This window comes from Chroicocephalus ridibundus, chromosome 3 (genome assembly GCF_963924245.1).
Source record: "Chroicocephalus ridibundus chromosome 3, bChrRid1.1, whole genome shotgun sequence".
Lineage (NCBI taxonomy): Eukaryota > Metazoa > Chordata > Aves > Charadriiformes > Laridae > Chroicocephalus > Chroicocephalus ridibundus.
In genome coordinates this window covers 3,293,024-3,365,112 of record NC_086286.1, presented here as the reverse complement: position 1 = coordinate 3,365,112, position 72,089 = coordinate 3,293,024, and positions in this window count along the sequence as shown.

Below are 72,089 nucleotides of genomic sequence, written 5' to 3'. Positions count from 1 at the left end.
TGAAGCAAGGTTAGAGGTTAATTGAGACTTTCTAACACAGCGCATGAGATTTTTGCAACCTTTTGCAGCGAGGGAAGTGGGAAACAAAAAGGAGATAATGTGATACAATTAGTTGGAAAGCAGGAGGGTCAAAATTCCCAGATGGAAAGGAAAACTGGCCAAGTGAATCAGGCCAGATGGGCCACCTGGACCATAACGAATGCCAAAAATAGCTTCAGTCCTTCGTCTGGTGGTCGAGGCAGTAGGTGGTATGTCTGTCCTTCACAGTGGATTTAAAAAATGATAATAATAAAAGAAGCAAGGTCAACATTATGAACAGCAGTAGCCTGGTGCAAGTCGTATTCCAGATCTATTAGCGCGCCTCCTATTTTTGTATTTATTTTTTGTATTACAAAGTCATCTGATTTTAACCCAGCAGCCGCTTTCAGACATGCTCATGGTACTGGTCTGCTGATAAACTTCCAGCTTTCAACCGTTTGTGTTGCTTTCCCCTGTGTGAACCTCCGGAGCGTTATTAACTAAAGTGTTAAGACTTCAAGATGGGTTTGGTGTCAGGGGTTCCGGCATACCCAAGGTAACCCACTGCTCCTCACTCACCTCCCTCTGCAGCCGGTGACTACGTGGCCGCTGCGCCTGGAGCTGGGGACGATGATCGTGACGGTGCCCAGAGACTGGGCTCTGGGTCTGCTTTCCTTGGAAAATCGCTAGGGCTAATGTACTCGTCCCCTTACTCTGCACTGCTTTACCTGCTTCCTTCCTCCTCTCTACTTTGTAATTTTTCAATACCTCTGCGGGGTGACACATGTAAAACAGGAAAAAAATTTTCTTCTGTTTGCCTCCCAGCTTGCACTGGAAATGAACTGCAAGGTGACTGGAAGTGCCAAGTCATTTTTGGCACCTGTTCAGCGCTTATTTGTTTTCCTAGGGCCAGCGTGATTAGTTTCCTCCTCTACCTCAGGACTGTGTAAGCTTCCTCTATTGGAGCCGAATCATCTGCTGCAGGTGCCTGTAACTCCTTTTCTGTGTCACGTCCTAATGTTTGGGGAAACCACACAATGATGAGTGCGATATGCGGGAAATCGTGCCACCCGTGCGTCCCTTGCATATAGCTGCCTTTTCCTTGCTGCCTCAGCAGCTTGTACGTGCTGGGCTTGACAGCCCTCAGTTGCTGCCTTCACCCTTCAGTGGGCTGAGTGAGGCTGATGTCTAACGAGGAGCCGCTGCCAGCCCTGGGGTACCTGGTACAAGGTCAGCGAAGCCCAGCTGGGCTTCATTAATGAGGACTGGCCTGGTGGAGAAAGAGCACTGGCAGGGGGACAATGGCACTGTGCAGCCTTCAGAGCCCCAACCAGCAGCTCGGCGGCAAGGGAAAAAGCAACAAGTTAGTAGGGCAGTAGGATTGCCGAAGCTGAGCCCAACTTTGCTGATCCTGCCCTCTCTTTTTCCATCTCTCCTTTCCCTTTCATATTCCTAAAAGGAAACGTGGGGAGGAGGAGAAGTGGGGATGGAGAAAAAACTCAGGCAAAAGTGAAAGGGGGTAGCATTTCATATCTGTGGGTTACCTAATGTGTGCTCCGTCTAATTCCCAAGTTCAAAGTGGCCTGGTGACTGCAGAAAGAGAGAGAAAGAGGAAAAATAAAGGAGGCTTGAAATAAAAGCCGAGCCCAGCCATCCAGAAGGCGTAGATGAGAGAAATGACTGTGACTCGGACAAGCCTGGCTGTCCTCTAGCAGGATCTCACTGTGTAACCAGGACACTGCCAGGTCTTAAAAGCTATATGCAACAACCAGGCAGTTCTAGGAATGGGAATCATCAACAGGAAAACCCTGAGCTTTCACGCAGGACTGCAAGCAGACAAGTCTTGTAGTTCTGTGTTCGTCCGAGGTCCTTTCCTGCGCTGTAAATATGCCCAAAGTGAGTGCTCTTCAGAGGATGCTGCAGTGAACACACTGTGAGGGTATTTGTGGTACGTAATGTGTTAAAGCCTGTGCTCACCATAATTACTTTTCTACCCAGGTGTGAATCTCCAATGGGCACTGTCCCCGACTTTCCCCATCTCTTCCTCTGCTCCAGCCTGCTCTGGTAGTTGCTTGGCATCTGGGGAAGCCAGAACAGAATAAAGCGAAGGCAGCTAAAAAAGGCAGGTTTGAATACGATACAAGACAAACTTGACTCCAGGACAGCTGCTCTTACCATTGAGTATGTCTAAAGAGAGAGTGGGGAAAAAATGGGAGAGAGATGTGGAGGGGAAAGAGCCGGGCACAGCTCCTTGCACACTGCCTGGGCTGAATCCTGTGTGCTTGGGAGCACCATCTGGGAGCGTCTGCCTCCACCTGGGTCCCACCACAGGGCAGCGGGGGGGTGCCTTTCCCCTTCAGCTCCGCTCCACTGCTAAGAGCAACGCTTTTATCCCAGCTACTGCGTGAGATCTCATGACGCTGCTTCAAAAGATATTCGGACAGTAGAATTCACCGACATTATTTTTAATTCTATTAATCTAGTCCTAAAATTGACAGTGTAGCTCACAGGAACCAGGGAGAATTAATTTTCCTGTCATTTGAACAACATGGCTTCTGTTTGTTCTTCTTGCCGTTGATGATTTGTTTGTTGGTTTATTTGCGGGTGGGTTGGTGGGGTCTTTCCTTCTCTGAAGCATCAGAGATTGGGTCCAGCTGAAGGTAGGATGCTGGGAGACTGATATGTGCTGGTGTCCCTCCTGCTCCTAAGCAAGCTTTCCAGTATCTGTCTTGACATTTCTTGCTTTCCTTTGGCAGTATTTGGTACTATTCTTGGTTTTGTGGTAGTTTGTACTGAAAGCCTTAGATTTTTCTCTGTAACGCTGTGGGGCTTCTGTGTCTTCTGGCACGTGGGACAAACCTTTTTGGGATTTCTCTCAAGTTATGTCCATGTGTGGCTGTAGTGTTGGAGGTCTGCAGGAGGTTGTCCTCTCCAGCCTCTTGTTCTTTTCACCCACTAATTTTACAAATGCACAAAAAGAAGTCCAGCAGAAAATGCTTTTGACCAAATGTTTTGTGAACTTAAATTCTTACTGATCCTGGCTATTATCATGGATCACTTCAGCTTTCTTTTCTCTAAATGTCTCTTTTCCAAGGTCAACTGCTTTTCCTTTGTGATTTGTCATTCTTTACTGCGTTGAAGACCTCTTTGGTGTTTCAACTACAAGAGTACAAAAGAATCAGTGCCTCCTGTTCTGCCAATCTACGCGAGTAGATAAGAAGGTCATGTCTATATTGAACATCGAATTGAATTTACTTAACACCGTGAAACACAGCGGCTGTATCTTCACCTTGTGTAACAGCTGGAGGTCTGGCTCCTGGTAAAAACATTGCTTGGTTCAAGACAGTTCCTCCTGTGATTTCTGGCTGGTACAAGTTGGCTGAAATATTACAACACAGAAAAAGAAAACATCTCTGAGATTGTTGTGTTTCAAGCATGGTTTGGCACTATAAATGGCATTAGTTTGAGGTACAGCTACTGCAAGATGTGGTATAGCTTTGACTTTATCGGGCTGTTGCAGTTGGAAGAAATTGTGTTTAAACATGCTGGTGTGAATAGGTTCCAAGTGCTTTAAAAACAAGCTTGCAATAGCTACGATGTGGATTTCTTGAGGGTCCTGTCAGAAAGTATATCCACTCATCACCAAGGTGATGCCTGCTGATTGCAACGGATGTGCTTCAGAAGAGGACAGTAAATGGCTGGTCTCTGTATGCGTGCGTACGAGACGAGATGGGAAGTGTTCCTACTGGTGATCCTGGTGGTTTTGCACCCGGGGAGGGAGCAGTCATAGCCTGGTACTGCAACCTGGTAACTTAGCTGCAATTCCTTATCTTTTGGATAGAAGAACATGTACGTTGGTTTCCTTTTGGATACCTATTTAGGCATTAAAGCCATATGATTTACTTCATTTGTCATCGAGAAAGCTTAAGAACATTGCTTGAGCGATAAACCAGTTAAGATAATTTTTTTTTTTAATTTGGAACAGAGCTATGAAGTAGGATTAATGGTCAGCCTATTTCTCTGCTGTGGACAGTAGCTGAAGATTTCCAACAATAAATACCTGGTTTTAAAGTTTGGAAAAGCAGAATAGGGAGTAAAAATAAGGTTACTAACCCAATGGAACACAGATTAGTCAGAAAATACTGCTTTTAAGTGCAGGAACTACAGGAACACTTCTGTTGTCCTTGAGTTGCCCGTTTCTGGGATGAAAGCTCAAATCCACTTGAGGAGAATTATTGCTACCCAGTGCTCATGCTGTCTTTTACCTGAACGCCTTTTTGGAGACATTACTTGATTGCTGGCATTGAAAATAAGGTGAAATTTCAAAATTTAGAAAAGTTTTGGTCAGGTCTGACAGGATAAATAAGGGAAGGAAATCTCCAAACAAAAGAGGAGTTTGGTGGAGAGGAGTTTTTGTTTGGTGGTTGTTTGTGGGTTTCTTTTATAATTTTTTTTTTGTTGTTGTTAATTTGGCGGTTGGTGCTTTTTTTTCCCCTCAAGATGATGATCTGGCTGATTTTAACAGAGCTACTCCATGCTGATGGTGCTGTCAATAAGGGGAGAGGCAGGCATATCGCTGTTAAAAAAAATAATAAATAAAGCAAAGCAAAAAACCCCAAAGCAGTTCTGCTATCCAGCACTGTACAGCGATGCTCCTCTGAGCAGCATCGTGATCTTTGGTGGAAACTCTTGCTTTGAACCCTTGAAAGCTGGGTGTGGGGTAAAGTGCAAAAAACGTACATTTTTTCTGAGAGGTGGGGGGGTTTAAATTTGCCACCTCAGTGAAGTCACGGACAGCTGCGCTGTTTAAAAACCCAAGCTGACCTGACAGCCCCAGCGCTTTAGTTTGAGGTGTTTCCAAATACACCATTCCCTGCCTGTTGCCTCGGAGGGAACAGATGGAAAGCGTTACCAGTAAAGCACGTTTTCATAGGCTTTCTGGTTCTCTTTAGCAAAAGCTGTACAAAAGTCTTCAGACAAATTAGTGCCTGAAGGTAGTGGAAGTCTTGAGTAGCCCTGGAGAGCTGCTGACTCAGCCTGTTCTCAGAGCCGTGTCCAAGGGGACCTGCTTTCTGCCTTCAGCATTTCCACCGTGGATGATGATTCCTTCAGAATCAATTACATTACCCTCAAATGTCTTCCTAAGTTAACGAGTCTAATTAAATCCTAAGAGTTACTCATGAGCCATAGTTCAACGAATGGCAGGCGCAGCCAACAAAAGTCAGTACATGACCCAAGGAAAGATCATGTCAGATAAGCCCAATCTCAGCCCCTATGTCCACTCCTGCATTTTTCTTCCTTTTAACCTCCCATCTTCCCATCCCACGTGCTGCTGAGCCAGGCCATACGTGTGCCCGTGAGGGGCGTGCAGGGCTAGGACAGGGATGGGTTTTAGCTTGGCCACGTGTTGACCCGTTCCTGGTTTGGTGGCACATCTTCCCCAGCCACAGCTCCGTGCAGGGAACAGGGGTGCGACTGGGCTTCCTGGGGGGTTAAATGCATACACGTCATTTAATGCATACTGTCATCATATGTGCACCGTGCTGTAAAAGCTCAACAGAGTAATGTATGTACTTATAAAATACACAGTCCTTCTAGCCTCTTCTTGCATGGTTTGAACTAGGTACTCAGTGAGCAGAGTTAGCACCAGCATAGCTAGTCTGAGGGATTTGTTCTTAGATGGGCTGTCCTGGTTCCGGCAGGGATAGGGTTAATTGTCCTCAGGCTCCGGCAGGGACGCAGGTATTCCATCCCATGGGAGCCGTGCCCACTTGGAGCTGCCGGTGGAGGGGGCAGGAAGTCGGGGTTTGGAGCGGGCTGGGGCATCCCGGGTCCGGTCGGTGAGCGGCAGTTCTGTAACCGTGTTTGTACATTCCTCTCTCTGTGCTATTGTTGTTGTTTTCCTGTTCCTTTTGCTGTTCTGTTAAATTGCCTTTGTCTCAACCCATGAGTGTTGCCTTTTTTTCTTCTGATTCTTTCCCGTATTGAGAAAGCTCGAGAGAGCGGCACATGGTTCTTTGTTGCTGTCTGAGGCCAAACCACAACAATGGTTTATTTTCACCTGTGCTCTGTTGATCATCATCTTCCCTCAGCCCCTGGGGGAACGGGTCTTCTCTCAAGTTGGGTGATCCCTGTTTGGAGTGACTCCACTGGTGCTCTGGGCTGTGTGTTTGTCGTGGCAAACACAAATATGTGGGTACACAATGAGGCAGGGATGACAGCATTTCTGTTACAACCTGCTCCTTGTTTTTGATGTCATCCAAAGCCCAGATATGCCAAAGGATGATCGCTGTGGGTTAGTCTGGGCTTTCCAACAAAGCAAAGGGTTAAACTTCTGACTCCCATGTGGAGTTACTGTAACATTGATATGACTGTAACATGAATATTGCAAGGCCATACATAATATCATCATCCCTGGAGGTATGAATCGTCATTGCTGGAGGTATTTAAAAGGCGAATAGACGTGGTGCTTAGCGGTATGGTTTAGTGGTGGTTTTTGTCAGTGTTAGGTTGATGGTTGGACTTGATGATCGGAAAGGTCCCCTCCAACCTGGGCAATTCTAGGGTTGTATGAAAGAAGGTGTGGTAGAGGACATGGACACCCCGAATCATAACTGTCTTGGAGAGGCTACATAGCGACTGATTGCTCGCCGTCTCATCCAGCACGATACGGCAGTGATGCGGCATCTGCAGTGAGTTCATGGAGTCCTTGCCTGGGCCATCTGGGACAGAAATATTTCACCTTGGAGCTAAAAGGATTTCATATCTCCTATTTGATTCCACGTGCAAAAGTCCAGCTTGCAGCCGCAATATGCAGCATCCAAAAGATTCAAACCCACGCTTTGCGTGCTCAGAATGTCATTTTAAAGCAACAATAATTATTATTTCAAAAAGGGGGGTTGGTGGTGTGGTTATTTTTTTTTCTTTTCGGGTTTTATTTCAAACTGGGAAAATACTTAGTCTTCTATTAATCACTTGGGAAGTTCACGTTTGAAGAAACAAAACTGTTTTTAAATCACATGAGGACTAAAAGAAGAAAACGTCTGGAAGCTCTTAATTGATTCTTTGTATGTTCTATAAAAGTCAAACATAGCTGAACTAAATTTTTCAAAATACGTTAAAATATTTGTTTCCAGGCTTGAATTGTCTCTGCCAAATTTCATCTCAGAATGAATTTTTATCCTGATGTTGATTTAGAAAAACATTTAAGCAGATGTACTAATTTAAGCATTTACGTCATGGGGGCTGTGCATGTGCTGAAAATCAAGCATGTTTTTAAGTCTTCTGCTATGATAAAGGCAGAAAGGTTTCATGCTGAAAAGATTTTTTTTTTTTTTTTTAAGGACTAAATATCCCGAATTTCCAGCTTTCATGTTGGAGGCATCTGTTTCTCCAAGAAAATAAAATACGATGGAATTCAAGCTTGTTGAACAGTGGAATAGTACTACTAATAATTAGAGAAATAACCGGTTGGGATCTTGTGCTCTCTGATTTATAGGAAAATGAGTGGGAGCTGTGCGAGGAGGTATACCTCTCCAGCCATGATTTCACATGGTACTTAGAATATGCTTAAATTTCTTTGTGTAAATAGTTTGACTGGATGAAAGACTTCAGCAAAATTATCCTGGCCTTGCAAGTTTAGCACCTGCTTGAGTACCAGGCTGATTTGAAGCGGTAGTCTCCAGAGACAGGAGAGAGCCCAGCTTTTCACGTGAACTCACTGGAGCCAAGTCAGATCAACAAAACGGCTAGAGGCGGCCGTTTTAGAGAAAATAGAGAAAATGGGAAGAATGAAGCCTTGGAAGCGTGTTTGTACAGTAGTATGTGACGAATCGGGGCAGATTTTAAAGGTAGATGTTTGCAATTAGCCTAATTCAAAGCCCACTGAAGTCTCTTTGACTTTAAAACCCTTTTGATGGAGCCCGTGGCGAGCAGACACCTGATCTACGGAGCTTGGGTGCGCATACTGTAGAATGTGCAGCTTCTCGTCTCTGAAAAAGTGGTTCCATGCCCCAGGCAAAGAGCCAGCGCTTCTGGGGACATCTCGGATCAACCAACCACTGGGGTCCCAGAGTGCTTGCTTAGAGCCATTACTATAATAACTGGATCCAACTTTGTCTGTTTATCCAGGCTGGTGGAATGCAGCATGTACTGAGCAGTCTGTCTGGTTTTCCTAGTCATCTCGGTGACTTCTGTTGAATTTTCTGAAACCATTCGCAAATAGAGCAGTACGATATTCGGTGGTTTGCCATAGCTTCAACTGAGCAGGGTGCTTAGCAAAAGGAAAAGGAAATAACACATATTTCCCCCTGGCTGGTGGGTTTTGCTTATGTTGAGGGAAAGAGATGTTGGTATTCCAAACGCACTGTATCTGCTTAGGTGATTTCTGATTTTCCCATTTTCTTATGGGGGATGGTATCACCTCTCATTTTTTCCTTTTGTCATTTTGTAACTTTTCCAAATTTACCAAGATTTGCAAAAGTGAAAGAGGCAAGAACAAGGCACGAAAGGAATTTTGTAGTTTTCAGTATTGACAGACTTTCAAAAAACCTAGAGCTGTTTGAAATAGCTAAAGGAAAAATCCCTGACGAAAAGAAGCTGAAAATGTGGGGAAGGACAAGGACAGTTATTTGCTTTAGCTGAGAAAAGGTAAAAAAAGTGGGCAAAATCAAGATGAAGCATACGTACTTTGAGAAACTAGGAATTATTTCTTGTTTCAACCTTAAGGAATAGAAACAGCGTCAACATTTTTTTCCTATAATTTTTTTTTCTCACTCCCTCACATGCACTTTGAGACTTAGGCAAAAAGAGAAGGCCTGACCCTGACCTGCACGCCAGGGCTGGACAGGAGAGCCAGTCTTGTCACATTGATACCAGACAATGCAAACTTAGTTTATTGAATCTCTTAATCTGAATCTAATCATTTCAGCTGTGCTGATGGTCTTTAAAACAAGAGAGGATGTACTTTTAAAGGTCTTCTGTGGCTCAGCTATCTGGCATGGGTCTGATGCAGTAATGGTGGGGTGAGCTCCTCTGTTCTGCAGGATATCAGATTGACCCCTCCTAACCTCAAAACCGTTTGAGCTCTGCCAGCCACTGAAAATTCTCCAGATAATGCTGACTCTGAGCGGTACCATCTGGACCTCATTTGAATCAAAAGTCAGGCTGGAAAATCCTCGGTAACTCTCGGGACCCAAAGGCCGAGGCTGGAAAAACAGAACCCACCACACTTGCAAGAGAGCAACCATTCCCATGCCTGTGAGCACTGACGTCCCTCCCTTGCTGGTGAGAAACCACCCACGGGTTCAGAAGTGTTCCGTGGGTTGTTTTTTTCCAGGGTAACCAGAAAGGCATGTGTGGATTATCCTTATAATAGACTGGTTGGCAGAAACAGAATTGTATGCGTTTAGCAAACAATATATTTAGAAATTAAACATAATGTATTTTTAAAAGTCCTGCTTGGATTTCTTGCTAAAATCGGCAATAGGAGCACATACTGATTTTCCTGGTCAGCAAAGAAGTTTAAACTGTTGACTTCCTGTACTCTTCTATTTGCAGGTAGGGGTAGCTGGTGTTTATATTTTAGCTCTGTTTAATTAAGATAAAACAAAAGGGTGTGATTGGAACCTGAACAACAATATTACAGAACTGCATTAATTAATTAATCGGAAGAGGAGACCTTTTCCTGGATACCAGTCACTGTGGGTTTCCTCCGTGGCTGAGAATGGAAGTGTTAACCAGTGTCTGCAGCAGGTCAAGTCCTGGGTGCTCCCTGCGAACGTTGGCAGGTTTCTACGCACTGTTTATATATGGTTATGTGTAGAGATGGGCGAACCTCAAAAGGTTTTGGAGGTTCAGTTCTAATTATTATAAGCACCTGAAAGGTTGAATGCTTATCTGAAGCACAGCAAAACCTCAGAGCCAGCTGGGAGGCTCCCGGGCAGAGCCTCCTGCTTGCCCTCCGGCTCTTACCGATACGCGGTGCTCTCCAGACCTCCCGGGAGCAGCAGGATGTCTTTCGGGAAGGCTCTGAAGAGCATGGCAAGAACAGGATGTCTTTGATGTGGGTCTTCATGGTGTGGCTTGTTGATGGAGGAGACCTAAATAAGGTCTCACAGCTGCGTTGCTGTGCTAGATAGAGCAGGTGACAGGTCCAAAGGGACAGAAATGGATCTCCTTAACTCTTTGTCATAGGAAGTGTTGCAGCTAGTTACTAGGGAAAGGAAAGGGTTTCCTGGCTCTTCACCTCCACCCCTAGCGATGGCCTGAATTTGGATGATGCTGGGCTAGGGCATCATATTGTTATGGTGCCATAACAGCGATGGGTCGTTTCAGTCTGCCTGTACCTCCAGCTTTGGCCAGGCTGGAAAACAGCACAGGATGAGTTTGTAGTCGGTGGGTGCAATGAAGGCGTTGAGTAAGCAAGCATGGCTGATCCTTACAAAGGTGTTTCTCCTCCTTAGCATTAGCAGATCGTTTTGGAAAGATACTTAATTGTGTGAGCTCTTTTCATGGTACAAACTTGACTACACCACCCTTGTTGCCGCTTTCAAACTAAGAACACATATTGCTTTTTTTAGAAGTGAAGCTGGACTCGTGTTGCCAAATGCTTGGGAATTTGGGATGTCTCTGATGTTTTACTTTGATGCTTGCTGTTTGTGATCGTTATGACTCATTTTCCAGCAGGAGTCAGAGGTTTTGTCTGAAAATAAGGATCCCATAGTGTACTCTCAGTGACATCCAGACCCACTTCACAAACACGCAGTCAAAATAGACCATATAGAGAGAATAGGAGCATTAGTCAGAGCCTGTGGATGAGAGCGGAGCTGGGAGTACAGTCCATGTCTGGCACAGGGATGCTGCTGCCGAGCTGGGAAGTAAAGCCAAATTTCACAAGACTGTCCTTCTTGTTGACATTCCAAGTATTATAGAAAAATATCGATGTAGTAAGTGTCAGTGCTGGCATCCCTTTGTCCAGCACACAAATAATCTTGGCTCATCCCTAAAAAAACGCAGAAAAAGCCAGAGTCAAGTATTTTTATCTCGTTTGCTTTTATCTCATAGTATGAAAAAATCTGCAGCATCTTTTTTCTGCATGATGTAGGTTAAAATAACACCGCCATAGCCAGGAAGTTTTCTGTTAATGTGTGAGAGTTATTTCTGGAGTATTATGTTATTTAAACATAACCAAAACGTGCCTGCTTATTTTTATCTGAGCCTATTGTTTCCATGCGCTGTTCTGCAGAGTAAATACTATCCAAGAATTTGAATATTAGTTCTTTTCCAAGAGAGAGAATTTAGAAAACTTTCCTGGTCATTTCATTCGCTTTTTCATCTAACTCTCTTCCCACCCACCTCTTCCTAATCTGCAGTAATTTTAGCTGTATCTAACATGCTGATGTAATTTTATGGCACGCAGCTAACATTTGATCTCTAGTGTGGCCAAGACGATTTCTGCTTTGCTTCTAGTTGAGTTCGGGAGTCAGGTCAGTGTGTAATCCCAACCATAGCCACAAAATCTGAATTAACCCCATAGACTCGGTTGTTTTGGGCCAGCTGCCTATTGAGCTGAGCAGATTCTGACTTGGGAGTCTCTTGACAGCACATGAATTTTTGTTGCGGAGTTCCTGGAGAGTCCTCCGTAATGTCTGTGGGTCTGTTGGCAGAATTGCATGAAGTCTCTCTCAAGTGATTTTTGTCTTTTCCCCCACAACGGATGTTTGTTTCTTGCAGCAGGGGTTGTGTGGAGCATGTCTTCCTATGCTTTAGTATGGTGGGAAGATACAGCAACCGGGGACTATGTGGCACGTTCTCGGTTGCTTGGTGTGTTGAGCGATATGGGACTCCAGTGGAGGCTGCTCTTTGGATGCAGGATGCGTTCTGGCGTTTGCATGACCCAGCACGATAGCACGCAGGATGACAGTGGCAGAGGAAGTGAGTCAGCATCCTGGGGAACGATGACCCAGACGGTGGTTCGGCACCATGGGAACAGTGCGCTTTAGGATGTCATCCGCCAAAGCACATCGTTAAGTATACCACCAGAGAATGATGACAGCAAAGGCAGTATTTTCAATTCCCGAGAGGAAACGCAGCTCCCACAAAAAACCTCCTAGCGCTCATTTATGGAAAAATAACATCTTGATCAGGATTTCGCTTTAGTACAGGATTTCTGATGTTATCTTGTCTTCCAAGCCTAAAATGCCCTCTTGATCTGGCATCCCAGTGACTCTGTGCCCCTGGAATAAATGCCATCTGGGAAGACTGTGCTTCTTGCTCTGGATTTGCGGCAGCACCGCTGTGAATGAGGCTGACGAGTCCAAGAGCAGTGGTTGCTCAACCCTGCAGAGCAAGACAAGGCGTTGGGTTGGGTCCAGGCCTGATGTAAGCAAGGCTTGCAGTATTGTTGAATTTGGCCTATTCTTCTTATTCAGGAACGGACTGTGCTGCCTACTTGGCTGTCCTAGTCCTGCATCCTGAGCCAAAGGAGGCTAAGACTATTTGTGGAATCTGAAAGTGAAATCCTGGCCCTTTTCGACTCAATAGGCATTTTGGTGTTGACTTCAGCAGAGCGGGAATTTCACCCCGAGTCTCCCAGATGTCAGGAATACTTTCTGGTTTTGTGACTCTTTGTGGAAGATGTTAGATGCTGTTTTCCTTAGTTCTGCTTCTCTGCTCGGGCATAAGGGACCTGCTTGGATTATTTTAATTGGCAAATACATTTTTCCAGCATCTGTGGCAGAAATAGCTCTGTTGCATGAAGTGCCAGGTTAAGTAGCTCCTGTTAAGTAGCCCCTCTGCAATCCTGCAGTTAACACTAGTTGTTACTGCCAGACCCCTCTCCATGGGTCGTGTAATGTCCAAGTTTTTGGTGGCTGTTGCTGTTCTAATGTGTTGGGTTTTTTTTTAAATTCCTGAAGGTATAGCCTTTGTTTTGGGGGTAAAACAGGAGCAGTGAAATCCTGGCACCAGCACAGGTGAAGGCAAAGCTCCCATGGGTTGAGGTAGGATAATAAGAATTTTATCTGAGAAGTCTGAAGGGAGCGAACAGACCATATTACAGTCCTGGTGTGTGCCTACATTTGACGTTGCCTCTGCTGGTGTTGAACAAGGAAACATCAGCCGTGTGGGGGTTTCCAGCAGGGAGCCACAAAGAGCTCCAGAGCTTTGAAGTGTTTCCACGCTGAAGTCAGGGGGAGTCGAGTCAAGTAGGAAGGAGGACATAGTCTTAGGAGCAGGTAAACTGGTTGTAAGCGTTATGCTGGGCTTTGGGAGAGCTGGATTTGTTCCTGATTGTCACCTGGACTCCTGGTATGACTTAGGACAATCACTGCAGACCAGCATTTCTGTAACGTATATGTGACTCTGTGGACACCTCAGAGGTGATTTAGAGTCCCAGCTCATACAGCTACGGAAGCCTACGTTATCCTGAAAACCCTTGAAAAACTCTTATCTCCTTCTTACAGCATTAAAATACACTTACATGCTCAATATATCCACAGGTCTGACTTCTTATCTTTTTGTTCCACACCTCTGAATGGGAGATAATCTTTTGCTTCTCTCATCCCATGCCTGCCAGGTCCACGCTGGAAAATAAAATGGGCCATGGACTTTTGTCTGGCTTCAAAGGCAAGCGGCCCATCAGCAGCTGAAATCTGTGTAACTAACTCTCTATCAAAAAAACCCTAAACTGTCTCTGGTCCATAATACTTATTGAAAGTTGTCAATGGCCCGTGCTGTTGGTGTCCAGAAGACTGCAAAGCGCCATGAGCCAGGACCTGCCCCAAGGAGACCAGCTGTAGGTGTCAGGGCTCTTGTCCCTCTCGGCTTCCCAGCAGTGGTGTCGTCTTTGTCAGCCCTCTGGGGAAGGGCTGTGCATCCGTGCAGAGGGGTCAGGAGAGCCACCCTCTCAGCGGGGAAAAGGGCCGCCGGCTTCCACGGTAGAGTTTTGTTGATATTCTTAGCATAGGAGAACGTGGGTGCAATATGGAAACATCTGGAAGTGAGAGTTTCCCAGAATACTTCTGTTTTTTCTGGAGCACAAGTCTTACTGTTCCAAAAATTTCCCAGAATATATGTACTTTAGAAAAAATGGTGGTAGGAATCCTGATTTTTTGATGCGTGCAGTTTAATTGTAAAATCCTTTTCCTGACCCAAATATGCAATCCATTTATCAGCCTTTTAGTGCTTCTGGCCGGACATCAAGGTGGTCTCTTAAAGAGTTTTAAGAGTCCCTGTGCTGCAGTTATTGCATCCTATTCTACAAATGTTCACCTGGAATCATAGAATTATTACTATTAGTAGTAGTATTTTAATTGTTAGGTCACGGTGCTCATTCTACAAGGTTTTGTGCGCCCAGTTTCAAGACGAATTAAAGGTTCCTTTTCTATTTGGTAATGATTTGTGGCAATTAATCTTATGTTTTTAACATCAGCACCTGTTCCATGACAGCTTTCTTGCTCCCTCCCCTATTTCTGACACAAGTAATTTATTTATTGAGGTTTTATTGTATTTCATAGCTGAACTTACCTTTGAAAATTTGTTGGAGAGGACCTAAATAAATCAATAGTGCACTCAGCAACACCGTTAATGTGGTTAATAAAACAAATTTTATAAATTTGTCGCAGACCTTGAAAGTGGTGCCAAAACCTTTTAAATCCAAAGCATTACTTTTCTTCCCCACACCCCTCCTGCCATGCCGGTCACGTTGGCTGTTTCTGCAGCAGGGTGGCTACAACACCGAGACCGAATTTAATGCTTCATAATATGGTAAATATACAAAGCCGTAGGTCTGTTGCCCAGATGGCAACATCCTGTAAAACTTGCCAAGTTCACTTCTTCAAAACAATTTACAGTCCTTAATTGAAGGACTGAAATGAACTAAGTAATCATTGGAAAAAACCAAAACAAACCTCTTCTGTTGTTTTTAACAAAAAAGGAAGTAAAATTTTAGGTCTCCTTCATACACAAATATTGTAGTCTTTTTATGCTACGGATAACAGCAGACAGCCCGCTCAATCCAGGCTTAGTTATTTCACTTGAAGGTACTTTTGCAGAAATAGCTGTTTTCTGTGAGGGAGGGGAGATCCGTTCGCCAAGAGAGTTGTGTCCATGCTGCAGACTATACTAGTATAGTGATGCTGATTAAAAAAAAAGAGGCCATAACGCTAAATAAACCAGTTGTAGCATTATGGAAAGTGTATGTGCTGCGGAGGGCCCTTGCAGAAAAGAATTGCTCACTAACTACCTTTGCAATCGAAATTAAGACTGAAAATCAGGGATCGGGCTTGGGCACGTTGACTTTTTTTTTTGCCTTATTTGTAAGTAAGACAAGCGTTATCTGTCTGTGCTAAAGTCTTTGTGCCTCAAAAAGACTCTGAGGGATCGGCACCAGTCTGTAGAAATGCATGTAAAGGCTGCCGGGGACTTCAGCTTACGTAGGAAGAGGTTTTTGTGAGCAGTCCTTATCTTCTGTACCCAAGCAACCTGGTTTGGAGCAGAGCCCTAACTGGCCGTTGAAGATCACGAGGATGAAATTGTGCATTTCAGGGCAATAATACAACCTCTGTGTGGCTGCTCTTCTCTGCCATGCTGAAGTGTTGTCCTTTGCCAGTCCAAAGTCTCCCTGGGGCTCATTTTCGGCTTCTCCTCCAGTCAGCTATCAAGACCGTTTGGTAGCTGGTGGGTTCCCTTGCAAAGCCCCGTGTGTGATGAGGAGGATGAAGCCCTACCTTGCTCCTCCAGTCTTGGCACCCATTTTGGAAGTGCTTCCATGCATATCTCTGCAGAACTTTGGGTGCTGTTGCAGAGCACTTTAAAAGCGGTCTTTCCACCCGTTTCTGTGGGAACCGTACTGCGTTCACAGACGGCAGAAGCAGGCCCATAAAGTCTATGACAAAATCTCAGGTGCAGAGAGTCAAAGCCATTAACAAGAGGCAACTTGAACTGTAGCTACGGGGGGGGAGACTGGGGCAGGTTGCAGAGCCCCCCTCAAGGCTGTTTGTGTCTGAATGGCTCCAGTGTTATCTCTTCCCAGTGCTCCATGCGTGCTCCATCAAGACTTTTATGTCTTTCCACTGAACAGCCAGCTGACCATAACCAACAGGATTTTATTTTAATTTCCCAATAGGGTTTTTGTTTTTCTTGAAAAAAAAAAAATGACTGAGACCCGAAGGATTTTCCAGCTGGAAAATAAGACCTGTCATTTGGAAATTCTGAGTAGATCTTAGTAGACACCTGTGTAATACTTTGGATGAATAATGTGACTGGAATGGAGTGCGAGGGTGCAAGGCAAATGGGGGGCGTAGGAGGAAAACTTAAGGAGCCTATTATGTTCATAGCTATTTTGCATTTTCCCCTTTCCTCCCTAAAGGTAAGGTTTATTTAGAAAAAAAAAAAAATAATCAAAGTTAAGTAGTATTGACCACAATAAATTGGAATGTTGAGCGACAGCGGAATTTGTGCTAGTGTGTGCTGATGCTGCACCGAGCATCCATGCGGTGCTGCCACTGTGGCGGGGGAGATTTCGGGAAAAGCCTCCAGGACTCAGTTATTCCTTTAGGTCAGCGGACTTCCATGTTACAGGGCATTGCCATTGACTTACAGCCTGCATCAGCTCAGCTATTTTGGCTAGCTGGGGAGGGAGGAGAAAAGTGTGTATGGATGAAACCTGCAGTCAATTTGCCTCTTCATCCACCTCCCCTTTTCTCACTTTTCTCTCCTCATTCACAGTCGCTGTACATGGAGGCTGATGTTTTTATATAAGGAAAATGCAGATATGAAAATGTGTGGGTTCCTTCTCCATGATAAAGTTTTTCTTTAATTCAGGTAGACCACAGTTACGATAGATGCTTTTTATTTTTAATCAAGTATGAAATAAAACTGTATTTTAAAAGTCCATTGGTATCTCACTAAAAGTACTTCAGATCTAGTTGAGTTTTCTTCAGTGAAAAAAATAACACAAGAATTTTGTAAAAATGATCATAGTGGAATCCAAGCTGTGTAAATCCTGCCCAAATATTCGTGTTGGTCCTGAACATTAAACTGACCAGATGTGTTCCCTGCTTTGTTAAGGTTCCCAGAGATATTTAGGTGAATCTGGGGCTTCCCTTTAGTGGTGGTGCAGGTAAATGCTGCAAAATTCACCTTTGCTAGTTTTACTTCTGTACGATGGAGAGGGTTTTATTAGTTTCAGTATTTGTTTGAATCTGAAATGGGAAGCGAATTTGGGGATTCAAAAGCACCGTGGGCTGAAACTGAAGGAAATCTTTGTACAGCCTGCTGTGACCTGAAAGCCCTGAGCTTTGTACAGCTGTAGAAAGAAATCCATTTTGGAGTCTATTGTGTTCGTACATGAACACAACCTCTCAAGTGTGTGTCCCGCAAATAAAGAATGAGGCATTTAGAGAATGCCTTCCCAGCAAATATTATTTATACCTTAATTCATCAAGCAAGAGAAACTAAATTAAAAGTCTGGGCTGAGATTCCCCCCCCACCCCCGCCCTGGTTTGTACTCGGGTAACAAGTTTATGATGTTTTAGAAACACAGTGTGGAGGGGAGAGAGGGAATTTCCCCACGGCCCTGCACTGGTGCCGGAGGAAGGGCTGTATCTTACCCTGTGCCTGGTGCCCCGGGTCTCTGCTTGCAGCTGGGGCCTCTCACTGAAAGTTGTCCTCATCCACACCCAGAACAGACCTAAAAATAATTGTACCTGAATAATGGATTATGAAATAATTATAAAACATTTTGAATTATAGCAAAATCAGCATGGGTCTAGAGATTAGCTGTGATGCCAAGACTTAAAACAACTGGAATAATCCAGAATGAAAACCCCTACTTTAAGTTGTTATTTCCATGGTTTAAAAATACACCTTCTCACAATGTTGAGTCTTTGGTGTTGGTGGTCGCAATGCATCCTGTTGTTAGCACCTGGAGCCAAGCTGAGAAAATCCCATTCTTGGCATGTTGAAGCCAATGCTTTGCATCGACGTGTCGTTGCCAAATTACATGGAAAGCATTCTCTTGCCAGGTCACTAAAAATTAGATTAATTGTAACACAGAAACCACAGGAGGGGAGAAAAAAAAGCAGTGTTATGCCTCTGTATATCGCCGTACACCTTGATTGTACAACAGGGAAGTTAGCCTGAAACAGAAACGCCAGACAGCATGCACAGAAGTATTTCCACTGTGTTCGCGGCTCCTTGGTGATGGGATGCAGTATGGAATTCAGCACAGTGATGAATGTGCGGGTACAAGTAACCACAGGGGCCATCGAGCAGGATGGTGAAAAGGGGTATGACTGACATAAGCAGATATTAATCAAGTTTCCCACTATTAGTTTATTGTTCACTCACAATGTAGATTGCATCTCAGCTGTGCTCACTGGGACTAACCATGGCAAAATAAGCACTGCCGTGTCTGACAGCAGCACTTTGAATTATGTTTTCTTTTTCTGAAACAATTTTTACTTAGAGAGCATAGGCCAGAAAAGCTCCAGCTACGGCCTCTTAGAGGAGGTCAATGATGTAGCCAGGCCAAGGTCTTTGTGAAAGTCCAGAGCTGTGTTGTGCTTAGCACGTGCTTAGCTGTTGGGGGGCACAGCTGTGGACATGTCCTCACACCTTTTGTTTTCCATGGTGCCGTGTGGCACAGCTCTGCAGGAGACGTTTTCAGCAGGTCTGATGTCCTCCGTGGGGCCCGTCCAAGCGCCCTGAGTCTCAGCTGCCCTACGCAGGGTAGAGTGCAAGGGCGTTCAGCTTGGCTGCTGACGAAAATCTTTACCACTGAGGTACTGAAAACAAGGTATAGAATAGTTGTCTTTTTTTCCCCTCTCTGCTTTCATACGTGAAAATGTAAAACTTCTTTTTGGGCTATAGCCTCTAAGCAGTTCTTACCAGCTGTAGTTAATGCAGTTGAACAGAGAAACTTCTCTGTTGCAGGGTGTTTTCTCCAGTGGAGGAGAAGCTACCGCCAACATAGACCATTTCTCGTGTGCTAAGAGTGAGGGTTTTTAGGTGTGTTCAGCTTCGCTGCCCTGAACTTTCCTATTGATTTTACCAGGAGTAAGTTAGGTTATGTCCAAGTGCTGCCCTGTGGGCTCTTCACCAAGACAGGCTGGAGAGGTGGCAGGCATGTACCTTACTGAGCGCGCGGAGGTGGGAGGCAGGAGGCCTTTCTTCACCCTGTCATTCACCTACTTGAATACGCGGGCAAGTCTTGAAGACCCAGGGCAGCTCCTGTGACTTGGTTTGCTGAATCTGAAATGTTCCGAAGACTTGCTTTACTGTTGGATAGTGTTTTGAGGTAGAAAGTGTAATATGTAGCACATGGTATATGTTCCAATTTTTATAGCATGGCGGTATTTCCACCTATGCAACATCACGTTTAAGTATCTGACACAGAAGGAGCCGTGAACAATAAATGGCTAATAACCAGTAATTGTTTTATATACTACACGTACCTTATCTGTAGTCACATATGGTGTGGAAACAGGTGTTTGCTTGTATTCCCACAAATAAAACATCCTAAGGAGTAGTGCCAGCTCACAGAAAAAAAAAATAATTAAGAGTATTGAGGGAAATAAGTGCTTGGAACACAAATATTCATAAATATTTGTATCCCTCCTGTGTGGTGTCTGGCCATACTCTCATATGTTGTCCTTCCCCCACATTGGGAAGTTAGCTTGAATAAGAACTCGAACATTTAGCTTACACAAGTCTTACCTCAAACAGTGAAATAAAACCTGCTTTTAGTTGAATTTAACAAAGAACAATTTTGGAGAAGTCTTCATGCATTGTGGCAGACTAGTGTTATTGTTTTGAGGGCACAAAGGACCAAAGCTTAGATGAAAGCTCTGGTCCCAAGCCCACAGGAGCAAGCCAGTCACCACCCGTGCTTTGTTTGAGGAAGTTAATCGAACAAAGTAGTTCAGATAGGATTGATTTATTTATTTATTAGATGTGCTTACAGTGTGGATTGCTTGAGAACACAGGCTTCATTTTACCTATGTGTATCTTGAAAAAAATCAAACTACCTTCTGTTGACTTTGGCCACGAGCAGTATCTGTGGAGCAATCTCTCTAAGTCATGCCTCGTGCAGCTGTGGAAAATCCCTCAAGGTTAGCAACTTTCAGATGCAGAGTTACTTAAATGCTGTAGGATGCCTTTGAAAAAACAAATGGTTGTCCAAAAGCAGCCAGCATATGGGTATAATATTAGAGCAGAGATGGGAAGAGAGGAGGACCCTTCAAAGAGGACCATTATATCCTCCCCTATTTTCTGCAGAAAATATTTCCTGTGCTATAAAAAGACAGAATGACTGGTGTGTAACAGAAACCCATAATAGAACAAATACTTCAAAGACACCTTGGGCCTGCTAGTAAATTCATGCTACCCCTTGTCCACGACAGCATTTGAGAACATTGTTCAGCAGTTTACATCAGCACATGCTTATCCTTTCTTTCTTTTTTTTTTTTTTTTTTTTTTTTTTTGACATCAGTCTCTGCTTCAGGAAGCCATTGAAGCACATGCCTGATTTCCAGGACATGAAAAGTCCCATTGATTTCAGCCTGCAATATAAAACTAGTAACTATCATAATTATTACGATGCATTCCTGAGTCCTAGACGTTCAGTGATTGATCATCTAATGTGCCCAAGTGTATTTTATCAGCAGCTTCCTTCTTACAGAGAAAGCACAATAGCTGATTTGTTGCCTATAGTTATAACTCTAGTTGGTTATTCAAAACTTTTCTTGGGTCTGGTTTTTTAAAGGTGCAGCTGATCACCTCTTGCATCCTGTGAAAAGCAGTCTACCAAATGCCAGCTGTGTGGGTAAAATCCCATGCCTTTTCCACTTCCCGTAGGCTTCCTCTAAGTCTTCAGTGCGACTGAAGTACTAACACGGGCTTAAGTTTGGTCCTTGGTTTTTTATGAGGATAGAAACACTCTAATGCCTCCTGCATAACAGATGATGCTTCTGTATTGTTGGGGGCTGTGAATAATTAAAGCATGCATCGTGTCTTAACTGTTGCAGTTTCAGAAGAGGGGTGTATTTGTGGCCGACTACTTTCCTTTGCTGCAACACAGAAAACGCCCGCGCGGTGGGCTTTGGCAAATAAGTTCAAAACTTCATAGTTAACTGACTGTCAAAAATTTGGAAGCAAAACACAGGAGGTGGTTAGGAAATCAAAGTATGATGTGTTTTTAATCACAAAACACGAGGAAATTTTAAAAATTTATGAGTAATAAATCTATATTGTTGGTACCAAATGGCTCCCTTTGCAGTCCTTTAATGTAACACCTGCGCTTCCTCTTTGTGAATAACGACCCATTTTTTGACTGCCCGAGGAGCAGCGCGAGAGTAGGTTTGCAGGCTCAGGAGAACAAAGCCAGGTTCCCAGACTGAGCTCTGACTGCACTTTAGGATTCCATTTACAGTCTGTTTGGTTTGTAATTCAAATCGCTCCAGACCAGAGTTAATGTTTAGACCACAGCCACCTGAAATTTGCTTCAGGGCTGAAGCCCAGCCAGATTGCAAATGGAGGAAACGCTTGAGGTTTGCTAAATATGGTTAATAGGGGATTAGAGGCTGTGTTCTTTATGGTAGCACAGGGAGGTCTGTAATAGAAAAAATATTAAAATGCAAATATACAGCTTCAGCCGTGCTGAGCAGGATACAACTGATTGCGCTCTAGCCATCGAGTTGCTATTCTTCCTTTCATTAAGCAAAGGGAAAATGAGAGGGAGAAGATAACGGGGCTCTGATATAGTTTTTGGTGAGGGGTGGTCTGTTCCTGCTGGCAGATGGTTAATGACCCAATGGCTGGGTGACTGGACTGTGAGCTATACGATTCCGGAGGTGATAGCCATTTTTCTGCTGCAAATTTGTTAAATGTGCAAAGACTTCAGCAAGTCTTCGTTCTTGTTTACCGTTTGCTTTTTTAATGGCCGTGGGCATTTAGCTCCTTGGGGCTCCTTCATGGGGGGTGTGTGTGTGTGTGTGTGCGCAATGCCTCATGCAGTGAGGTGTGAGTGTTCCCGTCGTACCAATGTTTACCACTGCCCTATAAATCACAGAGTCGCAGAAACGGAGAGCTGGGAGGAACCTTGGAGGTCGTTGAGCTGGATGAAACAGGATCAAGGGCAGCTGAGCCATACCTACCAGACGTTTGTCTTAACATTTTCTTTAAAACTCTGGCTAAGGAAATTCCACATTTCTGGGTTGCCTGTTCAAGCGCTGTTTATCTAAACTTTGTCTGCATAATTTTGGTGAAGGAGATTCCACACTCCTAGGTTGCCTGCTCCAGTATTTCACCGCTGCAGCTGAAATGTTTTTCTAATACCTGACCTAAGTTGTCTTTGCTAGAGATTATGCTGATTCTTCCTCTTTCCTCTCCCACTGACTACGAGGAACAATCAATCATTCCTCTCTTCTTAAAGTCGCTCTGCATTGGAAGACTCTTTGTCACATTCATTCCTCAGTTTCCTCTCCTCCAGACTAAACAAGACCCAAGTCTTTCTCCTCGCCTCAAATGGCAGATTCAGAACTGCAGCTGGCCTTCAGAGTGATTTCTGTATTGCCAAAAATGTGTGTAACCCTTAGTGGTTTCTCCAGAGCCAAAAGGATTTACCCTTCTGGAACTCTTTGCAAATTTAGTCCTGAGATTAAGAGGTTCAAAAGCTGTTGTAGATGTAGGAGAGACCTCACAGTTGATATGGTTTGAACGTGAACGTCAGAGGACTCTGGACAATTCCACTGGTTTTAGGGCTTACGTGTGAGTGAGAAAGCATATGTGTCTGTATGCAAGCAGTTTTTAATTTGACAAGACTAGATTTTAAAGGTTGAGTTTCACTTTTTAAAAAAAAAAAAAGTGCTTTCCTGAAAGAAGGAATGTGGATGAGGAAGAGTTGGCCACTTGGGTTGGGGAGGGAAATTGAGGGCTGGCAGGGATCAGAGGGGACACAGGTGGGCTGAAGCTGTGGGGACCACCTTGGAGACATGCACTTGCTCTGAAAAGCCCTTGTCTGCCACAATTCCCAGCAACCAGAACTGCAGGAGTTTAAAAGCCTTTACTAGGTTTTTTTTTTTTTTTTTTCTTTCTTCCTCTCTCCTCCTTGCCTTGGCACTCAATTTGTTATTTCCTGGTCCTGTATGCAATTTCAAAAAAACTCTGAAAAGAACCAAAACTTTAAAAATTACAACCTCCAAGGCCATTTCTTTCCACATTTTTGTTCTTAGGGAGAAGGACTGTAAATCTCAGATATGATTCTCACAATCCTAGTCTGAGTTTTGCTGTCCGTACCAGGAAGACTTTTAATTGACAAAAAAAATCTAAACAAAACCCCCTCAAATTTTAAAGGGCTCCCCCAAAATCTAGACCAGACGACCAAAGATGAAGTGCTGTGAGGTTTTTTTCTCTCATGAAAGTTGCAGACTAAGAGTTTGTCTTATTGGGAACCGTGTTTTGCTTTAGGAGAGAGATTTGGTCAGAAAATTTTTATTCAGAAAAGACCAATAGAGAGTTTCTGAGCCGTTTGCTGTGGAGACTGCAGGCTGGTAGCGCGTAGCGTTGGAGGAGACGTGGGGCAGGAGCTTGGCTCGGCGTTGCTCATCCTGCAGGGGACAGACTGTCATCGCGATGTGACCCTGTTTCTGCCGCGAGCAGAAAGCAGGGGAGGCTTTTCTGCACCTGCAGCTAACTCGGACTATCTCCTGCTAAGTACAGCAGCTCTTGCGGCCAACAAATTTTATGGGGCAATGGCTTGGCGTGGTTTTTGTTCTTTCTTTAAATCCAAGACAGGAAATACGCAAAGCAAGATGCACATATGCATCTTCTGTGATATCCACGGGGAACACTCTTGGCTGCTGCCCGGTGCTTGGGATGTTGGCATGAGAGAGAAGATGATATTGCAAAGCCCTCATCTGTCTCCTCAATCAGCTTTTGAAGAAATCTGGATGATAGGCGTGATTTTGTATGCGGTTTTAGCAGGATCCCAGTTATTCATACTGCCTTCCACAGCGGAGGTGGGCAATCTGGTAACTTACGTGTTGCCAGACTAAAACACTGGCTCTGTAGGATCTTGTGACTGACCCACCTTGTCCATGAAACTGTGGGACAAACAAAATCAATCTAAGGAAAAAGACAAGGTTCAGCACCTGTCACCCTACTACTCTACCCACCATTTAAAAATCTGCATTCTCTCTCAAGGAGGATAGCAATAAATCACAGCCAACACCTTATTCATCCTAGTACTAAACATCAAGCTCCTTCAGTGGTTAAAGCAAACCTGTAAGAGTAGTTACTTTCAAGCTAATGTCAGTCAAGGTGATTCACCCACCTGGAACAGCCTCGTGAGCTGGTTTTGTACAGTACAAGTTTATAGCCCTGTCTTCCAGCAGGGTTAACAAGCCAACTTTCAGGACTGCCCTGATACAGTTGTATTGTTTAAGTATTGGAACTGATTACTGCTTGTACCCTCTGCCCCGGGCTTTAGGTCCCAGTGGGGAACTGGCCGGAGTCGTATGTTGTTAGAAACTTCCACCTATGGAAGCTTCATATTTGGCCTGTCTCCGATATCCCTGCCCTTGCGACCTGTTAAATGTATGATCTTTGTTCTTCCAAAGACACTTCTGAATATCTGAACCTAACCTGGCAGATGTAGCTGAAAAAAGATGTTTCCCCTGTAGTGGGTAAAATACATGGTAGATGCCTGACATGTATTTAAAGAGAAACTCTTATCTACGGTACTGACCTGAAAATTGATTGCTTTGCACCATGGTAAAGGCTCAGAACCAGGAGAGTTGCCAAAATCTTGTTTGTGAAGTGACTTAAGATTCAAATAGCCCATAGCTCTGATGATATTTGTGCTTTCCTTCACTACTTGCAAACACGATTTAAATCAAAGAATAGAGGCGCACATTAATTATTACTATTGTTGATGATGACCGTGAATTCAAAATTCCTCAGGGACCAATAAGGTTGTCCACTTTGACCTGTGGTGTTAAAACAAGCCAAAGAATTTGATCTTGCTCTATTTATATTATTCCTCACCAACTACGTGAACTATCAGTGACATTAATCTGTGACTGAGCCATGAGTGCATCTTTTAGAAAGGCATCCAATCTTGATTTCAGATTCCAACTGATGATAGAATTACAACACCCAGGAGAAGTTACTCTCATTTGTTTAAAAACAAAACAAAAGTATTTCCTACTTGAACAAGATGAGCTTCAGCTTCCAGTCGGGAGCTCTGCGTGTCCTGTTTGCTAGATTACGCATCCCACTAACAGCACTCCTCTGATCTAGATTTTGAAGAATGTGAAAGAAAATGATTGTCCTTTTTTTAGGAAAAAATCTTAATGAACTCTAAATGTTTCCAAAAAAATCACTGTTGATATTGGATTTTTTTTTTAAATTGCCTTTTAAAAAATACTTTTTTAACTAAGCGTGATAAAAATGCATGACACTTCAAAGAAAAGGTACTTACCCTCAAATGTTTTCGTTTGAGAAAGCTGTAGTGAGAATTACAAAATAGAAATTGTGTGTGTCAACATTCTGAAACAAAAAATGTCTTTGATATCTTTTAGCTGTGCTGAAATCCTTCCTATTTTTAACTGCCTGGTTATCTGTCATAACTTTCGATTCTAAAGTCCTTGTACACAAGGATTACCGTATTAAGCCAATGCTCACATATATGTATGCTTTCCTCTGTATAAAAAAGATAGGAGGTAATTTCTTTGTGCAATATGCACACTGGTGATTTGCGCGGGTTTAAGTGGTGTAGAAAAGCCTTGAAAATTTCACAAGTGCTCGAACTAATGAACAAGTTGCCATTTCCCTCACTAGTGATTCTATTTGGAGCTTCTGTACTAACGTAGAGCATCCTTGTCATACTTTTCTATCTGTAAACAATCTCCAGACTTTTCTTCCGGAACGCAGCCACTGAAACCCAAAAGGTTTAAGCAGCGTGATGAAGTAAAGCCCAAAATTCATATGGTGAGAAAGCAGACAGTTGACTGGAAAGTGGGTGTTTTTAAAATGCAGATGCAAACTCCAGACATTTTCCTGTTTTGTTCTGCCGTTGGATTTTCAGAAATTACTTTTCTAGCCATTTCCTTGCCCATTATTCTTAATAAAGATTTTACTGGGTTATGGACTATTTTCTTTGGGCCAGGCAAAAGGTGCTAAGATGTGTCCTCTGGAATTTAAAGATTCTTTTTTTCATGAGGGGAGGTATGTTATTCTGCACCAAGCGGGAAGTCTGATGGGGAAAAGCTTACAAATAATTAATTCGAGGAAAGGTAAAATATTGTTTACCCTTTGATTGACTCCTGGGAGAGGGGAGGCAAAAAAAAAAATCCAAACATTCCACTCTGTGAGTTCCAACTTTTATGGATTTCCCATTGGTAATGTTTCACTTACTATGGTTAAGGACCTTGTGTCATGAAGTAGGTTAATATATAGGAAAGTATTTATGCCAACAAGGTTTGCTTCATCCTGGACCCGTAAACACAAGGTTTTCTGTTTAAGACGTTTGTGCTCGCCACCCCTTTTAGACTGTCTGTTTCACTTCCGTTGCAACAGCCTCATTTAAGCTGTATCTGCCAACTTGCGACTAAAAGAAAAAAAAAAACAACAAACCAGTATATTTTTAATTTGCCTGAGATCACACAGAGGGGTGGGAGCATGGAGCGGGAGCTGGCTGCTTCCCAGAGCTGGGGCCAAGCCTCCTTGCTAGATGTTTCTCTGCTGTCGATGCACAGTAGCTCTTACCTGACTTCAGTATTCCTCAGCTCTGACCATCTTATCTGATGGACTGCTTTTCTTCTAGAAGTGGGGGAATGAATTAAAAAACATAATCACAGGTAGCCTGTTAAAAACTGCTGGTTCTTCCTGGCAGGTTTATACGCTATTGTCCAGAATCCCTCTAGCGTTGGTGTCTGCTGAATTCCTCTTGTTCATATTTCAGAGAAAATCACTGCTGTTGTCTTCAGCTGTTGCCTCTGTTGGAGGTCCTCGCAGAGGAGCTAAGGGCTGGGCTGAATACAGTCTTGCCACTGAGATATAGATTGGGATTTTGGGGCGCTTCTCCTGTCTGTGCCATTAAATCCCTACGTGCATTATATTCAGAAAATATGTATGAATAGAAATGTAAATACATTTGTGTAAATAAAAATATGTGGAAATAATATAGGTGCATTCTAAAAAGAATAGAGTGGAAGGAGCTCAGGGCCTCTATCTCCTGAGCTAATGCTGAGGCATACACTTTTCACTTGAGGTTCATCAGGGAAAACTGGAGGAAGGCACAAGTCCGCCAGTCCACGTTACGAAACCTCGAGGGTGCCGTGGCCACATTTTCTGAAGGGGAAGGTGACCAATAGCGCCGAGGATCCAAATCCAAACCCTCCTCGTTGCTGGAGCTGCTAATGCTGATGTTGCCAGCACCTTAACTCAGCACAATTGGGTATGGAGTGATCTCTTTCCCTGTCAGGTCAGGATCCCTTCGAGTCCTTCCTTTTTCCTTTATCTTTCCCTCAACTATATTTGTGTGATGAAAGCATTTTTCTGGGAATCACTAGCGGGCACACTTCCTTGTAGTCTTCCAAGGCTTGCTCATCTGCATGGTTTTGTAAGTATTATGCAAAGTTTCAAATATGTTGAGTTGTCCCTAGGTTGTCGAGGTAAATCCTTTCAGAGAAACTGTCATGACCAACAGGGAAGTGTTTTCCTTTCATCTCTTCCTGCTGAATCCCTGTATGTAAAATTGCTTGTGGGGAAATAGGCCTCAGTATTTCTTTTGAATTTAGTTAGGTTTGTCAATATGCTCTTCCGGATTACCGACATTTGAGGGCTGATGTAGACAGCTGACATCGCTTCTAGTGTGGTGAAACACGGTGTGTGTCAGCAGACACACAACAGGACTGTAAGATCCCCAAGGCAGGCACAGCAATTGTAGTCTGTATTTATTTGTGGCTAACACAACGGGTACCTGGTCTGTGAAACGGGCTCTGAGGCCTCACTCTGATATATATCACACTTAAAATATAAGAACCTTTATTTAACCTGAAGCTTTTCAGAAGCAACACTCTTCAAAAACAAAACCCCAAATTATTTGCCCAGAAATAGTTTACAACTTTATTTTCTTAAACAACACATGCCTCAGCATTAATTCTGCGCTGTGGTGCTGTCAGATCACTTTGTATTTTTTCTAGGGGACTTTTAATCTTTTCCCAGTACTAAGAGCCATATAATATCATTTTACATGCTCTTCTTTGAACCTACAGCACAGAAAATTAAAGTGTAAATATGCACGCGAACCACCCAAAAGTCATAATAAGATTATATGAATGCCTGCAACCACACAGCAGGAACAATGGGGTTGCACAATTCCTCCGCTCCGGCGCTGCTGAATTTTAATGAGGGATAGTCAGTACATGCTGATACTCCTAGAGCTACCCTGGAGCCAGAACAGTGATTTCTGATGCCAGCGACACAGTGTGTAGGTGAGTCTTAGCCGTAGCGTGCCTTGGAGAGCAGAGCGTGATATAGCAGGCTGGAAAAATGGCAGGGGAATAAGCTGATTAAATGAGAGTGAGAAATGGGACTGGAAGGAGAAGGGATTGCTTAAAATTGCCAATCACCTGTGCTGCTTTCATCGGCTGTTGAGCTTCTCTTGGAGAGAATATGACACTGCGCACTGATAGGAATAGTAGGAATAACCTACATAAAGAACATATGCTGTCATGAATTGAAAATCTCATGCTTCAGGGTTTAAAGCAATCTCTTAAATATCAGGGATTAAGAGGGGAATTTCGTGAGGTGGTGTTACCTCTCGCCCGTGCCAGAGTTTGTTTTTATCTTCTCTCTAATACCACTGCTAACCTATGTACACCTGGGAACCACTTGGGAAAGCACTAGAAATAGGTGTACCTCTCAAAATATGTACTTTTCACATATGAAGATATCCCTCCTGTTTGCAGCTAATCTAAGGATAAGCATTGCTTAGGGCGAGCTTCTCTTCAAGCGGGCTGGCTGTGTTCCTGTGGGACGCCATAGGGTCCGCATCTCTTCTGGGCCCCTGGAGACTTTTACGCAAATTTATAAGAATGTGCACGTGTTCCTCAGTGCAAAACACTTAGAATGATGTGAAAGGTGTGTTGGGGCCTGTGAGGGTGTCTTTGCGTAGCACAGTGCCAAGGAGAAGTACGATACAGCCTGGGACGTGGACAGCGGGGGTCACACGTGCCCACTTGTGCCGTAGTTAGAAATCCTGAGCGTGAACCATCACGAGAACCGCAGCAGAGATTCATCTTCAGGGGAACCTGTTGATTCATAACAAATGAGGGTTTCAGCCATTGAGTAATATAGCTAATTATGTGTTGTAATTTTTCTTATTCTTGGAAACTGTCTTACTGTGACTTTGTATTTGGGCTTACAGTGTTTCATAGTGCAGAAGAAGGAAATCTTTTCACCAGTAGCCAAATTTTTTCTTCTTCCATTGCACCAAGCTCCTTGTGGGCAGATCCTAGACAGAGATGAGACCACAGTACATGCTCCCATAATTCTGTTAGTTACAGGAAAGTTTCTCACAGAATTATCATTATAGTATACAATGTTTTGCTTGGAATAATAGCTCAGTTATGGATGGGAATTTTATTTTGCTAATACCAGGTATTTGCTAATACCACATCTCACTGAAGCTTTGTGTTCTTCCTTGATTCCATTTTTTCTAGAAGACAAAAGCTTTAACTTTTCGAGGCAAGCTGGTTGGGTTTTTTAATATCAGGTCCTGTGTACTGCAGCTCATCAGTTCTCATCACATTCTTCTCATAGTATCATGCCAGAATATTTTTTTTGTAGCCTGGGATACGTGTAGCTGTACTAACCTGTCCTTTCACAAATGTTTTCACTAAAAAACCAAAAGTATATAGGAATCACCCTGGTCAGTTTTCCTAAGCCAAGTAAACCACAGAAAACTGGAGTGAAAGCTCCTGCCCTAAACCTCTACCCAGGAGCTGGAGAAGACCAGGACCCGGTCTGCCCTGTAGCGTTTAGTAGTCTTGACCAGAGATTGCTGTGCTCAGATAACCAAAAACCAAGAAAAAAGATATTGCTCATCCCAAAGGTGCGGCACCTTTAGGATTTATAGATTTATGTGATTTATAGAACATGTTACCTTTTGATGAGATGTCCTCTGTTGATGATGATACCAGCCCAATCTGTACACTGCGTGAACATTTTTCAGAGATGAAGCAATTGAGTAAATGTCTCTTGTGTCTCTCATGAATTAGACGGGACAAATGGGTCTTTAATTCGTCTAGCCCAAATTTGCCATTCCTTTTTTTCCCACTAAATAAGAAAATGCCAGCCCTTTTCTAGATATCAAAGACAGATTTAAATCTATAGCGTGGTTCGTGTAAAGTTTTAAAAATGCTGGATCCTTTCTTAAAGACTATTAGGTTTTTTCATGAGGCTGTGTGAAGGTGATTTCTTTTAATTGATGATCTTGAAAGGGAAAACAGTTTTTTGACTCGATATTTTGTGCATAGGAGCAACAAAACAAGAGCTCCGCTACTCACAGTCAATATATGCATCTGGCTTTTCTTGGGGTTAGAAGCTGCCTTTACTGAAACACATCTTACTATTGAGAAAGGAAGGAAAAATTCTGGTATAAGTACAGCCACGCCTCTGAATTGATTATTCTTGCAGGATTTGCTCTTCCTATTTTGGCTGCGTTATAAAACGTAATGGGAGCGATTCCAGCTCGAGCACATCACTCCAGCGTCAAGCAGCCCATGATGTCACAAGGAATTCCTTGTCGTAAGGGACGTCCCCTGAGGAGAGCGCTTGCTCTGCTGGAAAATGGCCATCCACCCACACGCTCCGTCTCCACCCAGCTGCTCCATCCAAATAACCAAACCGAAGGGAGTGCTTTGACTAATCGAGTGAGTAGGAGTGATGCCATGACAATACAATAGCGCATCTGCTGTAGACTGTTCTTGATTTGCATTTGATTGTTTGCAGTCCTACCCATCTGTAGCCAAAGGCAAGAAGTGATAACCTGTCATGTTATATAAAAACACGTTTGGAAAAAAGTGGAGTAATGCAAGATAAATAGCGTATGCTCTCTGGGTCTATTCTTCCCGAGCAGTCCTGTACTCATTCCACAAGTTGCTGGTTTCTTTTTTTACTGGAGATTTTCTTTCCAGATAGTTTCCATCTGGGAGAAAAGGAAAAAAAAGGAGGGGGGGGGGGGGAAGCAATTGGAGTGAATAAAAGCACAGCAATCCAATTGGAAAAGAAATACAGAACAAGTGGAGCATTAGCACAGTGTCAGGCCCTCAGCAAAGGAACAGGAAAGCAAAAGGGTAAGTGGCATCAGTCACTTGCAGTTGGACAGAGGGACTTCTGCTTGGTTGAGGCAGGAATGCTACCTCAGCTCCAGCCCCATCAACCATCTCTGTCGTCTTCTGTGTTTCTGTGGTGTGATGGCACCGAAATTTTGAGCTGGAAACAGTGGAGAATCATGTCACGTGACTCGAAAAGTTCCCCTCTTTTGTTCAGCACGTCCTTTGTTCTTACATAGCTGATTGTCAGTCATTTAAGTTATGCAATATAATTAACCTACAGATAAAGCTTATAGTGAAATCTTGTTGGCTCTGTTTAAGCTTGTTTCATCAGGAAGTTTTAGGAGGTTTTCCCATGTGTGTAAGGTAGCCTCAGAGGGAGAGGGCTTTTTGTTCTATAAATACAGAGATGCAAAAATACAGACTGGAGAAGCCCTTGACAAATGGAGGGTGAAATACTCCCACACCTTAAAAATACCGCCAAGAGTCTCTTTCTTTTAGGTAAGGTGAATAGTAAGAGGGTCAGTCAAATTGGAAAGCATGGAAAGTCTTAACTTCGGTCAGGGGAATGGGAGCCAAGCCTCGCTTAAAGGTAAATCGTTGTAAAGCCAACTTACTGCTGAGCTGTCCCTCTGTTTTGGACTGAGCCCACTTTGCCAACAAGCCTAAAAACGTGAATTCTTCTCTCTGCATAGAGAGCATGGGGTAGCATGACAGCCTGAGGACCTCATTCTCCATGCGGAAACCTGCGTGGGCCTTTTCACATTTGGTCCCACTGGGTTGTGAGATTTTCTCTAGTGAATCTCTTGCAGTGTGGATTCCTTTACGCCTCAATCCACGAGGCGCCTCATCGCTCCTGTCCCAGACACACAGGGCTGTGTGTCTCCTCTGTGGTGCGGAGACACACAAACGTGCACTGCTGATGGTCCCATTTCTTCATATGCAGTTGTATCCTCCCCAGGTTATTTCATGATGGCTGGCTGTACTTGGTAAAGCTGCCTGGTGAGCCTTCATCCCTTTGGTGTCAGACCTGTAAAATACTAATTAATTATGATAGGAAGGCATGGCTACATGAATCGATGCTGGCAGATGCGAATGAGCTCAGCCCATCATTTGAACGTGTTCCAGACTTATTTGTACATGGTATCACCATGTTAATGCTGCCTGCAATCCGAGCAAATCCCTGCTGAGAGACGAGATATTTTAGTTTAAGCACGGCACTGCATGGACATGACTTGCCAGCTCCCCGATTAGACCTAACTCGCGTCTAGCCAATGCGGAATGCAAAGCTGAAGAGCTGTAATTATAACAAAATGGGGGTCTGCAAGCTCATATGCCCGTGCATGACATGTTCAGGTTTAGGATCCCCTGAACTGCGGCTTTGTTGCCAGCTCGTGGAAGCCTGTGAGACATCAGCTCATTCGTCTTTGTTTTGAAGTGTCAGGTTTCTAATCCTTAGGTCTGAGAAGATGAGCATGAAAATGCAAATTACATTTAACTGCTAGAGAGATACACAGGCAGTTCTCACCTGACGCGGTGAACTGTGCAGTCGCGATGGCGTAACTCCATGTGTGGCCATTCTGGCTCTAAAATTCACATAGGGACTTTTGCTTTAGCTTAATCTCCTCCAAAGGGGCTGAGCTAAACCAAAACCCAATCCTTCTGATGCAGTAAGACTTTCATTAGATCTCCATCAAGATAGTTGCAACAGTCTAAATTTACACCTCGAGTTGTTCTGATAGGACTGAGTTCTGCGGCTGCCTCGTGTGTGTTTAGATAGTTTGAAAGCATAGCCATAGGTGTGGGATTGTCCTCTGCATGAGAAATGGGTGTTGGCTTCAAAATCCACTGTTCTTGGGGCCGTGCCAAGTCAATCCTAATGGAGTACCAGGTGCAGGGGTGTGCGTATGAGCAAATATATGTGCGTGTGTGTGTAGAGGCTTAATGCTGAAACTAGGGATGGGCGAAGAATGCAAATAACCGTTGAAAAAGAATTTCACTTTTGCTTTGTTCGGAGCAAAACCTCACAAATTGGTTAATTTGCACCAGATAATTTTCTGAGAACAAAAGCATGATCAATCAGGAGACGCTTTGATTTTTCCTTTTTAAAATTGTGACAGTTTATACTATAAATGGTAATGCAAAGCTAATTTCAGATTCATAGGTATCCCCACCGACCTTTCTTATACACCCGAATGAAATGTATGTGACGTCAAAACTGTATTTTCTGGTGGGCCGCCTCCTCTTGGTTTGCAACCGCTTTCTAGAGGAAGAAGAGAGTCCCCTGAGTCTTTTTCCCACAAGGGGGAAGGGAGATCATAGAATCATAGGGTTGGAGGGGACCTCTGGAGATCATCTAGTCCAACCCCCCTGACAGAGCAGGGTCACCCAGAGCAGGTGGCACAGGAACATGTCCAGGCGGGTGTGGAATGTCTCCAGAGACGGGGACTCTACCACCTCTCTGTGCAGCCTGTCCCAGGGCTCTGCCACCCTCAAAGGAAAGAAGTTCCTCTTCATGTTTAGGTGGAACTTCCCATGCTCAAGTTTGTGCCCGTTACCCCTTGTCCTGTCCCCAGGCACCACTGGAAAGAGCCTGGCTCCATCCTCCTGACGCCCACCCTTTCAGTATTTATGAGTGTTGATAAGATCCACCCTCAGCTGTCTTTTTTTCCAGACTGAAGAGACCCAAATCCCTCAGCCTTTCCTCATAAGAAAAGTGTTCCAGTCCCCTAATCACCTTGGTAGCCCAAGGGATCAAGGGCCCAGCTTCAGTCCCAGGGCGGGCAAGGGGCTGCAGCTCTCCTGTCTGCCCCAGCGAAGGCAGAGCAGTGAGGAGCCCACCAGAGCTGTCAGTGCCGGGGCACTGGGTGGCACTTTCCTTCTCCTACTTGCCGAGGAGGCCTCTTCCCAATAGAGGGAGGCAAAAGATAGACAGAGGAGAGCTATTGCTTCAGCGGGAAAGAAGATGTGTGTGGGTGTATAATGAGGGGACTTTACAAATAATTCCTTGGTGATTATTCATTTTAAAGGGACATTCAGTTGCCCTAGAGATATCCCATGGAGCGCTTAATTTCTAGAGAAGTTTAGAGAATCCAGGATTTTGATTCCGGTGCTTTTTTGTTTCCTGCCCAATGGCAAAAAATCCTTTTCATAATCTGCCCTGGGGACTGCACTGTGTCTAATACATGGGTTGTGTGCACGGCCCATTTTGAAATACAACTTTTTGTTTTGAAACTGAAATTGTTCCAAGTAATAATACCTTCCCTTCAGATTTTCATTTTTCAGAAGTGACCCACCCACTATTGAATAATAAGGCTTGATAACCATAGTTTCTCAGATAACATGCAATGAGCTGCCAGTATTGCTCTGGGACTAAATGAGGAAACTACTGGCTGGTGTTATGAAGGAGTCAATTATCCAAATGGGATCATCAACTCTTGACATTTTTTTAAATAAGAATGTGGGTTAGAGATCACCCTTTTTGAAGATGTCCCGGATTATTAACGAGACGAGCATACAGATTTCAAGAACAGAACAAAACACATCCATTTCCAGGTCAAGAAAAACTGTATTTCAGTCCAGAGTAAATTAAAATCACACACTTCTGTGAAATCCGCAATAAAGGAGGTTTATAGTGGAAATATTGACTGACCTTTAACAATAGCAGCGAGGCCAGCTCTGCTGTAACAACGATTGGAAATAGCAGGCAGTAGCGTTACGAGGCTGTATAGGCTAAGGCAAGGTCTTTTCCTTAATCTAGTCCGAACGTACATAGAGAAAATCCCAGAGTGGTTAACTGAATCTCCTCTTTTTTCCATTAATTGGCCACAGCATAGTACTCTGAAGTTGACAGAAATAACTGCTGTGATATTAGCCCAAGTCTAAGCGTTGCCAAAAGACATTTTATTTCAAACCTCTCTGAATTACAGTATAATTTCCTATATTGCTTACCTAAGAGACCAGGAAGTTGGCCGTCCATCTGCTTAGTGAAAGGCTCCGAGCTTTATATGACATAAAACTTTATTTCTCCTATCTGTGGGAAAATTAAGTCAGGGCACTTCCAACTAGGATGGGGATACGGGATGGTAGATTGAATTTAGAAAGATTACAGTGATCCAGTTTTCAGATTCAGGGCCCTGGCTGCTACGGCAAGCTTCTCCTGGAGACTGAACAGCTAGAAAGAAAAAGATCCAGCTCACGGATCTTCTTGCTCTCCACCACCTCACCACCTACCTACAGCAGGTAGGCTGCACCAACATGCGGACGATGAGAGGAGGCAGAGACAAGCTCTGGGGAAAACAGCGTGATGACACAGATCTCACGTGGTAGGACAATTTGAACCTTCTGTAGGAGCCCACAGTTCAGATCTTGCTTGTATTCCTGGCTCTGGAGTCTGGGATGCTGCAGGAGATAAATCAACAATCCCATGCCCGTACGAGCCCTAAGCTCTTGAGGACAAGGTTGTTCCTGCTCAGTGGCTGCTGCTCCCTAGCAAATAACACTGATGTTCCCTGGCGATGACAGAACTTCAGCTTTTTGGGATGGTCTAAATTAGTATTCCGTGCGACAATTTAAAGGCAATGCATATGTTTCCATAGCAGAGCTTGCTCATTTTCTGGGAATCTGTTAGGCTGTTCCACTTGTCCAGATGTTTAATATTGTTAGTGACCTGCAGCTAAGCCTCTCAGACAATTCTAGTAGGACTTATTCATCTTGTTTCCCCAAGAATATTAAACGCTAGGTAGTAGGTACCATTCCAAGGGCCAGACACAGAGGTGAATATAAACGAGTTTAACCAAGTTGAAATTCAGAGGCTGTCTAGATTAGTGCAATCTACTGCTTTACTTGGAGACCTTTTAATTATATGTTCAACACGCGTACTCCCTGAATGCCTAAACTTTTTGAGTTAGACTCTTTTGGATTCACTGGGCCAAATTGAAAGATGTTGTATACGTTATATGTGACTGTTGCGTTCATTTCCACTTCCTGCAGCTACCTCTGTACCAAAAGCTTCAAAGATATGAGATGTAGTATCCTCTCCCCTAAAATAATTTATCCTTCTTTTTGGTTTTACCCAACAATTCAAATTCCCTTAGATGTTGGTATAATGCTTAGCGATAAAGAAGTTTAAGTTGAACATTGTCTGAAAGCGATAATACTAGTGCAATGTGAAGCTTGCTGTTGTATTGGTGTAGTCGAGTCATCATTAGCAAAGAATCTTTGATGTAAGAGAGATGGCTTGATCAAACAGATTAAATGCTACATCCCAGCCACTTGTCCTCCCACACTGGCTCTTTCCATCAAGGAAAAGTTAAGCCCCTGCAAGGAGGAAAATATTACAAGGGCTTTGTAAGAGGCAAAAAGTCTGGACTGCTTGTATTGCAAAATACTTGGGTGTTGTGTCAAATATTTGGATCTTAAGTGTTGTCTTGATAGAAAATGAATTGAGAATCTAATGGCATGGAACTGATGTTTAAAAAGAAAAACAGCTGCTTAAATTTGCAAATTTGTGTCCTGATTTTTCATGCCTTCGTTGTTGCTTGGCCATTCTGATGGATGTTAACATGTGATGCTCAGTAGCAGCTGGTCCTTCAGACTCAGGACCTTTTAGTTCGGACACACAGAGCGCCACAACAATTACGACTAGGAATGCTGTCCGTATTTTTAAGAAGTAGAACGGAACATATGTTACTTTAAATATTTCTCTCTAAAGTGGATATTCTCTTGTTATGGATAGAAATCCAGAAGCACGTTGAAATTTATCTGAAAGTTAACCCTTGATAGAACAGTAATGTTTCCGATTTCATTTAATAATGTTAAATATCCATTTATCTTAATACGTATTATTAAGGTTGATGCTTTTTTCAGTGGGAGTTTTCCTACTTATGCACTTTACATTTACTGTGTTTTATATACCTCATTTTTTATACGAAGGATGTCAATTCACCTTAAGAAACAAATCAGGAAAATCAATGGACAAATACAGTGTGATTCAGGCTATAAAGCATGGGAGCTTGAGTCGCGAAGATAATCCTTGCCCAAAGCTGGATTACGTTCTTAATACAATTTTAGAAATTACTGCTCAGTCACTGTAAATATTAGTAACACTGAACACTGGTAATGTAATTTTAGGTTTTTGAAAGACCGTGCACATGTACTTTTTCAGCTGTAAATAAAATTTTTAAATCACATCAGAATAAAACAAACTGAGAATTTACTATTAAACTTCATACACTGCTATTCTATCTTCAGTATTTTTTGCAATATTTTCCAGGTCTTTTCTCTAACAATGTAGACATGGTATCAACTTGTTTATTTTTTCTTGTGGGTGCTTGAGTATCTTTAAGGTCAGACACCATTTCCAAAGGATCAACGAATTAGATAAATTTAATATATTACCATAAAACACATGGTAGGTAGTCGTAGGTGTATGGTAGAGAAAAATAGTCTTGGTTGCGTACTGGGATTATATATGTATATACACATACATGTATACAAACATAGATATATAAAAGAATATTCTCTGACTAAAGTCTTCCAAAGTCACAAAATAAATGCCATATTTTTCAGATCAACACCTGTTGCACAAGCATCAATAATTTCTGTAACTCACATAAGCTTTCACTAGTAAGAAATAAGAGTAGATGGAAATGATTTGTTTGATTTCAGTCTTTCCAGCTACCTTGCTTGAAGGCAAGCCAGAAATACTGAGAAAAGAGAATTATTCTGGGCATTTCATCTTTTTGCCAGAATCAAGAAGGTGAATAGACATAGGAATTTGAAATAAAAGCAAGACAAATTTAATTCTCCTGACCATGCAGTTCTGTTCCAAGTTTAAGGCACGAATCTAAAATATTCTATTGCCTGAACTCTTATGCCCTGGTCCCTGGAAGGCAGCTGTTCTCTGCATTGCAGTTTAAAAAAGAAAAAAAAAAAGTAAAAAATTGAACTGGCAGTAGTTTAGTCATTGAGATCCTTTGCTATCCTAGTCACTTTGGTAGCAGGATTGCCATTCAGGTGCTGTATGAGTGCTGAGTCTTTTTACATACAAGAAAAGTAATAGCTGGAAGGAATTCACACAGCTCGAAATGTATTTGATGTTGAAATCTCCCAGCTGTGTCCAACTGGGCTGAACACAGAAGAGAAAGCTGAAGTGGCATCCAATGTTCACCCTTAAAAGGTGCAAAATAAAGCTCCTGGTCCAAGAAAACATACACAAAGGTAATAGAGTAATTCTGTGCTTTCCTACACTTCTAATCCTGCGTCGTGCATAAAAGTCATCAGTGGCCCAGATCTCTGTCTCTGCCGGTGCAGCTGGAAAAGTAGATGAATTAGCTTGAATAAAATCAGGGATAATCCAAACCAAAATCAAAACTGATCTCAGATTAAAGGAGAGTGGGCAATTCTTTGTTAGTGTTTTTGAGCACCTCTTAACTTTTTGACCTGGACACGATTGCGCTGTTTCTTCAAAAAGCAGGAAGTACAAGATAAACCTCACATGAAAACCTCTTCCTCTGCAATTTCTAACCTCATTTTGTTGACAAACCACATGTATACATTCTGACTTGGAAAAGTCAAAATGTTTATTTTCAGTCAAAATGTTTCAACATTTCAAACTGAAAACAAAAAAAATGTTCTGAACTTTTGATTCTGTGGGGAAAAAGCTCTGGACATTTGATCTCGATTTGAAATTAAAATTGTAATTTCTTAAGGTGGACATTGTGATTATTTTTTTTAATTTTTTTTTTTTTAAATCAGCTCTATTTGATGCTTTATGGCAGTACTGTCCCTCAGATGTGCACTCTCGAATTTCTGCTGGCCTTCCAGCTTACGGATCTGCTTAGTGTTGTGCAAATGCGAGTTCGACATGTCCTGTTGGGTGACAGCTCGGTTTTGTGAATAGTCACATAAATAACAGGCAGCTGAAAGGCTGGATCCAGGCTGACTGAGCATCTGACCAGTAACTGAAGTTTAAAAGATGCCAGAGAGTCTTAAAAACTGTATTTAAGCTGATTCTGATCTGATTTATACCTGTTTATAAAAGCTCTAACTCTGGCTATATTCATTCAGTTATTCTAGATTTATATTACCATAAATGAGACAAGGATTTGGCCTATTTTTATTTTATTTTTCCTTGTTTAAACAGAAACTATTTTCTCTCCCTTCTGGATGGGACAGGTCACATTCTGACTTGATTAAACTGGTTGTGTTTGGATTGAAGGGAAAGTCTACTTTTCCATGACTGGGTACTTGGGGTATTTTTAGCAGCCGACCCACAGCAGCAACCCTCTTGAGCAACAGGCTGAAGCCTGGGATAATGAAACGATGCTGAGCATCCTTCCTTCGGGATGGCTCTGGCTAGCTGAACCCCAGCGTGGGTGATCAGCAGCCGAGACGTGTTAATTAGGGCCTTCAGATCTAATCTTTCTGGAAGGACATCCTTTTCTTTGTAAAAAACCCTTTCTGTAAATGACCTGGGGTTTGCATCTTGAATTCATCATTTGCGGCCAACATCAAAGCGGAGGAGGCGGCACTGTGCATTTAATAACAAGATCCCCAGGGCGCGGGCTGGCCGGGGAGCGCTGAGATGGCGGCAGAGGAAAGGCCTTTGCAACAGGGATGGTTTTCGGCAAGCAAACGCTGCTGTGAACATTTAGGAAGGAACGGGCGGCGTGCCAGCAGGGTTTGTGAGTGATATACAAGGTGCATGCTCAACTTTCGGCTTTGATTAATGTGCGCAAGAGATACAGGCAATCGATTGCTGTCATGTTAATATTAATTGATGAGCAGCAATGCCTAGCTCACAGTGTCTGATAGTGGGGACCTGTTAATTCACTTACTCCCAAGGTTTGCTTTAGCAGATGGAAAAGGATTATTTTACCATAAAATAGCAATTCTAGTCTATTTTTATCTCTCTTTTGGCTTGCATGAAAGGAGGCTGCCACCTGTTTTTTGCAGGTTGTTTTCAGCACTGCAAGCCAGATTAAAAATTGGCCTAGTTAGTGCTTTATGGAAAATAAATTTGTTGCTCTAGCACTGAATAATGAGAGTATCCAGGGCCAGAGCTGGCGTCCGGCCCTCTGTCGTCGTGTGAACTCTGGCTCCCGCGAGCTCTGCTGGGTCATCAGGATCCCTGCTGCTGGTAGCACCAGCTGCTCCGGAGGCTGCCCCATGGGCTGCTCCGTAGGCTACTCCATGGGCTGCTCCTGCCTCCTGGTTTTGATGTGAAATGCAAGAGGATGGCGGGGGTGGGGGCTGGGTTACTGTTTGCATGGCTCCATTCAGTGCTGACTTATACGTCTGGGAGAGTAAAGGTGATTTAACAGAAGGTCTAGAGAGCTGTAATGAGTTTTGGGAACGTTCAACTTTTTAGGCGGACAGCCTTTAACAGGGAGTTACTCACTTTCCATCTTACTGGGGTTTAGCAGTGTCTGGGTTTAGAGTTTACCATTCTCCACTCTTTACGGTAGCGTGGACTGTATCTTTCTGCTACGAATAGCCCTTAGTTTTCCTTGCCTGCTGCGGCCCTGGCCCAGACACCTCTGTAACATCGTCACCACGGCAGCCCAATGGAAGGCTGTGTTTTGCCTCAGTTTGTGTAAGTTGGAGAGAACCAAGTTCGTCTCCCTTTCCAAAGCCCCGGGTAGATGGCCACCTTCTCTGGCTGCTCATAGAGCTCCTCGGTATGCCGCTGAGAAATGTAAGAGCAACTAGCCTTCAAAGGGACTTGTGATGTTCTTGCCTGAATCAGGAGCCTCCTCGTTGAGAGGTTCACAGCCTCTTTAAGACGTATTTAGATCCTTTTCTCTTTTCCAACTTTCTTTCTCACTAATTGGGTAGGTGTTACATATGACTGTATTTACAAGCACCTGACTCAGAGCTGCTTTTATTCATCACCAGAAACTCCACCAGAAGAGCTACATCAGAGCTCGGCAGTGGTGCTATTTATTCTGGCTTCTATCACAGTGACTTTCTGGGTGGGTTTTTGTGTTTGTTTTTGATTTTTTAGTATTCCATTGTTAGGCTCTTTTCTCACTTTGTACTTCTGGATGTACTGAAGAAGTAAGAGCTCCCATATATCATGGGGTTTAGGCCCTCTTGCATTAATTAACTTGTAACTTCATCTTCAGTTTTGCTAAATTTGGTACTTATTTTTCTGTAAACACCCATTTGTTCCACTGGGTAGCATAGCTCTCTGAACATCTGGGAATCATCATGTGTCATGAATGACATGATGTATCCTCACTCTTAGCCTAGCACAATGCTAGATCTGATGGATGGAAGAAATGTGTCAGGGCGAAGATTAATATACACTTTGGTTTGTGACTTGTGACTCACAGGGTAAACTTCATTCTCTCTTTGATGGTACAGATCCAAGATCTGCATTTTTCCTCTCCCATTTTGGTCCTGGTTTACAACTTAGAAGCTTGCGCTAATGAGACTGGAGCTTTTCCTAGCTGGATCGGAACCCTCCGCTCTGGACCAACATGTCTAAATAAATCCTCTCTTTGTATGGCACAGCTGTGCACAAGGCTCCCTTCTGGAGATGGTCTGCTACCCTTAGGCTAGATAACCAGTGAGAATTGGGTAATATTTGCTCCTTGCTGTGCCTTTGGAAGTGCAATATCCCCTTTGAGTGCCCTCTGGCTGGGGGATTAAAGAATAACCTGTTCTAACAAAACAGGACGATACGAAAGCATCAATATTTAATTTCCTCATTAAATTTTCATGCTGATACCTCTTTAAAATACCTCTTTGTTCATCATCCCTGCACACCCGTGCTTCAGCAGCATTGTGAAAAGGCCCCTTGGGAAGCAGCAGGATGGTAGCTTAAAGGGAGGGTTGTAACTTAGTTTCTTAACACATATATAGATATAGGTGATGTTGTAAGAAATGTATTTTTACAAGCGTAACTGATACTCTGGAGGGCAAAATATACAGTTTCTGGGTGAAGTACTTCTTCAGGCACACTAGATCCTAGGCAGGGTTTTTTTGCTGGCTGCCTGTCAGTCGTACCATTAAGCAGATTCATGGCAGCTCCTTCAAGAGCTACTCATACGTATTGCCTTGGGAGAAGAACCACCTGAAAGGTGAATCAAAGCCACTCACGAGAGCAGAGGCCACTCGTGCATGCACACGTTGGCTGTCCTCTGTCCCAGACACCATGGGTCCAACTAGAAAAGGGATTATATTTATTTTTTTCTGCTTAGCGAAAAAACATTAATCTCCAAGTACATCTCATGGGGGAATAGAGAAGACAGCCAGGGAGAGCCTACCAGCTGGGCTGGAGCTCAAAGAAAGCCTGGAGTTTCGGCAGTTTGTCCCCAGACTGCATTGAGCAAGGGCTCCAGTTTGGCCAGTGGCAGCACCAGCAGCAATGAGGAAAGTCAGTGCTGGGTCCCCTTTACATTTCACACAGAACAGAAATTAGTGACTGAGACACAGTATAAGGGCTGTGCAAAGCTGAAAGCTGCAGAGGAGGCCTCTCCAGGTGCAGAAACATTCATAAATTTCTAGATAGAAGCTCTGGGAAAGTGAAAAGGTCACTGTCTTCAGGGGATGCTTTCTTTTTTTTTTTTCTTTTTTTCCCCTTCTTTTATATCTTTTATGTGGAGTCCTGAATTTTTCTGATTTGATTGCATTTTTTTTAAAGCAGATTTCCCTTTCTAGGTATTGCACTAACTCGACTTTCAGCCTCTGCTGGATCACTATTCATTATTACATATTCGGTGAGCAGGAAAAAAAAAAACATTGAGAAATTATTAGAGGCTGTTTAGCGTTGGAACCGTTGTGATGGTCATTAGGAGGGAAATGTGGCATTTTGTCTGTGAAGTTTGTCAGAATGAAGCCAGAGACAAGTGAGCAATAATGAGGCTTTTGAAACCAGCCTGCAGGTGCATAGCGGGAAAATAATAGGCAGGTGCAGAGAGCCAGTCTTTGATCCGAGTCTTTGGCAGGGATCTTGACCAGGGTCTGCCCTGTTTGGCTTCTGTGCAAAGGAGAAAATTCAGTGGCGAAGGACTCAAATGCAAACTGCAACTTACGCTTGTGCACCACAGAAGAGTCAGGGTTTTTTCTGGTTTTTTTTTTCAACGCACTAGCGTCTTAGAAAGCTGAAGCGGGAATAACTGAATATGACTCCTTGTCCTTGTGAGGATAGCTGGCTCTAATCTAGAGGCGAACGTGTATGTCAACATTTTCCATAAATACTGCAACTGAAATTAAAAAAAATAAAAGATTTTCAGAGAAATTTACTTTAGCAACAGTTGTGATTTATTTTGGGTTCCTTACCAGTAAGTATTTGAGCAGGTGAAGTAACCTTTGTATCTCATTCAAGGACTACGCAAGGTCCTACAGAGTCTTGGAAATATTGGAAAAAAAGGTAATCCTAACATCACAAAAATGCAGTGTTTTGTTTAACAAGTGTGTACCAAATTAGGACAAAGAGTAAAAGTACTGATGTCTTCTGTGTTCTGGGAAAAGCGAAGGGGGAATAAGTACACGGCAAGAAAAGGTTGTGGCATATCATGGGAGATAGAGGGGAACAAAGCGTACAGCCGATCCAGAACTGCATTTTCTACAAAGCATCTTTGTGTCTGAGGATGCATCTCTGGTTCCTGAGCCGAAGCAAGAAGCACTTCTTCCTGACCTCCCCAGCAGAGCTGGCCCACCACTTCCAATCTTTCCTCCGAAAAATGTTAACCCTCACTCTTCCCCCTCTCAACTGCCTCCTTTCGCCCTCGATAAAATTCTAGTTTCGAAAAAGGAAAAGGTTTGTTTGAAGCCAGGGCAATGAGGAAACGAAGATTAGCTCAAACCATAAGCCCCTGTGCCAAAAATTCAGAACATACTGAAAAAAACTATACCTGTAGCTTGTGTGTCCAGCCAAAACTAACCATCCCAGCTCTACGGCTGAATTTCAGCAACCACAGTCCAGACATACTGGCTGTGGTGAACTTTCAGACAATAACTACTTGTAGGTATTACCAATTGCTAAAATTTAATTAGTGACTAGTCATTTTAAGACAACTGCAAGTCGCCTATTGAAAATTTGTAAAGAGAAAAATGATGAATTGCCCTATTCAGTTATTCAGCCCCATCTCCACGGCACATCACAGTCTGCTGCCTTCAAGCACCAAACCTGGGGCTGCTGCTGCAGCAGCAAGTTGTCTTTGTTGACTTGAAGGTTCAGAAGTGGGACCTACGAAGGATGGTGTGCAAACATTTGTCACATAATTACCATTGTCACAAAGCCCCTGTTGGGACACTTTCATTTCCATCAGTTTTTAACGTGAGTTCAAGTTTTGGCTAGTGAAGCTCCATAGTTCAGCTCTTCACAGCTCCCTAGTTCTTGACTCCACTCCACTACTTGGTGACCTGACAACACCAGGGCTTTTAAACCAAACGTTCTCCCTTCCTCGCTCATTTGCGAGCATCTTCAGAGCCTTGTAAAGAAAGACGTCATGATGGTTTGTGTGTCCTATTGTATTCGGTCATCCAAGGGATGATGCAGTTTCTTGCTGTGGGGAATGACTAGGGTTGAACCCCCCACACACACTTGGTGTGAAGCAGCACCCAGGACCCAACACTTTCACAGTGGCTAAGAGACTGCCTTACCTGGCAACCTGTCAGGTGCTCGGGTGTGAACTTTCTCTCTGCTACGTTTAGCTTTGAGGGAGGGCCTGCTGCAAGCTGGGGCAAAACTAATGTGGCTATCTGATCGACAGAGAAGATCTACAGCTCTACACCCATCCATATGGGCATGGAACTCACCGCATGCCTTGCACGGGGGATTCTCGGAGCTGCGGTGAATTGGCCTAAGCGGCAGGTAGTTCAGACCCCCTACATCTTTAAGCCCAAAGGGCACTGCAGGAATCTTCTGTGTGGTCTAGCCTCTACGACACTATTAGTAGGGGTTATACTTGTCCTGCTGGCTTGTTTGCAGTAAGAGCTGTGTGGTCTTCGAAGTGCTCTTTGAAGTTAACGCGGAGTCACGAGGACACAATTAAGATGAGCTCAGAAAGGCTGATTTCAGGTGAACCTAGAACATTTGGGAGGTTAACTGGCCTCAGTGTTCGCTGCACGTATCATGCACAAAAGGCAGAAAACACATGATAAATTATAGCCGTGCCTGAAAATTAGTATGTGAAAATATTTTAATTGGGATTAAATTTCTGTTAGCGAGTGCTTCTGAGGGGTAGAGAAGTAAAAGCTCGGAGTACCTACACCTGAACTGTACCAGGCTACTGCGTGCTTGCTGTGCTTTTGGGGTAAGGAAAGGAGTGTGAATATCCAGCAGAGCTGGAATCTAAAATCTTCGACTCATTTTCATTTCTTCACGTTCAGCTGGTTGGGGTGTAATACACATTTTGAAATCCCTACTCTGTTCCAGGATTTCGGGTATCTCCTGGGAAAGCCATTCATCTTCTCCATGTCTCAGTGTTTCTGATGTTCAGCACCAAATTCTGAGATGTTCATGCTAAGGTTATGGGAGCTACAGAGTTGTTAAATACTTTGGGTTGTATTATTTTCTGCGTTGCTAAGGCGAGTGTAAACAGAAGTCATATCAGTACCCAATATATAGTAAACTATAACTACTCTTCAAAAGAAAACTTCCAGGAGGGCCAAGATGTGATGGGCTTTCAATTATCTCTACTGCTCTATCCTGATACTATATCATGGCTCATAGACCCCATCGGGTCAAAGTACTTCTTTGGCAGAATCAGTGGAAGGGGAATTGGGATGTCTGAAGAGAGGTGCAAGGTGTGTGCACAGCAGGGGGAGAAGCAGAAGCTATTTCCTAGCACGGTCTGATTATAGCAGCAGAAAGGAAGAGACTTTATTCCCAGAATAGTATTGTAAAGATGCTGGTCCTGCAGTTCGGGCAGAGAAACGCTTGAAGGGACTAGACAAAATGGGCTTGTTTGGCACATGTTTTGCAGACAAGCAAAAGGAAAGAGAAAAGTTAGCAGTGGCTCTTGAACTTTGCCAGTGTGCAACTTAGCTACAAACACCTGGAAAACCCCTTCTATAGCTATGCCATGCGGATGTAGGAGGGCTGTTCACTGGTCAAAACTATACAGCTCCATGCAGTTTCTGATCAGTGTGTATGGGGATAACTTAAAGAGTCTACAGAAGATGGCCATTTCTGTGACAGTGGACACACAACGTTTGCACTGCTACTCTTCTCTCATTTGTCTGATCAACCTCTCTCTGAAGGCTGCCTCTCCTGCCATGTTGGACGGAGCATATCAGTGTGCAAAGTAATTTTTTGCTGCACAAGTGCGAAGTTAAAACTTCCATTATAGACTGCTTTGTAAGGCAACTTCAAGAAATGAGAGCAAGTATTAATAAAACCCGCTTAATTGATATTAGCATAAATGCAAAGCCAAGTAATATCATCAGTATCAATGCTGGAACAGTTCCATCACATGCTCTTTACATCTCTGTTTATCTCTTTCAGGTGATCTCAAAGGCGAACGCTCAGGGGGAATTCAGGGACCAGAGATTTAATGGTTGCAGTTTTATAGTCTTTATCAGACCATCAAGGCTGTAATCGAAAGATAGGAGTTATCACCTCCAAGAGTTCTGTCATCTCAATCAACCTTTGAGGGAAAATCATCGCAAGAGAGCCTCTGGTAAGTCTATGAATTAATCCAGATTTGGAGAATGTTACATAATTTGTGTTATGTTAACACCTGCAAGCTCTAGTCATGGATCAGGAATTTGCTGTGCTAAATACTTTAAGAGAGCAAAATGAAAATAAAGTCCCTTTCTCAAAAAGAAACAAACAAACCAACCCCAAAAGGGTGGTGTGTTATCTAGGCCATTTCTCACATGTATTTGTTGCATAGCACGATTACTGCAAGCTCATGTGATGTGTAGAGTCAGCCTCATCTCTGCAGGGAGCTAGAAACTCTGGAAATTGGGATAATCCCAGGCTTTTCCTGTGGAACAGAGGAATTGGAGAATGTACATGTCAAGCATGTGTCTAGGTGGTTTCATTAAGAGGGAAATGTCATTGGGACTAGAGATGGTTGGTCGTTAGGAATGTCTGTCTTTAACCTCCTTTCCTGACATCAAGCATTGAAACAGGCTGCCCAGGGCAGCAGTGGAATCACCATCCCTGGAGGTATTTAAAAAACGAGTAGATGTGATACTTAGCGATATGGTTTAGTGATGGGTTTTGTCAGTGTTAGGTTGATGGTTGCACTAGATGATCTGAAAGGTCCCTTCCAACCTGGGCAATTCTATGATTCTATAATAAATCCTCATTGTGGACCATAGTACAATAACCACTAATTTGTAGATTTAATTGATTTCATTATCTAATTTAGTGGGAAGAGGTTGGAGAGATATTAGGAAGAGGAGTATGGCTGGGTGTCTGTGGACTTTGCAACCCTCACCGTCAATGTCATAGTAGAGCACTTGTGGAAATCCAGTCCTTCCTCAGCTGCAGAGTTCAGAGCTGAGTTGCTGCGACTCTGTCCCTAAGTGTCTAAAATAGAACGTGAGCTAATTCGAGTTGTGGCCAGCAACAGCGGAGAGGGAAAAGGCAGTTCAAAGGGTCAGTCCTGCTCCGGCGTTATCTGTGATTATGTACGACATCCCCGGTATTAGCCATCCGAAAGAGATGCCTGCTCCTATCGGAACTGCCCACGTTGATAGCGAGGTTGCTGCGGGAGCATGCTTGCTGTGCGCTCGGCTGCGTATTGCACATGTGGCCAAGGTCTTGAGCTTTATTTCTCTTTCGCCTGATTTGGGACTTCAGAAGCATACACTCAGTATTAAGCCAAGGGCTGTCTTTGTTCCATGAGGCTGCCCCAGCTGGAACCTGTTGCTGGTTGACACAGTCACATCTTATATTGAGACTATTATATTTTTTGGCATGTTACACTGCGTTTACAGCTTTTAATTCACCCCAGTAAACAGATGGGTTATTTTAAGAATCATGTGTAAGAGCTTTCATTCAAACCATTATGGGACACCAGATGGGGATGCAGAATAGACAGCAATGGGGCTGCTTGCTGCTGTATCGGACTTCTTGCGAAGTATTCCAAAGCGCGTAGCTCTTCTGGCCACTCAACTTGTCTGCTTTCCTGCATCATGGTGACCCAGACACTTCTGGGTTTGCATTATACTTCTATGAACCAGTTCCCACTTTCTGCTAAGCCGGGTGAAACGCATCTGGATTTCCTCATCTGCGTTTTCCAGACCACTTAATTTCTGAATTACACTTGCTACAGCCAATATGATTTTGGTGGGGGTGTTTTATGATAAAGAAATGTCAAGTGAGATGGAAATGAAAGGTTTTTTCCCAAAAGATTAACTCTGAAGTTTTGCCTTTAAGTAAACAAACCAGAGGAATTGACTGAGAATTGTTAGTGTGAGAGTAAATTAAGAGACGAGACTCCTCAAAGAAACAGTATCACTGAGGTGTTCTCGAGTACAGTAGCATCTGAAGTACACTCGAGTCTAGAGAGAGCGCCAATGGTCTTAAAAAGATACATGACAGAGGGATGTGTTTCAGAAAGGAAGTAGATTAGTGGATCTAGTAAATTGTGACCTATTTGATTTAGGCGTTTAACTGAAATGGATTAAAAAATTTCTGGTCTGTACAGTTTGGGCTGTAGGTCTTGAGAACTCAGTGCTCCTGTCAGGTGTTCCTCCTGCCACAACCGTTACTGAAAGAGTGCCAAAATCTTTGTGACAGTAGTTGTGTGGGTTTGTTTTTAATTTATGGGTCTAACATCTGCCAGAGTGAACGCAGGAATTAATAAAAACGTAATAGTATTTGTTATAATACTTATGCTGAATAACAGAATTCCTAAAAAAAGGAGGTTCAGGACCACAGGGGCTATATCTGAATTCAGGTCATTTTTCACAAATAGTTTTAGGGCATATTTAGAAATATCAAAACAGTTCGTTTCTGGCAGATGTCAGTCTTTCCCGTAGGCAAAACCACAATGCTTAGCTCCAATATTATCAAAAAATCATACGTAATGTTTTGTTTTGCAACTATTTTTATCTGAAAAATGACCTAAACTTTAAGATGTTTCCAGAAGGGTTAAGTAACCTGAAAGGAAACTAAATAAAACAACTGAGGCTATCAATATGAATTTATTTCAACAATTTTTTTTGAGCTTTTTGTTTCAACAACTGAACCCCCAAAATCTGTTCTAGCCCAAGGATAGCATAGCTGTAGTTTCCTATACCTACAAATATTTGCTTCAGATTTTTTTATAACTTCATAATAACACGCTTCATTGTATCTTCTTTTATTTTATCTAATTGATGGATAACACAACCATTTGTTTATGTTGAATTTTGCAAGTTCTCTTAAGAATTCCTGTTTCATATCCCTGTCACAAACAAAACGTGAGTAGTTCAGCATTCAGTGGAGCTGGGATTCTGTAATATTTTTGTTCGCTGAAAATCTGTTCTTGGAATACGGATGAAATACTGATGTTCCTAAAATCAAAATATCCCAGGGTTTTTTTGTTGCTATGACTGAACATTAATTATTTTCAACCCTGTGAACATTAAACTGTATTTAGCCGTATGTATATAGGGGCATGCCACGTCTGAAGGCAACTTTAGAGTCTGATAACTCATTCTTTCCGGTAAGCGTGGTTCGCTGGCTGGTCTTTCCCCTGTGTACCTGCACCCCCCTGCTTCGTGTGACGCCTAACATCAGGGTTAACCATCCCTGAGTAGCCTGACAGGAGGCAAAGTGCTCTGCGGATTCCAGTCTGGTAGGAAGGGAAATATTTAAATACCTGCTCGTTATAGATCTGCAATTTAATAAATCGATGGCCTTTAGATTTTAGCTTTAAATGAAAATCTGCAGCGCTTTTCAGAAGCTTACCATACTGAACTATGTGACTAAAGACAAAAGCTCAGCTCTGGCAGTCACCTATTTTGCCCATCAGACTGTTTTGACTGGTTTTATAACTGTAGGTGCTCTCTCCTTGCTACATTATCTGAAATTCCTGTCTTCGGACTAGTCCTGGCAGTGTGAACTGAGGGAGTTCCAGCTGCTCTCTCCCCAGGAACACATCAGTGGTGATCTGCATCCGCAGGAGCGAGCCTGTAAACACAAAGGCTAGCACGCAAACCTTACCTCTTGGTGAACTTTGCCATTTGCTAATTTATCCCTGTTCTAAATTTTCTCTTGTGTTTGCCTTTTTCTATGGTTTCTTCCAGTAAAGCCTGTGCGGGCTGGCTTCTAGTTCCCATTCAGTGCGATCTTCTAATAGAACCATTTCACCTCCAGCTTTGAACGTAAATCAGCAGAGAAGTCCCACGGGTTCCTTGCGTTCTGTTAGGGGAAGGAAGGAGGAATAGTGCAGATATTGTGCTAATGCTATCAAGCTGCCTCAAGTGAGAGGAGAGATTGATAAGAGAAAGCATTGTATTTATAGTTGCTGGCACGTAGCACAGCACAAGTCCTATTTGAATTCTTCAGAAATTAGTATCAGATGACTTAGGAACTTCTGGCATATTTGAATCTTAAGTGGTTACAGATAGTTTTGCTCAGACTTTCCTTCAGTCGTTATATGTGCTACTTCTTTCTATTCGCTTGAAGGCAGGTTGGGAGAGTCTACAAATTCTTGGGAGAATGGAAAAAACCCCTGCTCTCACTGAGGCTGAAAGTATCAGGGACACAGATCCCACCTGAAATCAGTGGTAGCCGCTCTTCTATGCATGTGTGTGCATCTGTGTAAGCGTGTGCAGACGGATTTAGTTCACCTATGTGACAGTTCACCCTGATGTCGCCTTTACTTTCCAAATATGCAAGCCTGACCTTGCTGCCACCATGTATGATGTGTGCGTGGTAGGCACCTGGTCAGGTAAAGGGTCAACTTCAAATTAACATAGTTTTTGTCTTCAGAAATGGGTTATCGTATGAAGCACCTGAATGAGTACTTTGCAAAGAGCAGAGAAAACGAAAAATGTAAAATAAAAATTACTTTTAGAACAGATAAGGCATTGTTGTCATCGAAGCACCATGAAAAGTGTGGTGCAAAGGTGTCCCAAGCTGGCTGTCAATAAGTAAATCAGTGCCAAGGCACAGAGTAGAGGACAGCAGGTGCCAGTGCGTTTCCCATGAGGATGGGAAAGGTGTTTTTCCTCTTAGACCCCCCTGTGGACTTGGTGCTGAGGGACATGGCTTAGTGGTGGTTTTGGCAGTGTTAGGTTGATGGTTGGACTTGATGACGATGCTATGATTCTATGTACTGCCATGAACGTGACTCAGTGGTTGGGCCCACTCGCTCCACCACAAAGAGAACAGCTCAGAGAGCGTTTCCTTCCTTTTTTTTTTTTTTATTTTTATTTGAATTGCCTGTGTCTGGGCTGGAAGCTAAGCCCACGCCCTGATGGGCAGATGCCCACTCAGCTGGGTGTTTTGGACATGAAACCAGTTCCCCTTCTGCTGTGCTCCCACCCAGCAGCAGTTGAGGCCCACCACAGCAGAGGTCTGCTCAGCTTGCCTTCCCAGGGGCTTCCCTGCACCCTGCCTGGCCCCTGCGCTGCCAGAGCAGCCCTGGTGAAACACGAGGGTGCGGTGAAACACGAGGATGTGCGGCAGCCCTGGTCAGCCAGACCTGCTGTGTGTTGGCACCTTCTCTGCTGGGAGTCCAGCCCCTGCCCGTCCTGTGGAATAGCTTGCTTTTTCCTTCTCTAAGGACTTACGCGTGTCCTGGCTCAGACCAACGTTTCAATGGGCTTCCTGGCAAACCTCCACTGTGCCCCAGCTGCAGGTTGTCCTGCAGCCTGCCAGCAAGCGGGCAGTCCAAATGGCCGGGAGTGCTCTGGGAGCCTTGGCAGCGGGGGAAAAAGCGGGTTGTGATCACGCACAGCTGTGCAAGTGCTGTGGCAGGGACCACCTGCCTCCGGACGGGGCAGGGGAGCCTTCCCAGCCACCCACTCCATGGCCTCACCAGGCTCCCACAGTTTCCACCCCGGCTTTGGCAAAGGATGCTCCTCTGCCTGTTAGTTGCGGTTATGGGTTGGGTCATCTGTAGAAGCAGCAGCACTTTTCAATCTCCCTGAGGTCTGCTGAGTCCTAAGGGAGTAATAACTCACCGGGATGGTTGGAGCTTGACAGGGACCTGGAGCCTTATTGCTGTAATTCCCTGGCAGTATCTTTCACCCTTGGGGCAGGACAAGTAGGAGTTTCTCCCACAACAGGAGTCAGAAATCTTCTCCTACAGGAAACACCCAGCTCTATCCAAGTTCGTTCTTTTGGAGCAACACACTTCTCATTATTATTTTTTTTAAGGGAATTTCTAAGATAAGTAAGAAAGAGATGTGGTAAATGGATTCCTCACTTGCAGGCTCTCATAGCTGGATCATCAGCATTGCCACTGATCAAATGATCAGATGCAAATGCAAATAAAAGTAAACAAGTGGATATATCTTTGCGTTTAGAAACAACGATGGTTGGGGAAATCCCCTTCTATTCTTAATCATCAACCCTGAAAGATTTTGAGGCTGATTTTCCTTGACATTGAGTCAGTGTTATCTTGACAAAAAGGCAGACAGAATAGAAAGTTGCTTTGTAAGAATATTTTATATCCATTTGAGGCTGTTAGGACTGATGATGAGTAATTGCAGAATCAGGGTGTCTTACTCTATTTTATGGAAACGCTGTTCTTGTTCTCTTGAAGTTTTATTATTAACATGCATAATTTTGCTATATTACTTGACTTCTTTTACTATAAGTGCAGCTTTTATGTTATGGTGAAATTAGCTATAAATATATTTCAGTATCTCTAAATATTGCATCTTACATGGTTCCAAAGAAAGCTCAAATGTGCTGATGGAAACCAACTCTGTCCTCAGCAGGGCTTCTGTTAGATGCATGATACCTTTTTCATTATTATCTCGCTCAAGGCTGTTTTCTCATGTGACTAAGAAAATGTTTTGTGTGAAGTAGTCTGTAGGGAAAGGGAAAGCCTTTTCTTGGGCGCTGAAGTGCAGGCTCTACACAGGTGCGGCAAGTACACAGTGTAATGAAGATCGTCAGACCCGTAGGATGATGAAGTTCTGCATATCATAATAAGTACTACAATTCAGATTACCACTTCAGACCTGATTTTGGAATATTCTGGTTTCTGGCTGCTTGGTTTTGTGCCTTCAGATACTCTTTTAAAGTTGTCTGTTGATTCAATATATGCTCCAGGTAACACTTATCGAGGGACCCGAGTCATACAGGGACCTGCACCAGAAGCCACCTTAGGGCTAAATCCTATTGCTCTTCTTGGTGACTTAAACTGTGACAACCCGTATCCTTAATGCTCCGGTGCATAATCCCTGTTGGAAGTTGTGGGCCACAGTGCCCACGTCGTGCTCAGTTAATACCTTAAAAAGTTCCTAACTACCCTATGGACATCTAAAGAAATCACCTCTGTTCAACACGTTCCCTCACTTTCTCTTAACTTTCTCTTATTAATATAATCCATGTTAGCGTTCAGTGAAAGTTATAGGGCTTGCTCATCAGCGTGTGTGCATGAATGGGTATATAATTTGCACCAGAAATATAGATTGTTTACAATATACATAAAAATGCATGTAACTTTTTTGCTTTTTCAAACTGTCATGCAAATATATATATATATATATAGTGTGAGTGTGTGCGCGCGTATGTGTGTTTTTACTAGGAAGTTATCCTTCCATGTTTCTGTGCGTTCGGCGGGTTGAATGAAGCACCCACGGAAGCTTGCCAGCTATGCTGACGCAAGCCCCAGGCTCATCCTATAAACATTTACGCTTCTGAGTCACTTCAGTCACGTACAAACACTGGGACGAAAGAGACCTCATGGGTCACCGATTCCATTCCTGTGGTATGACAGGGAAGGCTCGTAACTCTTCTCATAAAATAGCCAAGTCTTATTGTAAAGCTTTCTGAGTTTTTGCCTGCCATCCCTCCTGCCGGCAAGTTATTCCGTTACCTTGTTCGGTTGATAGTTAAAAAGTCTTCCCTCGTTTTCAGCCTCAGGTTGGTCATGGACAGTTTCTACCAATTTGTTCTTATGTCAATATTGTAAGTACCTCTTCTTGCTCCCTGATGTTTACCCCATGAGACCAGTTGCGCAGCTGAAGTTATTTATGTGCATTTGCAGCTTTGGATCCTCGGGGATGGATGTCCGCATGTATTTTACTTACCGACAGATAAACAAGCAGAATGACTTTACAAGCCAACCCTGTCAGAGTGATTAAAACAAAGCAGAATCCTGAAATAAATGAGTCTCAGGTTGATAAGGACGGTCTTTGAGACAAGTGTCCTTCAGCGTGCTGCTATTTCTGAACAAATGCAGCTGGCGAGCTTTGGTGTTCTGTGATTTATATCAGGACAAGCCTCTTGCTCACATAAAACATAGGGTGCCACAGTCCAGTATAGATCTGTTCATCATGAAAGAGGAGAGCTGAGCCTGTCTCTTATTTTTCTAGCAATAAATTATATATAAGCTGGCAGAGCTCTCCATTTCCACTTCGGGTCTGAACTGAAGGGATGGTTTTGCACTTTGGTATTCGTCACACCAACCAGTGCTGTGCCAAACGTGCCGCGTTGGTGTTCATCCTCGGCTAGCCGACTTTTCAAAGAGAGCTTTTCTTTCTTTGGCGATCCTGCAATTTCTGTATCTTCTAGAGCTGAGACGGGTAGGATTTGGAAAGTTAATTTCAGGTCGAACATGTTCACCGGGAGTGAGGCAGAACAGGCCCCGGGAGAGCTGGACCCCTTTTCCCCTCCTTCCCCGCTCCGGTCCCTCACAGGCAGCACCCGGCACAGGCGGATTCCTGCGACTGGTGGCACTCTCTGGACAAGGAGGGGAGGAAGGCAGACACCATATCTCATATGAATCGGCTGCCTGACTTCTCAATCCCTTCTCTGAGGGGGATGTGAGAACATGCGGGACAAGAGCTGGTAAAGCAGGGAGGGACAGACTTAGCAAGGAAACCAACAACTGGAAGGGGCACATCTTTTTGAGGATGCTCTTCGTAAAGCAAGCTTGATTTGCCACCTTCTAGCTTGTGTTTAATACCTGGGTATTATTCTGTTCTTATTCTAAGAGGTCTTATTCTAAAAGGTCTCATTCTAGAGAGACTGCACTAGAATATTTAGTTGGCATTAAATAACTCAGTATTAAAAAAGAAGAAATTCCTAATAAACCAAATAATTTTAAATGGCTTGAAACTGAGCTGAAAAATAACACGGACAGAAAGCTGTTACGCTGTAAGAGGACTGAGGAAAGAAACTTCCTGATAGCTGTACTTTCTGCTGGCTGCCCCGACTCAGCCGTGAGAAGAACTCGGAAGCAGAAGGTTGCTGGTGGCACAGCAGCACTGAAGGTGGTGTTTTGGGCAGCACTGCAATACACTTGAAATAACCCCATAGTAAATGAAGTAAGATTTTTGTAAGGACGCTGGCATTGCAAACCTGCTCTCCGTAGCTCTAGTAGAACACTGTTGGCAGCCTCATCCTGCAATGCCGGGTGATTTGTGCAGCAACTTGTAACAGCAGTTAAGCAATGAAATCAGGTGCCCTTCCCTGAGGCTAGATGAATCACCGAGTTACAGGGAGGGAAATGGGATTGGGAGTAGAGTTGGATACACACTAGTGAAGAAAGGAGATGGGAGAAGCTGGGGTGGACAGTCATCGCTGAGCCCAGAGAATGTGTCTCGATGTTTTTGTTTAAGCAAAACGTAACTAGTGGTAACTGAGGGATAAAGATCAGGATCCCACATCAGAAATTGTTTGGGCAAGTGTCGGTTGAGAGTAGCTTAGCGCGTGGATATCAGTGGAGTTGCACTGACATAACGTTTTATGCGATAGGAAGGAGGCCCCAGATCTGTTCCCCTCCTGGTTACCTGGTTTCTAAAGGGAGCTTACTTTGTTAGTCGCCCGTAGCTTCCTGATATTCATAATTTAAGTCACCTGAAAAAAATTCAACTATGTCGCTCTAATTGTTGGTAGTATTCACAAGGGTTCATCATAACCTGTTCTTACGCACAGCTAGGTAACGTGGAAAACATCCACTAGGTTTTTCCTCCACGTGCTTACATAGTCTGGGTTTTCCCGGCAGATCATGCAGAGGTTTTCAAGTGAAATGTGGCCTGTTTTGTAGCTTCACAGCATACGATTCCCAGGGATGGGATATTTTAAACCTCTTTTGCAGTCATGCTGCATTGTCAAATGACCGGTTGTGACACACTTCATAAATCCAGCTGTCACTGACAATGATCCTTGATGTGATAAAGCAACCAATACAGGCTCAGGCAATGAAGTAGGAGGAGAGAGGCTGAACCTAGGCCGGAATTTTCTAATTGGTGCCTAAAGTTACACCTCCAAGCACGTCCTTGCACACCTTCGTTTAGTTAAGGCTTCAGAGTGTGAAGTGCCTGTATTCCCTGTTTGGGGAAAGCGTGTGAGAATTGTTTCACTTTCGATTAAAATGCAGCTACCAATGGCAATAGAAGCACTGAACAAAAGAATAAACCATGAGGTGATTGCCTAGACTGGGATTTTCTCGGAAAAATAGCGAACAACTTTGCTGTGTCCAACCCTGCACCGATGTGCCTTTCCACCACGAGCAGGTGATTTGTTATATGCTTCCACTGATAGAGCACAAATCCAGAGCCTGGTGCTGTAAATGTTTTACCCAGGCATTCGGTCAGGTCTGATGGACCCAGGAGGGTCAGTGTCTCCTGGACTGTCTGCACCCTCCCTACGATCTGCCAGGCAGATACACGGGCATTTGGCCAACCCTCGTGTCCTTGCTTGGTTGGTAACGTCTGGTTACACCAAAGGGGGAGATCCTCTGGCCCATCAGTATTTGCAATTAATAGATGTACAGGCGTTAGGGTGTACATCATGGTAGAAACATACCGATGTGTTTCTTTTATGCCTACTGTATTTCTTATCTAGGTGAACTGTATACTTAATTCCTACCAGTTTCTGGTGGAAAAAGCGATGATAGCTTTTTGCTTACCATAGCACTTGCAAATTTGTCCATCATGCCTCATACCATTTCTTAGAATAGTTTCAATTTCTACACACTGAAATGAGAAATCCATATAAGGCATGAATGATAAGCATTTTTTACAATTAAATGGCTAACATTTATGGTCTCGAATCCATATTCAGCATTGCATTTAGGCTCAAATTCTGAATCAGTTTCCCATTGATTTGAATGTTGAATTGGATACCAAAATATGCACCAAAACCCTTAACATTAAGCACTCAATGCTTCTTGAAAGCTTAACAAAATTGCAGGCTTTCTATAAAAATAAATTCCAGCATCAGTTAGCAAAAGAAGTATTTGAGAGAAAATTATGAAGTAATCTTAATACCCTTACATTAGGCCTGTAAAGTAGCATGGCTTCTAGCTAAAACACTCAAACAGATCTTCATTACCAAGGTTTTGCTCTTTGATATGAATTAAAAGTTTGTCCAGTGGTTTCAAAGGTGACCGTCTTCACCTCTCTGGTTTTTGTACCAGTTTCACATCCCAACCCCATGTTCTCCTTTGAACATCATCAGACTTTAGGCCCCCGTTCAGGAGACGCTCACTGAAGTTAAGCGCAAGGCCTAGAATCCAAACTGCTGATCTGATGGGTAGAGGTGTGGAAAACTATTAACGGGGGGGAGGTATCTTTAAAAATAATGGGAACATTATTCTTTTTAATGAAAATTTACAGAAAATGTCTTTAGCTTAAAAGAAAAAATACTGTAGCCTACAGATACTGGCAGTATATTACTCTTTTGTCTCTGCAAAGGATATTTTTATTATAAATAAATACGCTGCTTTGCAATACCGTGACTTCATTCATGTCTTATTCTTTAGCATAATTGAAAACCAAATAGCTTACACAGCAGTTACAGAGGTGCCTCTTTTTCTTTATTCCACTGTATTTTGATCTGTAGGTGTTACGTAGGGATATTGTACGTATGAGCTGAAGTGTTCTCTGAAGTGAAGTGAAGTACAGGCTCTCATTCACATGAGCTAACGCCAGTTCAGTCCTCTCCTCGGAGCAGAAATCCTCTTGCAGCCATTGTAACAGCCCTCCCTCTACAGGTTTCTTATCCAAAATAAGATACTATACTTTCCTTTTTCATTGGTAAGATATTTTTGAGAAAGGTTTCACATCCAAAGCATCTTTGCAAGCCATTTTTGGAAGTTCTAAAATAAATGTATTTCTGTATACCTGTAGCTCGAAGTTAATCCAGATTTGTATTTTTTTCTAAATACTTACCATGATCTAATACGGAAACAACCGAGCCGTTGGCAAGTGATCCGAATCTGCAGATCAGTGGCAATTCTAAATAGGGTCTGCATTATTATGCTGTAATTAAAGGAATAAGAAAAACCTCTGCTGATGAGTGTCCCTCGCTGAGAACAGGGATTTCGTAACTGGGCACTCTGTGGCTTTGAGGTAGGTCAGAGTAACTTCGTGATGGACAAACCCACGAATCATCATAAGAAATGTTATTAGTGGCAAGGCTAGTTCATTTATCAACTCCCGTTTAGCCCCATCATAAGAAGATCTAGTTTCCTTTGGTAAAATACAGCAGGAAGTCATTTTTGACTATTTTCTAAAATACGTCTAAGAGTTAGGGTGTGATGCTATTGTGGATAAAGCTAAGCAAAAGGGATGCAGCTGGCTCTCTGTACCTTGCAGCGGAATAAAAACCGAGTCAGAGGTCACTCTGGTGCTCTGAAAGCAGGTTGGGATTTAACATCAGTTATCCAGATGTATCTGTAATATTCGATATATCATTCATAATTTTATGCAACAAAATGATGATATTGAAGTAGACATGATGTGAAGTTAGAGCTATTGGGAGACTTTTCCAAAGAACAATAGGAGTTTTGCTTTAATTTCAACAGGACTGAAATATATCCTATTTCTTACAAGAGTGAGCAGCAAATAGTATTTATTATCCTTTTGATATGAAGCCATTACTGGAAGCCATTATCATCACATTTCAGGTTACTTAATCAGCTCTGTGAACTGATAACCCACATAAATAATTGCCTCACTGCTGCCAATAGTGCTCTTGGCACACTATGAAAATAACATTGTTCCTTATGAATTAAACCACAATCATATTTTAAATGACAGATTAAAGGCTTTCTTTAGGTACCTTGAATACCTCCAAACTGAGCAGGCGAGAAGAGACCTACCATTTTGCAGGTATGTGATGTAGGTGAACTACGTTGAGCTCCCTGATGGCACAGAAAGGAGATGCATGTGTCCAAACATGCCAAGCGAATGCAGATGATGAAAAAGAAAGATTAACTGCTGAAGAGCCACCTGCTCTTCAGAGCATTCCAGCTATCAGGCACACCCCAGCCGATACTGTAATGCTCGGCAGCGTATCCACAGGACTTCAGGCAGGGGCTCCATTATCTGCTTGCCTCTTTTCCTCTCCTCTGCAGAGTGGCTTACGTTCTACGGCATTGTGCAAGATGTTCGCCTTTCATTAATATCCCTCGCTTTTGCACTCATTTCTTTCAGTTTGAGCCTTTCCCCCTTGTCTCCTTCCTGTTGGAAATGTCCAAAATAGCCATAAAATAAAATAGCCATAAAATAGCAAAATGATTGGTCCCATTATTTTTTGATCTTACGTTACCTAGTTATGCTTGGCTGGATGTGTGCTTGTAGCCCTCCTTTTACTGCTAGAGGTGAGAGAAAATGTCTGTCCTGAAAGAAGTTCTGATACGTCAGTATTTCTTCTCATCCTAAATTACGACAAGAAATCAGGAGAGAGACGCCAGCCTTCCTGGTACTACCAAAACCTGTGCATGGACAGAAGCTATAGGACACTTCACATACGTATAGATAAGGCAGCCCAGGGAAGGGATCTCCAGACAGGAGGGGACAAGGTTTTGCCAGGAGAGGCAGATGGTCTACTTTTGAACAGCCCGGTCTGAGTGTCGCTGAGGGGTGGCCCAGCAATGTCACCCGGAGAAGCTCAGCTTGACACATTTGCTCTCGTAGCAGAAGGTCAGGTTCCCCGTGGGCAGGGGAGCTGCCTGGAAACCCCACTTGTGTCCCAAAAGCCACAAGGGTGAGAAGTTCCTGGAAATTTCAAATTGGAGGTGGCATAGTCTTTTTGGCCGCATTTTTCACTAAAACAAAATCAAAAGATGGCTTTTGTGACTAGAATTAAGTCCTTTTTATATTATGCCATACTCTCATATGAGATCTCACCATCTTTTGTGAGTTGTAGCCCAGGTGTTTCAGCCCTCCTTCCTACCCTGTATTTATGGGGCTTTTCTGATATATTGTGTGGGAAAGAGAAGAGACGCTTGCTAGTCTGGGAGATGAGATCTGGCCAGGGATCTCAGACCCGCAGAAGAGGATGAGGGAAGAGACACCTGAACTTAAGTGCTCTGCAGGGAAAAGTGCTCTCATACTTGACCCAAATGGAAAGATTTCATTTAACCTTTTTCATTTTTCTTTTGCGACGCTGTGGAATGCTGAAGTTCTACAGAAAGTAATTTCCCTCTGAAAACTTTGCGGCCTGATCTGCCTGTTAAAAATCTGTGTTGCTGTATTCCATTCAACCCTCACGGCGTGTCCAAGCACTACCTACGCTGGCAAGAGAGATGTCAGCTTCAGGGCAGGTACCTCAATGGGCAGTTGCCCCAGTCATCTTAAGGAATTACCTCTAGATGTCACTCACGAACCCTTCTCTTATTTGAGGGATTTAAATAAGGAGTTAGGACACCTCTGACAAAGAAACCCTTCAATCACTCTGCTTGGTTACTGAAATATTTGTATTATGCACTCCTTTTTTGCCCTGCTAGAGTCAGATAAAGGCTGAAGGCAGAGAAGGCACTTGGTCAGCCGTACAGAGCTGCCTTAGCTCACATAGAAAATGAATTTAAGTATTAAAATAAAGAAAACTTAACCTTAGTCAAAATAAATGAAGACTTCTGTAGTCTGATGCTGATTCGACACATCAGGAGAGCTCAATATGACGTTGAAAGGCTGTTGATTTATTTAGATAACTGTATCTTATTAGTACTTGCCCAGCAATGGGTACAGATACTTGGTATAACAGTTTCTAGCCCGTGATTAAAATGACGTAAGTTGCTATTTCTGCACTTGGTAAGGCTCAATAGAGCAGGTCCCTTCCAAGAAGTAAAGAATTTGATAGATGTTTTCAATGGATTCTCAATTTTTTTCTAAAACCTGAAAATCCTTTGCTTGCTTTTTTTATTAATTAAAAAATCCATTCAAACAGATCTGTGCTGTTCCTTCAACGAGGGGAAAGTGCTCATATGGAAAAGTAATTTCTATATAAAAGAAAGAAAAATTTCAATGAGAAAATTTTGGGCACCTTTAGCAGTAAGTATGGTTTCTGAGGTTTTCACAACCTTACCCATAGTGAGTAGGATTTTATTCTGCAAAGAATTGTGCTGAAACCAGAGACCGTCCTAATGGAGTAAAACACTTTGACTGTGTCTAAGAATATATGAACTCTTGTGCAAGCTGTTCCAATTTATCTCATATTTGGAAAAAGTTTGGCCTTGCATTGTTCCAGTTCAAATGTTAATTGAGTGATGTGGTTTCCCACAAACCTTTCATTAAAGCTTTTGGGGGTTCACTTAGTCCTGAACCACTTAAAGGACTTTTTCTTCAATGTTATCGCTAATATCCGCCTTCTATTGAAATCAAAATTAATATGTCTGATGTCCGCATTCCAGCCAGGACTTCCAGAGGGCTGGCAGTCGGAATGGACAAGATACGAAAAAGATCCCTATCGCATAGTAAACAAAGCTTTTAAAAATAAATAGGGGGTAACGAATGTCTGGCAGCATAAAGCAAACACATTTGCAGATCATATAACAATAAAGACAATTTGAGTTTATCACATAATTAGCCTCTTAATGTGTGTAAGTGGGTATGTATACATTTATATATATATATAAAAGTGTTGATTGTTGCCCTTTTATTTCCCTTTTGCTTTGAAAGATAAGGTTCCTATATGGAGAGTTCAGCAGCATAATAATTTGGTTTAAATGTACTTTTATTACTAGAAGTGCAAGGGACAATAAATCCCTTGCAACCATACTTCAGTTGCTTATGGCCAACAGATTGTACAAGTGCAATTTAAAAGAAATGCAAGCTGCAGTTTGATGTCATAGAAATTTCAAAGTTACTTAGGTTATATATGTAAGGCAGGAAAAAATATTATATTGGGTTGAGAGCACCTATAAAAATCTTCAGAATATTTCTAAAGAGTTAATCTTACAATGTTTATATGTATGTATAAATATAACCAGACTTTTCTAACAACACTTGTGGAGAACAGCAGCAGCATCTCTCAAGTGTCAAAAAGTCATAAACGTGTTTGTGCCAGAGCAAAAAATCGAGATGCGTCAACAGATTGAGCCAACCCTCTTCTCTACCTGTGTCGATGCCCCCCGATCAGTTTGTTCTTGTGCCGAGCTGGTAACTACGAGGTTACCCGTCATGATTTTAAGAAAGTTCAAGTTCATCTTCATCGTTGTTTCTGGTTTGATGATTATACACACGGATCGGCATTTGCTGTTATGTTTATATTCACAAATGTGTTTGTAGGCACCTCTGCGGCAATGGCAGGATGTTGCTTATGGCTGAACAAGGATTTTTCGAGATATACCAGTTTGGCAGAAGGCTTCTTTGGGGCTTGAAAACACTCACTGACGGGTAGAAGCCCAGCAGCAGCTATCTGCTTTCCTAGGGTCCACAGGGAGATGGTAAGAGGTTTTGTTCCTGCTGGGGAGAAGGACAAAGTGATACGAGCTTCCTGTAGCTGCATGTGCAAATGAAGGAGCTCTTGTGGCTGTTTTCTCAAGTACAGAAACAGAAGGAGAAATATCACTTACAGTAGGCAGATCCGTAGGGGAGTTTTGCTGCAACTCCACCTCTTCCATGTCTGGTTTTTCGCTGCTGTTGTATCACAAACACTGCCTCTGGTCCCTAAAGATGCTTGGCTGCTTTGCACCCGATGGTCGGAGTTTGGCACCCAAAACACCTCTGGGTCGTAGTCATTAAGTGATCACAAATCAGCTGTGGCAGCATAAAAAATGGGGGATTCCTTCACCTATATCCCTGAAGACAGGCAATTGCTAGAGAGGCATTCATTAAGCGTGGCAATACACAAGTCCCCGTCTTGCAAATGACAGCGATATCTCTATCTCTCTACTTCAAAAAACCATAGGCACAAAGAGAAATTAGGCAGGGATTAAAAGTCAGATTGTTAAAATATCATACATTAGTCAAAATAACAGGAAGTGAAAATAACAGGGAAGTAGAGGAAGTGGAAGATCTTGGAGGATCTAAAACTCAGAAAAAAAAATCGGTTCCTATGTACCCTGCAGGATGCCAGGGTGACGTGAGGGAATTTATCCTGTGGCTGAAATGGTTCCTTCTTCCCACTTCTAGACACGGATTGCTCTGTCGGGGTTTGACGCAGGGAGGTGGGGGCTTTGGGATGCGGTGAGGAAAGTTAGTTCATTTTACTTCTGAAAACCTGGAGGTTTAAATATACACGTAACCCCCATGCTGGAAAAATATTTCATTTGCAAAGTTCAGTGCTCCAGACTTCGGACATTTCTGGACTCCACAGGATTCATCCTTCTCTGCTGTGACTGATAAATGGCCAAGGGGTGTGTGAAGAATGCGCTGAGGAGGATGGACCTAACCAAATTAAAAACCATAAACCCTGACAACAAAACTATCTGCTCATTCCTATACCACAGACATGATTAGAAACTATTTCCAGGCTCCTGGCATGATTTCTTTTTGTAAGAAAAAGCTGGAAATAGTACAAATCTAGTTCGTTATTGTATTGTAATTATGCAGTTACTCAAATGATGAAAACCATTTCTGAAATGATTTGTTGACACAGCGATCTTGGAGGCTTTTGCTGCTGTGCGGGGATGCCGGGTTGTTTTTAGTACGGCGGGCTGAAGGTGGCAATCAGACACCCCAGGAAAAACCTACTTAAAGAAAAACGGATCATGTAATTAGAGATTATACACAACGAATGTGCACCGGAGGGACAAAATTAACCTTTGTGCTATCGCATGGACTTGAGCCACTTGACTGTCTGAAGTGTAGCAGCAGTAGGTCGCTGGGGAGATAGGCTGCAGTGAGCAGAAAAGCAGTCGGCAGGGGAGGGGGGTCCGCGGGTCTCTGCTGAGCCAAGAATGGTGGGACGCAAGGTCTGGAGCCGCTGGGAACAGGCAGAAGGGGACACTTTCACTTGTTCTTTTAAGGTTGTCACTTCTGTGCTCCTCCCTCCTTTTTAGCCTGTTTCACCCTTGCCTGTCCCACCGTTGGTGCCCCTTCCCTGTCCCACCGTTGGTGCCCCTTCCCTGTCTCCCCCATTCCCAGCCGTCCCTTATTACCCTGACATTTAACAGCGCTTGGCTGTTATCACTAATGGGATGGAGAAATGCTTTGGTGGTACGTAGCCAGGTCATGCAGGGGTGGAAAGGGGGAAGGGGGGTGATTTTTGTATTCCTGTGCGACGCAAGCTCTCAGCGGGCTGTGGAGGTCCCAGCGGTGGAGGAGATACTGGACGTGCTGGGGGGCTGGCGGCGGTGGCATGATGAACCCAACGTAGCAAGCGTTGATGATAAGCACGGCCAAAAGCAGGAAGCGCCTGGCCGTACGCCCCAGGCGTGTGCTGGGGGTGGCACTTCAGCCCGTGTTCCTCCAGCCCCACCACATCCCCTCTCCGCCCTCTGATCTTGCGAATGAGGGGGCGGGTGTGCCAGACGGAGGGCACGGGCCTTCTGCTCGGCACGTGGGGCTGCTCCCGGCGCTCCAGCTTTCGGGAAGACGCGCTAGCAGCGTGCGCTGTGCAATGCCACTTCAAAGCAGGCTCTGGCAGCGAGGCAGGGAATTGTCTGGCGGGATTAAACCACATTGGAACCATTTTGGAAAGGGTTTGAGTCTTTGATTCTTTCGTTTACAAATCTGACATCAAAGCAAAGTCCTGGTGTCTGTCAGATACGTCCTTCGTCTCTAGAGAGAGATAAAACAGCCTCCTGTCAGTCAGATAACACGATAATTAGACAGTGTGATAATGCATTTATCCTGGTGCTTACAATCCTTGATCATATATTGCAATTACGTATACAGGCCACAGCAGCCAGTGTCTTTAATTATAACCTTGATGGCAAAATGATAGGAGGAAGGAATCTTCCTAAGGGTAGAAAAATGAGTCTTTTAATTCATTTTTATAGATCCTCACTGAATATCATAGAAGGGATTAATATGAAAGTTTTTGCCAGAGTGTTTGCGTGAACAGACAAACGTGTGTTTATAAAGAAGCAGCCGTGCGTGGATATTACATTAATATAGGCCAGATATTAGAGCAATATGAGATAGGTACCAACCTAGATAGTAACAGCAGATAGCACAGCATTTAATTTTTATGTTAATCTGCTGCCCAGAAAATTCATTTGTAAGTGCATATAATAGTATTATTGTTGAGATTTATTAAGGGTAGGTTTCCAAACATAAATAGAAGGCTTAAACAAAGATTTCTCATTCATTTAATCAGTAACTCCTAGGATGCTTTGCAAATCTCAGCTAGAGGAAAACAAATAGATTACAGATTATTATATGCAGCAAATAGATAATAATCTATTTGCTGCAATAACCTGCCTCTGTACCTGAGTGGACAAGGTTACTGGATCAGGAACCTGATGCCTTACACCTAGTCTAAGAGTGTAGTTTTTCTTGCATATCATTTAACAGCAGTTGTATTTTTTGAGTTATTTGTGCACTATGAAGCCCTTGATTGAAATAAACGAAGCAGGCGAAGGCAGTGGATGTTGGGAAGCAGGAATTGGCTGCGAAAGGTGTCAGTTCATAATTCTGGTGCTTGAGGTTTATCAAATTTCCACTGCTGTGTTTGGAGTCACGAAAACCCTACTGAGTGGAACATGTCTGGCTGCCAGGCCAGCCCAGGTTCTCCTCAAAGTCCAGTGCTGCTCTCATACGGAAAAGTGACCAGGTACCACATCCCTTACTGGTCCTGGGGGCTGTGCCTGGGAGAGCACAGCCTGGGAGAGCACCAGGAGGCACCACAGCCTGGGCGTCTGCTTGGCTCTTGGGAGTGAAGGACAGAAACATAGAGGAAAGGGAGAAATGTAAAGTGAGGATTTTCCCAAGGGAACGGTGGAAGCGCCACTCCTGGTTCTTTTGGATACTGGAAAATCTCAGCTGTTAGGAAGTGCTGAAAGGTTACGCAGTGAAAATCAGGCCTTTTTAAATAAGATAATAAGAAAATAAGATACTCCAAAACCAAAAGACCTGGGAAAAAGGGATGCTTTGGGAAAACATAAGTTAAGTGTAGGTATCATCAGCTGGTTACAGAAGGCAACTAAACCACATCTAGAAGTGTTAGAACATGGACTTACCTATGTCAGGACAGGATCTGCATCTGAAGCTCTAGGTCGCCATTAGCATCTTCACTCTTGTAACTCTCCCAGGGCAATTAGTGTGTTCAGCCACAGATAAACACGGCGTTAAGTAAGGCAGGAGGAGAAGAAACCTTCCTGGCTGTGGCTGTGCATTTGCTTAGTAATGATCACCACCGTGACTTCTATTGGCGTTGTTTGTTTCTTGTGCTTCAGTAGAGAACTATGTGTTTGTCAGATTAAAATGGCCCCTCAACCCCCCCAGCAGGAGCTGGGGGTCCTTCTCTGCATCTCTTTTTCTTGTAGGGCCTCTCCTCTCTCTCCTTATGCCACTGCAGAGCTTTTCTCTCTAGCTTCCCCTTAGGCCCTTCCCAGTGATAGTGTCTTCCAGCTCGTCTTCCGTGCCTGCTTAGTGTCTGAATAGTGTAATTCCTCGTTGTCAGCAAATCAAGATGCATGGTGTATTTGGGAAATCAGGCTTGCTAGGCAGCTGAGTCTCTACTCCCTGTGTCCTAAGTCCAGGTGACTGCTTAAGTAAATTGCTATGGCTCCTTGAATGATCAGCAGATCTCAGGAACTTGGGTTGCTAGCATGCACAGTCAGAAGAGACACATGAAATACACTGTGTATTTGCAAAACAACTTTCCAACATGGTTAATAAGGCTTGTGCATAGGAAAACCCCTTCCAGACTGAAAGGCCAGGGTTTGGACCCTAGGGGCATTCAGATGACACCATAGATGGTCTTGTGGTTCTTCTGCAGCAATCTTTTCTTGCTCCCACGTTTCCACCCTAGCGCACCAGCCAATGGGTCTGTAGAACCTCAGAAGAGATAAAGATTCCCATAGCAAATCTCTGTGGAAATTCCCCCTCCAAAATTAGGGGATGAGTCTCTGTACTGGAGAACCACATACATGCATGGGAAGCAGCTATAAAGCTTTTCTTACTGTCTTCCTCCTTTGGTGCGTTGTGTGAAGCATTTTCTCCTAGAGTTTAATCTTACTGCTATAATGCACTACCTAAAAGATACGGGTCACATTATTTACTCACATAAAATTTCCATTTTAATTTTTAATTTCCTCCATTTAGTAGAGGAAAATGACTATGTCAAAAAGAAAAGAAAAGCTTTGTGACCTCAGTGATTCCTTTCTAGATGAAGTTTCTATCATAAAACCCAAACCATATCTTCACACTACTGGGAACCTCGATTAACATTTAAAATCAGCTAGAGTGGACCCCTTTTCAGCAGTCAAAAAGGCAAATGAAAACACACAAAAATCAGAAAATCTTCAGGGCAAGGGACATTTATTTTGGGGGAGCAAACCTGAAGCAGACGTTATAAATTTGTTCTACGAAAAATAGTGATGGGAATTGCTTAACTAGCTACATGTTTTGGTACATTATTGTTGACTCCTTATTGCAATATTAAAGTGTCAAGTGGATTCAGCCAACCAATCTAACTTTCTATGCCATATATAAGTGTGTATATATGTAAATATATATGTGTAAATATATATATGTAAATATACATACATATACATAAAAGCAACTGGTAAATGCAGTATTTCATGTTATAAATCATTCTTTCAACCATCCATTCCAATAACACCCAATGCTGCAGATCTTATAGAATATTCTTACTTGGCCGTGGGTGTTGCTTTTGTGGTCATGGCCCTGTGGGGGTAGATTAGCCTTCAGATACCCGGGCTGAGGAGCTGTAGGGAGAACACCACGTCTTCGGTTCTCGCAGCGAGGCAAGGGGATATTTATCAGTAGCTTCCATGAGGTTAGGAATTGCCTCATGAATATTTACATGTGAAAAGAGATATACCGTGCAAATGTATCCAGGACACCCATTTACTGCTCTGGCATCTCTCTTGGTTTGAGATAAACAGGAAGCTCCCAGAGAGGCGAACACTGTTCCTGGTGAGGGCAAAAGAGTGAGAAAACTAGCACGTAAGCCGGCTGGAAGAAGGCTGGAGTAGGTGTTACACAGGGGATGTGTTTCCATTGCTCCTGGAAGAGTGGGAAGAGGAAGAGGTAGCGGCCATTGTGAAGGCAACAACAGATGCAGTTGAAGCAGCTGCAGGGGGTATAGGGCATAGCTCCAAAATGCTGATCTATATATAACATAAAAATAGCGATAATACGGATAATTACAAAGTAAAGCTAGGGAAATGTTGAATTATGGGGCTGCAATTCCAGCAAGGGCTTCTGCTTGACTTAACAGACCAGAGTCCCTGGACGGTGGTGAAATTGTGGTTCTGTAGTTCACAGTTGACGATTTGAGTTTTTAATATGCATCCCTTCTATATTGATTGTTGATCACTTAGTAGAGCCAACCTGCCATTATACAAATAACTGCAAGCTGCACAGTGCCACCTAAAGAAAAGGTTCCTCTATTTTACTTGCACCTAAAACCAGCGAGACATACCTGGCACCTTGTGGGCCTGTGCAGGACTATTATCTTAATTCCAAACGTGCTACAGTATGGCTCCATGCCCACCCTAATTAGGAATAATTAGTTCGAGCATTGGTGCAGCTGTACAGCTTTTTGTGTCAGAACTACACCGCATACCTTCATTAACTCCGCTTTTGCACTGATGCTCCACGGTCTCCCATTTCACAGTGTGGACTCTTCCATGTGCAGGTGGGTATTTGCTCACCAAAGCCTTTTTGCATTTCTTTGTGTTCCTGGGAGAGCGTGTAACTCTCAGGCTTTCCAGTCACAGTTTCCCCTTCCTCTGCCTGGGGCTGAGAAGCTGGAAGGGGCCAATTCCACATCACAACCGTTTGGTGAATGCCGATAAACCATCAGACTATTCACCTTTATTGTTCCTCCAAGCTGGATTATATGTGTTCTTGAAACTCACCATATTTATATTTCATTGGAGATGAGAAGGATTAAATAAATAGCGGTGGTGGCTTTTTAGCGCTGGTAAGAAGATTTGCAGGGCTAGAAGCTTTCCTTTGAGATGACGTGGCTTTCTCAATTAGGCCTGCATCTTGAGTAATAACCATAAATCATTTGAAAATGGGATCTGTCCTTCGGTATGCTACTGCTTTCAGTTACTTTTTGCAGAGTTCAACCTATCACTTACATCAACGAAACAAGCCACAGTTGTCCTAAAAAGTTCTAGGTTTTGCTCAGCAAAAATCATGGACCCTCAGGCCCGTGAGCGAGCATGGACATGAGCGAGCATGTGCCGCCAGCCCTGGGGGCCTCTGAAAGTGGAAACGCTTTGGTTCCAGCGGCTGTTTTCCCAGAAATACCTCAGGTATTTCCTCTCCTCTGAGCAGCGTTAGACTCCAGATCCTTTCCTTTTTTAACTGCAGTATTCTCAAGCATCTCTTCTCCCTCTGCTTTCTCCTTCCCACTTGTTGCTGCAGGCTCTCCGAAGCCCGCTGTGTTTGAGTAGGTCCTTTCTATTTAGAGCTCCTCTTCAGCAGCCTTTCTGCCATTCCTTTTTAAAACATTTTTTCCCAAGTTGATCCAAGGCTAAAGAGACAGACATGAAGAAGAACAAAGTCCGTTCCCACCAGCAAAAGCGTCACAGGTTAGGTTTTCAAGTCCTGAGGTACGTGCACTTGGATTTCGTTGTGTGCACAGCTTGGACAAGTTGCGAATTGTCAGGGAAAGTTCTGCCGGTGCTGTGCAGCCCCAGGAACGTGTGGGGGAACATCACGTGGCTTCACTGTTTGACGGCAGATGCCTCCAGAGGGGCGTTCAGAGAGGCCAGGAGAAGGAAGTGGGTCAGCTCCTCGTGGTGTGTTGGGGCCTCAGCTGGAAGTGAGGGCAACTAGAGGAGGTTGTTCTGTAAAATGAGAGTCGGTAATGTCTGTCTGCTTCCATGAGGATGTTCGGCAGATCCTCAGGAGTGGCATTTCAGAATGGGAACGGACTCCTATTCGGAACTCTCTAACCTCTCAGACATTTTTTAATCTGTTTTTAAGCTTCGGTGACTAAAAAATTCCAAATATCTTTCAAGAAGCAACACTGATTAAAAAATTGGCCTTATTTAGATTTCATTTTTGCTCTGATCCTTACAGGTGCAGATGTTTCACGTTTGAGAGGGGAGGAACTTTGGTACCGCCTATTTTGTTAGGCATGCTACAGAAATAGGAAAGGAAGGTTTGTCTCGGTGAGAAAAAGTGTTTTTTGAAGTCAGCTAGTTTGTGTCTCTGGAACATCATTTGGCAGACCTCTAAACAAATAGGATACTGCCTGTTTGAACTTCACATTAACTGGTTGTGTTGCTTCATGATGCTCTTTCATGTAGCACAAGGCAGAGAATCAGGGCTTACAGTAACACCAACAGGACAAATTGGGGCCCTCAGCATTTCTACAATTGCCTTTTCCATATTTCTGTTTTTTAAAACAAAATTCATATTTGGAGCCCAAGCAAACATGACAGCATCACTTAATCACCTTTCTAATAATTCCCTTTAAAAAATCATTCCTTTCGTTTTGTCCTCCAGCCAGGAGAACTGAGTTATAAAACAGCTTAACACTAATTCTTCTTACTTTGACGAGGCCTAATTAAATTCATACCTCTTTGAGTAAGCTGTTAAAAGCCACAGTTAATCAATGTTTTGGCCTATATGGCCTTATTAAGAAATGTTGTTTTTACCGAGAAATAAACCACGCTCCTTAAAACTAAGCGCATAAAGCAAGCACGCACCGATTTGCTTTTGCGATCTTCAGCGGGGCCAGGGTACTTACACAGCACGTAGTTCACCTAGAGCTGTGTGAAGTGGTTTATTCTGCTGAAAACGTACTTCGCCTGTGACTCTTCTTAGAAGAGGATTATTGCCCATGGGGCATTGTATTAGCGGGGCTGAGACATCCTGATTCCAAACAGTCATTAAGCAAATCAGAGGTAATTTATACTGTGGTGAACAAACTAATGCAAAGCCTGCCAGCTGTCTGGCCCTTCCAGTATGCCTTCAGACAAAACTTTGAAGGTCGGTTCGGGAGCAGTTTCTCTTAGGTTGCGTTGTTGTTGTGACTAGAGGAGGACAGTCAAGTTCGGAGGCAGGCCCCGACCCAGCAGAAGTTTAAACATCTGCATAGTTTGGAGCATGTGAGCAATCCCATAGGAGTCAATGAGGCTGCTTTAAACGCTTAGTATTAGGCATGTGCTTAAGAGCTTTGCTGGACAGGAGCCACGGTAAGAACCAGCCCCAACTGTGACCTAAAATTAAAACTGGAACACTTTAAAGATTAATTAAGGCCTTGTCTACATGGGAAAAATTGTTCACTGTGGCATGAGAAACTTTCTTCTCATG